Source organism: Anas platyrhynchos, chromosome 14 (assembly GCF_047663525.1).
Source record: "Anas platyrhynchos isolate ZD024472 breed Pekin duck chromosome 14, IASCAAS_PekinDuck_T2T, whole genome shotgun sequence".
Classification (NCBI taxonomy): Eukaryota; Metazoa; Chordata; class Aves; order Anseriformes; family Anatidae; genus Anas; species Anas platyrhynchos.
In genome coordinates, this window is record NC_092600.1 from 18,365,565 (window position 1) to 18,437,401 (window position 71,837).

At 41.6% G+C, this 71,837-nt stretch overlaps 1 protein-coding gene and 1 long non-coding RNA gene across 4 annotated transcripts; one reads left to right on the top strand and one right to left on the bottom strand.

Annotated features, from left to right (window-relative positions):
• Positions 1-5,459: 5,459 nt before the first annotated feature.
• On the bottom strand, positions 5,460-11,031 carry CCNG1 (cyclin G1). The gene is made up of 7 exons (XM_038186519.2): positions 10,845-11,031; positions 10,314-10,577; positions 9,071-9,324; positions 8,396-8,474; positions 8,203-8,301; positions 7,785-7,979; positions 5,460-7,074 (listed from the first exon to the last, which is right to left on the bottom strand). Exons 2-6 carry the CDS (start codon positions 10,575-10,577, stop codon positions 7,788-7,790), a joined length of 888 nt encoding a protein of 295 aa, XP_038042447.1. The 5' UTR covers positions 10,845-11,031; the 3' UTR covers positions 5,460-7,074; positions 7,785-7,787.
• Positions 11,032-12,386: 1,355 nt separating this feature from the next.
• On the top strand, positions 12,387-59,929 carry LOC139998669 (uncharacterized). Of its 3 annotated transcripts, XR_011803378.1 has the most exons (5): positions 12,387-12,647; positions 18,074-18,252; positions 20,847-21,155; positions 21,293-21,346; positions 22,143-24,682. It is a non-coding gene; the product is annotated as an uncharacterized lncRNA (long non-coding RNA). The 3 variants fall into 3 exon arrangements; XR_011803377.1 differs by lacking the exons at positions 20,847-21,155; positions 21,293-21,346; positions 22,143-24,682 and adding exons at positions 57,547-57,642; positions 57,781-59,929; XR_011803379.1 differs by lacking the exons at positions 18,074-18,252; positions 20,847-21,155; positions 21,293-21,346; positions 22,143-24,682 and adding exons at positions 57,547-57,642; positions 57,781-59,929.
• The last annotated feature ends 11,908 nt before the right edge of the window (positions 59,930-71,837 follow it).

The window sequence follows — 71,837 nt, forward strand, 5'->3', positions numbered from 1 at the left end:
TATTAGAGCCCACTGAATAATCAGTGCAACCCACTTGTTCAATGTAGCATCAGTTGCATGATGTGTAGAGGGGACCCTTCCTTTGAACATCCAGCCTAGTACCGGCAATCGGGGTGCTAGGAGGAGCTGCGCTTCAGTACCAACCACCTCCGAAGCAGATCGAACTCCCTCATATGCTGCCAATATCTCCTTTTCAGTTGGAGTGTAGCGGGCCTCAGATCCTCTGTATCCCCGACTCCAAAACCCCAGGGGTCGACCTTGAGTTTCCCCAGGTTCTTTCTGCCAGAGGCTCCAGGTGGTGCCATTCTCCCTGGCTGCAGTGTAGAGCACATTCTTTACATCTGGTCCTGTTCGGACTGGCCTAAAGGCTACTGCATGAACTATTTCCTGCTTGATTTGTTCAAAGGCTTGTCGTTGTTCAGGGCCCCATTCAAACTCATTCTTCTTACAGGTTACTTGGTAGAGCGGGTTTACAGTCAGACTGTAATTTGGGATGTGCATTCTCCAAAACCCTGCAACACCTACATGTAGTAAAGTTTGTGTTTTTTTTTTTTTTTGCTAGTTGGTGGAGACATAGCTGTTATTTTGTTGATCACATCCATTAGGATTTGACAGCGTTCATCTTGCCATTTTATTCCTAAAAACTGGATCTCTCATGCAGGTCCTTTGACTTTATTTTGTTTCATGGCAAAACCGGCTTTCAGAAGGATTTGGACTATTTTCTTCCCTTTCTCAAAAACTTCCTCTGCTGTGCCACCCCAAACAATAACGTCATCCATGTACTGTAGGTGTTCAGGAGCTTCCCCCTGCTCCAGTGCAGATTGGATCAGCCCATGGCAAATGATAGGGCTGTGTTTCCACCCCTGGGGCAGCCGATTCCAAGTATATTGGACTCCCCTCCAAGTGAAGGCAAATTGTGGCCTGCACTCTGCTGCTAGAGGGATGGAGAAAAATGCATTAGCGATATCAATTGTGGCGTACCACTTGGCTGCCTTCGATTCCAGTTCATACTGGAGTTCAGGCATGTCTGGCACTGCAGCACTCAGTGGTGGTTTGACTTTGCTCAGGCCACGATAGTTCACTGTTAGTCTTCACTCGCCATTGGACTTTCGCACTGGCCATATGGGACTATTGAAAGGTGAATGGGTCTTGCTGATCACTCCTTGGCTCTCCAATTGACTAATTAGCTTATGGATGGGAATCAGGGAGTCTTGGTTGGTGCGATATTACTGCTGGTGCACAGTTGTGGTAGCGATTAGCACTTGCTGTTCTTCAACCCTCAGCAACCCCACAACAGAGGGGTCCTCTGAGAGACCAGGCAAGGTAGATAATTGTTTAATGCCCCCTGTCTCTAAGGCAGCTATACCAAAAGCCCACCGGAACCCTTTTGGGTCCTTGCAATATCCTCTTCTAAGATAGTCTATGCCAAGGATACATGGAGCATCCGGGCCAGTCACAATGTGGTGCTTTTCCCACTCATTCCCAGTCAGACTCACTTCAGCCTCCAATACAGTCAACTGCTGAGATCCCCCTGTCACTCCACAAATATAGACGGGCTCTGGCCCTTTATAGATCAATGGCATTATAGTACATTGTGCACCAGTGTCTACTAAAGCCTTATACTTCTGTGCGTGTGACGTGCCAGGCCATCGAATCCACACAGTCCAATAAACTCGATTGTCCCTTTCCTCCCCCTGGCTGGAGGCAGGGTCCCCCTAATGCTGGTCAGAATCTTCTTCGTTTCTGTATTTGAAGGACTGTCTGCTGGAAGTTGGAGCAGCAAACTTTTCAGAGAATCCTTTTTTTCCCCAATTGTTTTCTTCTGCAACTCACATACCCGTGCCTCTAGGGTCGCAGTAGATTTTCCATCCCATTTTCTCATATCCTCTCCATGGTCTCGTAAGTAAAACCACAAGGTGTGTACCCACCATATCATCTTCCTTGTGCGGATGAACGCCTACCCCTGATACCTGAGAGACCAGTTTGTACAGGTGGGGAAGAAGATAGATTCTCTTTAAGTTGGTGGAACTCTTCAGAAAGTTTCTCCACAGCTGAGATGCAGGCCTGTAAGGAAGAGGAGAGACTTTCTTCATATTGCCGAAGTTGTTTAGCCACATCTACTGTGGGTTCTTCATCATCTTTCCAGGCCATTATTGCCAATGAGCTGGCATATGATGATGGTGCACTCCGTACAAACTTCTGCCACATGGGTCGTGTACACCTGACTTCATCTGGATCTGTGGATGTTTGTCTGAGGTCTGGGTCCTCATAAATCACCTCCCATACAGCTAATTCCATCAGGGACTGGATTCCCTTCTCCATAGTGGTTCACTTGCTTGGTAGACATACAAGTTCTTCTTTGAAGGGATACCTTTCCCTAACAGCTGAGAGGAGACGCCTCTAGAGGCTGTGAGATGGTGCTACATCTGCAATTGCTTTGTCAATGCCTGCATCTTTAGCAAGGGATCCCAGCCGCCTGGCTTCCCTGCCCTCTAATTCCACACAATTGGCTCCAGTGTCCCAGCACTGGAGCAGCCAGGTGACAAACTGCTCACCTACATGTATGCAACAACCAAAATCTTTTTGCACATCTCGTAGCTCACGCTGGTATAGGTTTCAGGTAGTTACAACCATTTTTCGGCATCCTCATCTTCCTCCTCCTGAAACCCTTATGGCCCAGCATCGTCTTCTCTATACCTAGACTTAACAGAAGACTCTCTGCATTCTGAACAAACTGAATCTCAATACCATTTTTTCACCTTCTCTGTGGGGGCAACTTGCACTGCTACAGCTCGTTTCTCTGACCCAGCCACAGGAGCTGGAGTGGCTTCAGGAGCAGGAACGGCTGCAGGGTCCATCGTAGGGGTCGGAGTGGCCGTTGGGTCTGTCACAGGACTTGGAGTGGCTGCAGGGTCTGTCACTAGGTTGACAGCAGTATCAATTGCAGCTCAATATGCATGGGCCAGACCCCAGCACATTACAGTGATTTGTGTCTCTTTGGAACTGCCGGAGTCATGACACCCTTTTTTCAAGCATCCTACCAGTTTAGGATTTCGCAGTTGTTCAGGGGTGAATTTCCAAAATGCTGGAGGTGCCCACTGCTCTAGAAACCTATCCTCCCACACTCCCTGCCACTCACAACTCTCCTGCCTCTGGACAGACCTCTGGATGAGATTCCTAAGTAGTTGTTTAACTTCAAACAAAACCTGAAGCGCATTCAGGAGACGTAACAACAAGAACATGCTGGTCTGAGTATCCCAAGAATATTCAGTATCTTGGAGAACTATTGTAACAAGCTTAGAGGATAAGAGAGTGGTGAAGGAGAAAGGGAGAGTGAACAAGTAAGAAAAGATATCTTCCTCTTTCCCCTCCACAGATTGGCTCCCTGATGAAAAAAGGCAATAGGTATAATTGCTAATAGTTTCCGAGATACGGTTTCCAAAGTATAGAGTTGACTACAGTGCTGAGTACAAATACCAAGTTAGAGTCTTGACCAGAAATTTCATTGTCTCATAAGCCACTGTTACAACGCACAGTACCATAATGATCTTAAACCAGGGCCCGGAAAGAATAAACAACACAATAGAGAGCACATACAGAAAGTAACGTGCTATAATACTCAATGCAGGAAACAGGTGCAGCAGACTTGAGATTAAAGCAATCAGCATTATGACTAGCAACTATTAAGCAGGTCTAATACTTACACCAATTTTAGTTTAACACACTCTGGTCAGATCTGTTGTTATCTCAACCCTTTGAGCCCCATGTTGGGCACCAAAGGGACTGTTGTGGTTTAACCCGGCCAGCAGCTAAACATCACACAGCCGTTTGCTCACCATCCCCCCCCCCCTCTGGGATGGGAGAGAGAAACGGGAAAGTGAAGCCTGTAGGTTGAGATAAAGACAGGAAAATAACGGTAATAATAATAACAGTACTACTACTACTGTGTACGAAACAAGTGATGCACAATGCAATTGCTCACCACCTGCTGACCGATGCCCAGCCTAACCCCGAGCAGGCAGCTCCCCCACCCCAGCCAGCCACCCCTATATACTGTTCAGCATGACCCCAGATGGGATGGAATACCCCTGTGGCCAGTTTGGGTCACCTGTCCTGGGTCTGTCCCCTCCCAGCTCTTGCTGCACCCCCAGCCTGCCCGTTGGCAGGACAGAGTGAGAAGCTGAAACATCCTTGGCTTGGTGCAAGCACTGCTCTGCAACAATTAAAATGCCATCAGGTTGTCATCACTCTTCTCATCCTAATCCAAAACATAGCACCCTACCAGCTACTAGGAAGAAAATTAACTCTGTCCTAACTGAAACCAGGATAATAGTGTAGGTCCAAATGTAGGTCCAAGGTAAGGTTTTAGAGAGCTTACCATACTGTACAAAAGTAGGTATAGGTTGGTATTAAGTGTATCTTTGCCACAATTGGAGATCAGAAGTTGCATGGTTCAGGCACAAATGAGACTGCTACAAGTGCCAAAGTACTACCCAGTGCAAGTATTACACATGACAACAGTTAAACTGGCTTACACAGTAAGGCATCACAGCTTTAAATTATTTTAAGAGGACAGGTTTAAACTAGCTGTATAGCTACTTCTCTCATCCACTGCAAGTTTTGGAATCACCTAGATGAAGAGGAAAAAATGGCAAGTTATTTTAGGCCTTTTCCTAATGGCTAAATCTGCATTCAGGACTAAATCTGCATTCAGGACTTCAAATGGTGGCTTGTGTCTCATGTCAAGTCTCACTGGGAACTTCCATCCCTTCTTAGGCACAATAACAGGCATGACAGATGCGTAAATCTGGGTGTGTGATACAGAAATGAGATAAACCCACTCTCTAGGGACTTGTGCACTCATTGAAGTGCTGCCTTGTTACCTAGGTGAGCACTGTGCAGCAAAACAGTGTACAGCTATTTTTTTCATGGCTCTGCTTTAAGGATAAGCACAGAATAATGCCAGAGCTTTAGCTTTGTTTATCACAGCTACTCCCCGTGAGTGTGTTGGGTACAGAAATGTATAGCTAAACTTATGTCTAATCAAACTGGAATTCTCAGATGAGTCCAGGAAATGAAATCTTGGGCTTTGAAAGCCCACATTCTCTTAAGGAAGCGCTGCATTTACTGCAATATGTAGAAGCAGGCAATACACAGTATTAGCTTAACAAGGAAAGATGAAGTCACATTTGAACAGTGTAAACTACTTGTAAACTCATTTGTGTAACTGCTTTCATGTCTCAAAGGTGTTAAAGCAATCATGTCAGCAAGTTGATGTAACATTACCAAAGATGTTGAGATTTTCCTTGTTTCTTCCCTAGCCCTTCCCCTGCGGCCTCAACCTCTTAAAAATATCCTTACTTACCTCTTGTACAGACATTTCTCAGGTAGTATTTAGGTATAAGCCACTTAATAGCCTTCCCACAATGATGCTTTATAACAAATTGGAACAAAGTTGCTTGGTTAACTGCATTTCAACATTTAATTGAAAGGTACATATCTTGACACATGACGATACCAGTAGAATTGCACACTGCATCTTTGTCCATCTCTCCCAGTAAGCTGCCCACCCCTTTATCTGAGTCACATGTATGCTTTTCAGAGGCCAGCACAATGCACAGAGAGCACTGGCAGATGGAAAACTCCATTAAATGCTATGCAGTGCAATCATTCCCATGAGTTCATGAGAAAGCTTGATTTGTCTAGTACAGAGCTTTGGTATGAAGTATTTCGTGAAGAATTTAATTAGTTTAAGATATGCTAAAAATGGTTTACGCATTAGCTATTACCATTAAGGGGACAGGTTTGGTAGGCTAGCATTTAAGCCCACGCTATATTCAGAACATTCAGACTGCTCATTTTCCCCTAAAACCATTTACATGGCAGTTATTATCAGCCTACCCCTAACAGCCTCTGCTCCAGTGACACAGAACTCAAGAGGTAATTAGCAACATTCCCCCGACACCTCTATCCGTCTTACATCCAGTAACACATTCTTACTATTCACTTTCTTGTTAGCACCAAAAGCAAGATATGCCTCAAGTACTGTCACGGTCTTCAGGAAAAAAAAACAGAGCAGCTGCGTTTCAAAAAGCTAATTGTTAAACAGATGAGAGTTGAAACAATCTTCAGTTGTTTCTCACCTTAATTGTTCCTACTTACAGGCCATTATGGGACTTTATGGGACTACAGCCCTGTTCCTACTGTGCCTGTAAAATCCATCTGTTCAGCATCAGCATTTACCTCTTGTATAGCAAAACCTCACAAGACTAATGGCAGATTGGGGGCAAGTAACTCAGTGGTTTCTCTCCAGCCTTCTTACGTACCATTCAGTTTCTATGCTCTCCCTATCCTTCATAATCTCAGCAAACTACACCTCTTACAAAACACTGATGTTATCAATGCAGTGTTAATGACTATCTTTTACAAGGCAATGAAATCAAGTTTCTCCCCTTTGTCCTGCTCCAGGTACTGGACCAGCTCAGCAGTTACTGTAGAGCTTTGTTTTTAATTTGTCTATGTTAAAGGTCAGTACCCTGCCCTGTAGGAACACACGGACACATGACAGCCAAACCAGCACGTCAGGTGGACTGACAAGCATTTCCTATTCTCATCGATATTGAGCAAGATGGTCTTTAGTTTGCCTGAGACTACAGCACTGTGCCACCGCACATGTTTTCCTAATGTCCTGTAATCTTCAGAAAGTGAAGCAGATTGATTTTTTTTTTTTTTTTGAATTTAATACACCACCGGGCACCTGCACTTACAGTAAAACAGGGTTAGACTACACAAGCTGCTCTACAAACTAGAAGGTGTTAAATTCCTTCTATCAGTATTGTGGTTTTTCACTGTTTGGATAGTAAATGGTCTAATAAGACCAAAAACTGACACTGAATATTGTTGTAATCATCATGGAAACAAACGTATTTGCTGCAAGGATTTTTAGTCTGAAGTGTTATGTATTTCCATGAGTTGGGTTCTTCATTATTAAAATCATGTTTCAGACTTGGTTTCTCAAATCTTCATCTGCCTGTGAACTAGGTCACAGGATGGTTCTCTCATTTTATTGTATTCCTGTACAAACAAACAAACACAAAAGACAGTCAACTCAAGGACTCTCTACAAGAACCAAACAAAGCATCAGACTTGAACACAGCAAGACAGCAGCAATACAGCTGTTAAATAAGATATGCAGCCCTTGGAATTAAAGCCTAGATATGGAATTAGTTCATGATTTCCACAGTTAATAAACTGCAGCATGCATAACTGAATTACAGCTTTTAGATTTTACTAAACAGACAGTTATACAAATAAAACTGTATGCAACTGTCCTCATTTTATCTGGTTTCAGTGAACTATTGCAAGAGACAGATTCTAATAGGCAACTGTTTACTCTTAGCAGATTCCTTTTTATGATAGAAGCAAGCTAAATTTTTGCTCTGCCTTTTTACCAGTTTTACTCCATATTTTAGTTTGAATGAGGTCCCAATGTCTATAGAACACATCTCTGCTCCCACAGCACACCAAAGGATCAATTCCTTCTACAGTATTCATATATTAGGTTACCACTTCTTAAGGTACACCACTGGCTCAAGCATGAACACAAGAACAGACCAGCCTCTACATGACAGGCCTACTATGATTCAGTTACACATCTCCCTACCTATACAGAATAGGAAATTTTGAGGTATTTAACAGATAAGCACTTCTGTATTATCAGAAGCTGATTTTACATTTTACATTTATGAGCTGGAATTTTACTTATTAAATTAAAAAAAAATTACCTATTATGAGGTGGTCTCTGGAATTGTAGGAAGGTGTGTTATTCTGTAATAGCTATGTTTAAGCTGCCGTGCTGTACGCCCAGACACAATCCATTTTAATTTCTGGACGTTTGGTTTCGAACACTTGCTCGAGGAATATTCTGTAAGGCACTTTAACACCAATTCCTTCCAGAAGGTCAACTCTCTGTTGTTTATCTAAATAGCAAGACAGAATCCCATGTCAGTAGTTCATTAAATCCTTATTTTATATGTGCATTTTTAGCTGCTCCACCTAAGATAGGAAGCAAAAGATTCCAAGCCAGATGGCAGAAAGAAAAGAATAAAAAGAGAGAAACCAGTATGCCAACAGACCCCCCCTTTCGTCAGTGAGTTATCCCCAGCATGCATTTACATCCTGTACAACAATATCCATACATACCTTGGAATGCAGTTGCAGAAATTCCAATGCCTCTGTCAACTCCAGTAGTTTTTGTTCTTCTATCTCTAGTGCCATAATAGACAATGCCAAGACAGAAGGCTGGAGAAGACAGAAGAGGAAATGTGACATTTTTGAACTGTGATTTTTTTAAGCTTCAGTACTCTTATTTTCTATGTGCTTTTAAGACGTTTACCTTGGCTTTAGAAAACATGATTCTGCAGTGACATGCCTTAAGCTGTGTCTCAAGTCTCTCAAAATTAAGGTATTTTTTCCTATAAGGAAAACAAGTAAGTCAGTGTTGCACAAGAACACAAACTTGATCAAGACAGTACCACTCTGGAAACTGAGAAGTGGTGAGAATGTTCTTTAGATAAAGAAGGGCCTCTTTTGTACCAGAAGATCTAGAGTTTCAGTCAAACAGGTGCTCAGTTTTGGCAGTCATAATGTCAAAAATAAATCTTGTCTTACACTGGAGAGAATTCTATCATCAAAACAGGCTGGGCAACAAGGACTTTTAAGGCTAGCTAGCAAACTGAACTTTCTGAAATCAGATTTTGAAATCTCTGCAATGAGGCTCTACTTAGTGCAGCGCCAAGTACAAATTTTTTATACCATCATTGATGAACAGGCTTGTTTTGGGGCTTAGAGAGCAACGCTCTTTACATCACTTTACACAACATTTAAAGTTAAAATAGCATTACACCACAGATATTCATGTATTTACCAATAAGAGGGTTGGGTTTACTTATTTATTTATTTGTTAAGATTGTCAAAAGGCCAATTGCTTGAGTAATATTCCCTGGTTATTCTTCTACATAGGCTTCCTGATCATATGCAGTCATAGCGAAGTAAGTTTTAGCTATTTTACCTTTCACAGCTTAAATTCTCATGAATGAGTGAATGATATAGTTGTAGAAACTGAAAGGCCGTTGTAGCTTTGACTTTCCAAGACAGCTTCTCCAATACGATTTTCTCCATTCTCATCATATCAGAAACAGTGAACCTATACTGGCTTATTCGAATCAAGTCAGTGGCTAAAGGAACATTTCTCTCTTCCTCTGTTGCTTTCACAGCCAAGTAGAAGCAGCTGAGTCCAACACAGCCTATGTGTTTAGGCTGTACCTAAAGAGAAGTCAATTTGACTCATTACTTTCAAAGAGGGACATTTTTGATCAGTAATTTCAACACCTAAGCATCAAAGTAGAATCACCAACAAGAAAATACTATGGGTGTTTTTAAATGCTTAAGCAATTAGACTTCATTATCCACATATATTTTAATCTTTAACCAAATTAAGAGACCTTTACAAGCAACAAACTCTGCTTCATTCATCTGAAGAACAACATTGCAGAAAAATATATTTTGACTGAGAACTAGTTTCTTAATGAGGTTCCATAATAGCCTAATCAGAAGCTTTTATGACCTACAGTGTTGTACATATTGGCATATCCCAGTATTTTTCTTTATCCTTTTCTATATACATAAACTCATTACAGTTATTTTTTTAAACAGATTTTGAATTCAGAAGTATTATGCTCTATTTTTTTTTTAACAGGTGTACTAATATTCAAGTAAAACAAGCATTTTTTCTTGACCCAGTACAACAGTAGTAATCCTGGTTCATTGGATGATTAACAACCTGCCAGCATGCCACATACGTGCAGTAGAATGGAGTGCTAGCTGAATACTCATTTTACCAGAGTAATAAATACTGAACAGCATCAAGCCTCTTGATATACATGAAACTCACTGGTAGGTTTTAACAGCAGTAAAATGAAAAGTAATTTAAGACGTTCTTGTATAAGTGCAACAGGCAAGACAGTCTGTCTTGAACTAACCCATTAACACTGCCTGCATTTCCAAGCCTAAGGGCATCCTCAAGTTGGAACAGATGAACAGATTCTTCCTTTTCTTCATCAGAGGAAACAGCTTTCTTACTGCTAAAATCCAAACAGTAAAAGCCATTTTTTTTAATCTCTTCTGCAACCAGTATATATGGAAGCAGCTTAACCTTTAGCCAGCTGAAAGCAAGACATGCTAACTTATACCAGGAGCAAGGTTGCAACGAACAAAAGCTGATGCCCGGGAGCTTATACCTTAAAACACCATACCTTCATTTTTGACAAGAACCTATCTAAGAAATTCACAGCTAGCGAAAACGTCTCAGCATGGAAACCGAAGAACTGAGTTAAGCTGAGGAGATCTTTCACTTCAAAGTCTCGCAGGCGGGCAGTCATTCGGAGGCCATTATCGTGGGCAGCTTCGATGAGTCTCAGGCCAGAGGCCTTGGGCTGACACCTCAGCTCCTGCTCCAGCAGGGCCGTCAGCTGATACAGCAGCTCCTGCGCTTCGGTACTCACGAGCGTTTCAATCATCTGCGAGGAAAAACAGACGTCAGCGCGTCCAACAGCTAACCCCGCGGCGCTGGGGGCCCCCTCAGCCCGCCCGGGCCCTGCCGGCCCCCTAACAGGCGTCTTGCGACCCCAACCCCCCGGCGCCCCCCGCACCCCTCAGCGGCGCCGTAGCGGGGCAGCAGCCGCCGGGTGCCCGCACCGCGCAGGCGCCGGCTCCGCGGGACAAGCCCGGGCCCGTCCCCCCCCCCTCCTCACAGGGCTCTCCCGGCGCCCAGCCCGCACCCATACCTTGCCCCCCGCCTCGCTGCTCCCGTCTGCCAGAGGAAGGGCCCGAGCTGCTGCCGCCCGCCCCGAGCGGCGCGGATCAGCGCGGCGCGGCGCCCCCCCGCAGGCACGGCCCCCAGCGCGCCATGCAGCCGCGCCCACTGCCCCGCCGCGCTCCGCCGGGCGGGGGGCGGGGCTGCGCGCGGACGGCCTGACACGCAGCCCAATCACCGAGCGCGCACGGCTGGAGGGGCGGGGCGCCTCGTGAGCCGGGCGGCGCCCTCTGGTGGTGTGCCACAAGATGGCGGGCGAGGCCTCGCAAGATGGAGGGCGGGGTCTCCCCAGGTGCTCCCGCCCCCGCTCCCCGCCGAGCGGGGCTGGGCAGCGCCCGGCGCTCCGTCCTCGCCGCCTTCCCGTGCCGTGCGCCCCTAGCCGCGGCAAGTCCCGGCTCCCTCCTGAGGCGGCTGCGCTTTGTTTGTGGTGTGGAAATATTTATGTTGGCATCTCTGCGATAAGTCAAAATTAACTGAGAGACCAGCCTGCCTTAGCCTTTTGCTTAAAGCAGCCTGGAGCGGCAAGCTTCAGGTGGTCCCTTTCAAAATACACTCCCACTCCCTTCACTTTATATTTGTCTGTTTGAGTGGGATAACCATCGGCTTTCTGTTGAGGGAACAGCCAGGAATTACTGAGGTGAAGTTGAAGTTAGAGTAGAGCCTGTGGAAGATACAATTCTTGCTGTGGGTAGCCGGTCATGTCCTGTATAACTTGCATAACTTTTTTTTTTTTTTTTTTAAAATTCCCTGTTAAGATGTGGTAGTGTTACCTGGAAAAGGCATGTTATTGCTGAAAAACACTTCAAATTGTTTAACAATATTCAGAGCAGAACATACTCCACTTAAGAACTGCCTTTAGGACAAGTAAATGGAATTGCTTAATATTGAAGAGCTTCTACTCAAAGCTCTATTCTTCTCACAGTCTGTATAAATACCTGGGATTGCCCCAGCCCAAGTGCAACACCTTGCACTTGGCCTTGTTGAACCTCATTAAGTTCTCATGGTCCCACTTCTCCAGCCTGTCCATGTCCCTCTGGATGGCATGCCTTTCCTCTATTGTATTGACTGCACCTTTCAGCTTGGTGTCATCTGCAAACTTGCTGAGGGTGCACTCAATTCTGTCACCTGTGTCATTGACAAAGATGTTGAAGAGCACCAGACCCAAGACCAACCCCTGAGGGACACCACTTGTGACTGGCCTAGTGATAGCTACCCTGAGAAAAGGGCAGCTATCTTTTCTTCAGTGAAGTCTATCTGCTTGTCTGTTATTTAATTTTTTTAAAAAGGAAGCTGAATGACAAATCTAACCTTTAGTCAGCTTTTCTGCCACCCCTCCTAGCTAGCCCTCCTGATACAACTGAACACACAAATCAGGGTCTTTCTCTGCATCTTTTGTTTCCAAAGATGTTTCTTTTATTCTGAATTGCTTTCTGCTTTTTTTTTTTTTTTTTTTTTTTTTTTTTTTTCCCCCACTTCTAATTGTGGCAAATTTCAAACAGCCAACACCTGTTCTTGGCAATGCTTTGCCCTCCCCTGTAGCTCAATGTTTTCTGTTTAGCAATCATAAAAAATAAATAAATGCTTTTACTCACATAAAACAGATGAGCTGACCAATGTGATATTAATACAGCTGTTGTTCACAGCAGGGTGTTTCTGTTAGTCATGGGCATGCCTTATACAGTTGCATCCCAATAACGATGAACTGCAATCTGGCGTGTATAAGTTCTGGCCCCTGCTACCTGAAATGAATGATGTGGTGGATTTACTCTGGGAGGTAGGTCTTTGCATTACAGCTGCAAGAAATTACAGTTATTTTCATTATCTCTGTGTGTCTTGGATTAATACTGTGAAATTACTTTCTCCTTAATGCAGACTGTGGAAAAAAAAAAGATTAGTTGCAAGAGATTTTCGTTCAGTAATGAGAGCTATGTTTACTTTTCGCTATTTAGAAACATTGGCTAAATGCAAATGAGAGCACTGTGTGTGGCTGTTTTGGAAACATTTGGAAAAAGATGAAGCAATATTCTTCCCAGAAGTGCAATACAAATTTAGTCTTCCCAAATGACGACAACAAAGACTTTTTTTTTTTTTTTTCTCCTTCAGGAAAGTTATATACTTCTGCAGGCCATTTATCAGTTTGGGATATTTGAGAGGGGAATGCAGTATAATTCGATTTATTTAACTTCAGGGTCCCATTTGTTAGAACATGGATCTAAGTTATGCTGAAATCTTATATGTCATAAGGCTTAAAATGATACAGGTTTCAGTTTCATCTCTTGATATGCCTGTCAGATAGCCAAGGGACCCAGGACCTAGTGCTGCTGTTGGTCTCTTTCCTTGGATCCAGGGCTGATAAGTGCTTTTCCTATTTTGTTTGAGCCTTTTTATTGCTCTTCAGAGAATACAGTTTGAAGGGAAGCCTGGCAGGGGGACATGCTGATTCTTGGTTCTGCCTTCTTGCTCAGGACATGTGAAGATCTGATATACTTCTTGCATGCTCCTTTGAAGTAAAAATGTTTGCAATTGAGCGTTGAACCACACTTTTTACTTCAACCTGAGATTAGTCTGTCTGTTGTTCTGAGATAAGCTTTGGAACCTTTGTTAATTGATAGGTGGCATCCTTGTTGTTATACAATGCAAGTAATTCATGTGAAGAGGAATTTGGAACAGCTACTGTAACTGCAGTGCTTCTTCATACTGAGATAAAAATGCTGTTAGAAATCATGTCATCACATGCCATGCCATGCCATACCACAGTGCTGCACAAAGCTGTATCTGCAGGACTTAGTGGTTAGTTACAACAACAGAACTGCTTACCCACATAACAAAACAGCTTCTAAAACCTAGGCACGTCTGAGTAACATCTGTATCAAAACACTTTTTTTTTTTTTAATAACAAATGCTTTCTATCTGCCACTCATGTTTCTTTAAAAGGTAACCTACTCCTTCAAGGGATTTTTCTAAGTGTGCATTGAACTTACCATGCTCTATGTTGTTCTTTGGGCAACTGTCTCATTGCTTTTTGGTTCAGAAGTCTTGTTTCCCTTCGATTACTGTTGCCTGTATACATTAAGGCGTACAGTTACTTATATTCCTTCCTTGGTGTTTTGGCATTCTGCACTTGGAAGTGCAAAGTAATAGATTTTTAACCTGGGCTATGTGATCTGATAAAATCCTTATTCCAAAGGAAGTGATATAGTAGCAAGTCTTATGTGAACACAGAGTGCACGCAGATGCAGATCTGACTGCATGATATGAACTGCCATCCTGCTAAATATAGCTAAGCAGTATGATTTATTGCTTTGCTATGGAAAAGAGACGCTTTGCCTTAGTTCTCAAATCATTTGAAATTGGAAGCTGACAAGCGTCAAAGACTTCCCTCCCCCGGGTGGCTGTTGTTAGTCCTCTGTGCTCTGCATTTTGCTGTGCTGTGCTGCCAAGTGCGGGCCTCCCCCAGCGTGTCTGTGCAGTGCTCCAGGTGCAGCATGTCTATGTCTGAGCAGTGTGTAGGCAGTGCTTGTTGTTAGCCATCAAACCCTGCAGCACATCTCTGGGGTTTTCTTGCACTTTAACGTTTTTCTGCACTGATACTCTTCCTGTCTTACAGTAGTCTTTCTCTGTCACAAAAATTTCTTCCATGTACGTTATATGTTCAGAGTCCTTACAGATGGTAGCTTTTCTTTCCTTTACTTTCTTATCAGATAAGATGTGACAGGAAGATAAGATGACTTACACAGGTGGTTCAGTATGTTCAGGAGAGAATGAAAGTAAACATTGGAGTTCTGTGTGTGCCAGACTGTGCCATTATCTACATGCTTCTCATAGTCACTTCTCTGAAGACCTTATCTTTCCCTAAGGAGAACCAAATTCTTCTAAACTCTGCAGCAGTTGGACGACTGGTCAAGTTTTTACCATGTGAACACAACAAAATAATATTTAAATGCTGAAAGTAAGCTTTTTTTTTTTTTTTTTTTTTTTTTTAAATATACATATTTATTTATTTTTAATTTGGTAAACAGGACTGAAACTGTCAAACGAGGGCAACAAATGCTGTCAGTACATTGCTACATAAGGCACTACAGATTGATAATTGTTTTCTTCATCACAAATGTTGGATACAAGGGCCAAGGACTTCCTTCTCAGCAGCATGGTGAACAAACTGCTGTGCCTCTCAGTTCTGCTTAGGAGCTGCTGTAAGAGTTCAGCACAGATACAATATGAATTAGGTCATGAATATCTATCTGCAAGGGCACAAAATTGTTTCTTCCTACTGTCTACAGAGTTAAAATTCTCAAGCGAGACTTATTTCAACTGTTGCTGGTGTAGTGAATGGCTTATGTGAACTCTGTAGCTGGTTGTCTTTACAGCACTGGCTAACTTGACTTTGCTTGGCATTTATTTGAGAGAGAATCCTTTATCTCATCTCTTTATAGTTAAGAAATCTTGTTTCTTTTCAATTTATGTTGCCTGCAAAAATCTAATGCATGTAGATACTTACTTCTCCACCAGTGTTTTTAATGCTTAAATGCAGAGATGTTTTCAATTTAGCTCATGGAAACATACAAACAAAAAAAAAAAGCTAAAATCTTATGTTGCTTCCTATATATTTGAGAAAATAAGGTGAAGTTAATTGACACCATGGAGCAAAACCATCTGTCTGTCCACATCCTTTATGCCAAGTTTGTTAAAAAAAGACTTGCAGGTACATTTGCAGCACCAGTGGAGAAGGATCCTCCTTCCCCGGAGAGCCCCTGAGCGTGGATGGGAGGTGCAGCCGCGTGAGCCTGGTGGTGTTTGCATCATGAGCCCAGGAGCTGGGGCTTTCTCTTGTCTCCTGCTGTGGCTGCCTGCTGAGACAGCCAGGAGTGAAGGGAAGCGAGACTGAAGCATTCAGTTTCCAACTGTTTCAGGATGTGGTTTCAAAACTATACTTTTCTGAGCTTTAAAGCCTTTACATGACTTTTCTCTCTCACTGTAGCTCTCGCTGTAGTTCGTCTCTAATATCAATATATCCACCCAGAAGAGGAGCTTTAAAAAATGTTGCACCATAGCTTTCCTGCGCAAAATTTCTGCAGCAGTCTTGAATGTCTTCTTTCTTTTAACTCGTCACTACAAGGCAGCCAAGGTCAGGTAAAATCTGAGTCACGTCATTCCATTGTTTTCCATCTTCCTGCGTCCTGTTCCTTTGCTTGCACCTATATGCAGGAGGTGGTCAGTAAACGCTTGTATTGCCATGGAGTGAGAAATAAGGCAGAATGACGGTCAGGTTTTTAGCAGAAACTGACATCTAATTCTTAGCAGATCTAGCGTGGCAGTGAGATCCTAAACGACCACTAGGTGTCCTTGCCAGCCCAAGGAGAGGATGATTCCTGTGTGTGACAGAGGAAGCAGTATTCCAAGTAACTCACTCTTTCATTAGGTAAGGAAACGCTCCAGGAAGTACAGCAGGTTGTAGCAGTATCAGGGGCTTGTTAGGGTAGCCAGTTAGCCGACAGCAAGACCGAAGCAGCTGTTAGCCTCTGTTCCTCTAAAAACAGTGATTCAAAATTGACATTGAAAGCAGCTTGGGCACCTTCCCCCTTTGTATGTTGACCACTGTCATGGCCAGAGCTCAGTGTTGGATTGTCACACAAGGAGGGGAAGAGGAGGGAGAGCTTGCCTGTGCAGCTGTGCTCCTTCATGCGAAGGAGTGTAAGTGTAAAACTGAGAGTGACTGTGCATCAATGACTTTTGTCTTATTTACTAAATATATTTGTCAAAAGCTGTATTCATCCTGTTTCCTCCCTTTGTACCTATCACTGGTTTATTATCAATTTCTTTCATTCTCCCTATTAAATTAATAAAAGTTTGTTTTATTAGAAGAAACTTTGTACTTTAGAAAGCTGCAATGATTAACAAGAAAGGTAAGACCAGAAAAAAAAAGCTTGGTTAGAGAAGTAGAGTTTAAGAAAAAACGTATTTTGCATACTAAGTGCTTGGATTTCTAGAAGGCTCAGTGGAAATCAGCATGAGGGAACTTGAGAGAGTCGTTGGGTGCAAAGGCAGGATGTCCAAAAGAGTGTGTCTAACATCCCCTCGGAAGCACTACTCACTTATATAGGATCCAGCTTTTCTGTTTCCACTTGCTATATATGTAACTTTTTTCGTCAGACATTTGCTTACTACTGGTGAAGTGAATAACTCTAAAAATCCTTTGTGTGACCCTCATTTATAATGACCTTGATTTGTATCTTGAGTAGAAAAGAAAAAGTTATTTGTTTAAAAATGAAGGTGGAAGCACCAGTCCCACATCTCAAGACACAGTCCTTCTGAAAGAAAACAGATTGGCTGCCTCTGCTATAAACTCCTAACTACAAATCAATCTGTTGCTACTCTGATATTCCTGTATAATTGCCCATGAATGCAAACTCAAGTACGTCAAGTATTCACAGATGCAGAACATCAGAAATAAAGATTATAGTAAATCAGACCTCATGAATATGCATTTTTTGTTGCCAGTAAATAATCTGAGTTATCTAAATTAAAATTCAAAATTACATATTGAGGAAAGGAAGTGTTCTTCTTTTTAAGAGTTGGAAAACATTTGCAGTAGTCTTCCTGCCATTACTATGCACATAATAATCATCTGAAGCAAATGATACTTCTTTTTATGCTGCTTGTTTTAAATAGCTTTTATTTCTTAAATTGGTGTTAAAAATAGCCTGAAAACTCTAACGAGCAGTGGGCTGTGGGCCTGATTGGAAGCCACTGACAGCAGCTGGAACCTCTGGCCCATTTAGTGTTCTTGTGATAATGGTTCTGGACTGAAGCAGCACTAAGGGAAACCAGTTCATGTCCATTAAATGCAATGTTACAGGTGTTGATTAAAAGCATTCCTAGGACTTAGACACTTAAAAAGTAGAAGCCCAAAGTGCCTTAATCAGTGCAAGTTGTTAATATCCCTTCTACTTGGGCAGCAGCTGTGACAAGTGGCTTGCTCCAAGGTGCCACACTTGTTACACTAAAGTACCTGAAGCAAGTGCACGCTCTCCACCTGCTCTGCAGTCTGCTGGGTGGGTGGAAGATGCTTCAAGAGGGTAGCAGCACAACTTGAGGGTGCCACTAACTGCTTCTGTGCTGCAGCTCTTCCCTATTAGTTCTGGCAGGTGTGCGATAGAGGATTAAGACTGAATAGCTAAGGGTGTACTTCTGCTCTTCCAGGTGTCTTTGGTGGTTGCCATGCTTGAGGCAAGGCTGTCCTGGTTTGTCCTCAGTGGCTCTGCTGGCTGAAGGCTCACCCACCCCTGCACATCAGCTCCTGCAGGCTGAGGAGTGTGGTAGAATAGAGGTCCTGGGACCACCACCAGGCAGGCAGGAAGCCTGCCATGGAAGCAGAGCAGGTACTTGTGGGAGTGACATCTTCACCCATCTTCTATTTAACCCATCTATATGTCGTTCAGAAGTCTGTGTAAATGCCTGTTTAATCCCCACTGTCAGGGCCCTGAGAGCACCAGCAGGTTGTAATGATGCGGACCATCCTCACCTGGGATTTCCATCCCCCCAGCTCCCTGCACATGGGCCCAGGAGCCTCATTTACACTCAGAACTGCAGTGTAGGAAGCTCTATGGTCATGCAGACCTGGTGATTTGGTTTCCACACTGACCCTAGGCTTGTGTTGGTACTTCTCACCTGTCTGTTAACCACAGGACTAGTATCGGGGCCCTTGGCTGCCACCAGCCCCATGCTGCTCCCTGTGTGATACTAGTAGGGGCCCTGCCCTGCCCTGCCCTGCCCATGCTGTGGCTGTCCCCAGCTTCTGGCTTGTCCTCCCTGGTGTGGTGGGGCTGCCCCCTGGTTTGTGAATCCTTATGAATTCATCCTTAAAATTTCTGTCTGATTTTTAGCAAAAGACCTGTGTGCTTTCCACTTCACTGTGTTTAGAAAAACCTTGTATTAAAGGGAAAAGTCCTATGCATCTTATAAACAAAAGAGCTTTTGTGTAAAACAGGTTTTTGTGATAAATTCTTAGTACTTTTTAACATCCAGCTCTCATCATTCTCCTGTATGTTAAGTGATACTCACAATTCGCCTATGTGTTTTTCTTTATGGAGCAGTTTGAAACAAGCAGACCCAAACCTATATATTTGCCCAAATATATTGGGCCTCCTTTTTTTGTAAGCCATCCTGGACAAAATCAAGTGTTGATAATAAACAGGTAGAGGACAGACCCTATAATTGAGTGCTTTGGAGTCTATAAACCTGTTGTTGTTATCAGCTAGAGGTATTTGTGCTGTAGTATAAAACCAGTTATTTTGTGTTGAGTTACAGACAGATACTGACTTGCCTGAACAATATCAGGAAGCACTGCAACACTGCCACCTTAATTAAAAAAAAAAATAAAAAAATGTCTATAGAATCTAAGACAGGGAGTAGGAAATAATGTTTTCTCTATGGAAATAGACCTCTGTGTGTAATATCACCCTCTTCTCAAGACAATTATTTAAGTTAATGCTGGCTTTTCACTCTTTATCATGTGATGCTCTATGACTATAGCATCAGAATTAGGACAAGGTTTCTTGAAACTATTTTTGCTGGAATTCCTATAAGAGAAAGATTGCTGTCATCTTTTTAATCTTAATAACATAATAAATATATATACACACATCTTTAAAAATCCTGGAATTGTCCCCTTTATATTCTTTTGTTTCATATACAGTTCAGATCCCACACATGAGGAGAATCGGGGTTTTGATTACAATTGTCAGTTATGGTGTGTTTGTTGGCTCATTGCAATAACTGTTGTTTTGAGTTAATTCATTAGCATTGTTGTAAACAAGCGCACATGAGAAAAGAAAGGGAAATAAAAGGAAGAGGTGAAGCCTCCCTAGCACATGTGAAACCCTATATGACACTTACTTTGTCTGGCATGACTCCTTTACTGAGGCTTGTTATATCAAACGTGTCAGAGGAGAGAGTAAAAAGCTTTTGGCTGGATTCAAGTGTGAGTGCTTGTGCGTATGGCCTGGGAGGCTCAAGAGACAAGTTTCTCAGCCATTTGGATCTGCTTCTGGGCAAGTCTCTTCATAACTTTAAGTCCAGCATAGCCATGGGAAAACTGTGATTCTAATTTCAAAGACCTTGTTTAAGCTCATATAGATACAGGTCTCAAAGGTATTTATATATCTAGCTCTAAATGTAAAGGATTTACTTGTCTGAATTTCGTTTGAAAAGAAAGGCCATAGGGTTCACAGAGTGACGTCCTATAGTCCTGACATTGATACATTAAGGAGTGTGATTTCACTGAAAATTGAGCAATAGATTAAATGACTTCAAAAGTTTCCTGTGACTTTTCCTTTCCATTGCATTCTTCAGCCTTTAAACCAGAACTCTGCAAGCCAAAAAACAAAAGGTAATGTGCTGCACTATTCCTTGCTATAAATCAAAAGGGAGAAAGTCACTTGGCCAGATGGAACATGTACATTTTAACACTTCCCATAAACACCAAAACCTATAATGGATATAAAAGTTGTAATTAAGTATTGCTTGATGTTCTTATACTGATCCTAGTCAAATATTCATTCTGTGATTCCTTTTCCTCTTATGTTAATGAAGAGAATTTAAGATGTTATAACAGGATAGCTAGATTTTCAAACTGGAACACTTCTTACTGTATACTTAAGTGAAACTGCCAAGTGAAGCAGACTATTGCATGGTTTTCCACCTTGTTTGCAGTGATAATGCACAAAACAGTTTTGAGTAGGGAAAATAGCAATCTATTAGTTTTACTAGTGTATTTGAATATCATGTAATCCAAATGCTCCTGTCTCTTGTATTTAGCTAGTGTCTGATTTGTATGCTTGCTGATGTTTATTGTGATCTATGCAAGTTACTTTAATTCAGTGAATTACAAAAACAACCTTATTTTCTCCAAAAGGTATTTAAGTTGAAAATTATTTATAAAATTTCTTTGCTGTTTGACACTCCTCTTCCCCAGCCCTGAAGACATTCAACAGACATCATGAAGAAGTAGTATATACAAGCTGTCCTTGCAGAAAATGGTGTGGGATATGAAACTTTGTGGACTTCTGTGGGAAATTGGTAACTACCAGCAGTCCTCAGCTCTTCATGGTTACAACTTCTCTGCCCTTAATTTTTAGCTAGATATTTCCTCTCAATTTGAGAAGATTCAGGATAACTTCTCCAGGAACAGCATCATCAGCTGGTTTCAGAACACAAAGTGATTCATTGAATAGACTGGGGAAGCTGAGACTAGGGACTTGTAATTACTAATAAGGCTGCAAAGGTGTGTATGTTTATTTTCATTCATTCTGTGATGAGTAGTCTATGGACAGTGTGTTTTGTTCACAGAGAAGTATTTGAATATTTTAGTCATTACAAGACAGTATGACGTTGATTTTTTTTTTTTTGGTTTGTTTGCAGACAAAATCTTTCAAGCAACTATGTGGATGCTGTACTGTTGATCTAGGCATACTGGTAACGCGCTAATTGTTCTGGACTAGCCTTGATCACCAATTTGTGGATACTATTGATTTTATCTTAATATAATAGAAATATGTGGTTTGTTGTCTTATACTGGCCCACAGAGAGCTCTTGTATTTTATGGCCTAATATCTCTACTGAGATTTTTGTGATATTAACTGAGATTGAAGCATCTCCAATGGCTCTAGTTGGTTCAAATCCAGAAATTCTTACTGACAACATTAACTGGCACGTAATTGCTAAATTACAGTATTTCTTTTAGCTCTGTGAGTCAAGACCTCTCAAAATAACAATTTTTACACATTGCTTTTCTTTTGACATGCCCAGCATTTGCTGGGGTTTACATAGTTTTAAAGCCAAACACAGTGCTTCTCAGTAAGAGAAGGATTTACAACAAGTGGCAGAACTAAATAGTGGTTTCCAAATATGATGGGTTATAACTGAGATGCTGATTAGTTTGTAATCTCAAGTAGCGGTAGGTTGCTAAAATGGTATCTATGGTAAGAAGGTAATAGAGTACATTTATTTTTTGTTGAGAAACAGAACAGTTAAACAGTCATAAGCAATCTGCTCATGCTCCAAAACCAAACACACACCCCAAAAAAGTCCCCAAAACAACAAAACTGCTGTACCAATGCAGCCCATGAGGATTACCAGTTTAAAGAAGCAAATGGTTTGGATGTGAATGCAACTAACTGCCAATATCTTCTGTAAAGAGTGGAAGAGTATTTTTGTCTCTTATACAAAGCTTTCAGAACTAACATGTAATTGATTGTTTTTTTTGTCTCAGGTATAAAAGCACTCCAGATGTATTATAGGATGAACCCAAGAACCCTTGAGGGGTGAACAAGAGTTGCTTGTGTCTTTGAACACTGAAGTATATATTTTTGGCATTATGTGTCTAAAAATGCATAACAAACATCTACCAGTTTTCAGAAAAAGCCAGAATGATTCTTAGTAAATGCTGCAGACATTGTTAAAAGCAGAAAATTTGCCAGTCTTTAAGGTTCATGAGTGGGGAAAACAAACAAACAAACAAAAAAAAACACACCAGCACAACAAAAGAATCAAGAGATCATAGTAGAAATGTGAAAATAGTTCCTTGCACTCTTGATGTCCTTATTTCTTTACAGAATATGTATTTTTTTCTTTACTCAGAAATCTTGTCTCAGACCAAACTCTGAATACAAAAAACTTTTTTGAACAATCAATTTACATGAATAATAAGTTGCCAGCACTAGACAGCATTTCCTTTTGAGACTAAAGGAACTCAGGAAGCTGATAATTTACTATTTGTGTTTTGCAGTCTATTACATAAATCAGTTTCAAGACCAAATACACCAAAACTGGCAAATGTCCTTATTGGTTTATTTTCTTAAAGTTTCTGGGAAAGCTAGAACTAGTCAGCAGTGAAATGAAAATGAAGGAAGAGTTCACATGGCTTCCATAGCAGGTAAATCACCGCTCCTCAAGCTTATTAGTTACTCTTTGGTTCTGGACTTGTTCAAAGATGTTGAATTCTGAAAGGGATTTGATGGCATTTATTACCACAGGCAAGAATATTGGGCCTTCTGATAGGTGTGTTTGTCCTTAGAGAATGAACCTCTTATGATTAATTACCAGCCAATTGAAAGGAAAATGGTCATTTTTCACTTTTCAGGAAGCTTACGACCAAAGTCCAACAGAGTTGTATGGTGCATGTACATGTATATTTGAGATGATCATGAATGACCTGGAAACAGAACTGAATAATGGGCTGGTAGCTTTGTAACCAATTCATAGTTTTCTTTATGATGATAAAAAAAAAAGTTTTGACTGCAAACTGTTGTTTTGACAAAGTAGCAGATGAGTTTGCATTGATGAATAAACCAGGAGCAGGATGAAGGGAGGGCGTGAATGATAATTCCAAATTTGTAAATAGAAAATGATAAATTTGTTGAGTTTGGAAAGGCTGATCTGGGCTAATCTGTTTGAGAAAGGTCCATTGAAAATTGAGCAGTACTCACAGCATACTGAATATTGGGAATGATTTGAGAAAGAATTGAGAGATAAATTGTAAGTGTTAGTATAACATGGAATAAATTAATCTATTGCCCGTATCTTTGAATGCTGAGACCCATAATAATGCAGACTCCATCCTGAGAAAGGCAGAGTGCAACTAGAAAGTATGCAGCGCATAGGGATTGGTTACAGTATGGAAAAGCTTTGCTATGAGCAGACAACAAATAATAATAATAACCAACTACTATGGTTTGATTAAAAGCAAATAAAATCCACAAGTCCACAAAATCCTGACAGGAGGAAGAATGTGCCTGAGAAACGGTAATCACTGTTTTTCATGGGACACCAATGAATTTGTTTGCTGGGATATTGAAACCAAGGGAAGTTCTCTCAAAATAGAAGACAGAGTTGTGGAGTTGCTGCTACCTTGACATGAGGTTTAGAGTTTGTGGAATAGAGTCTTTTCTTTGGGCTTGTGACTTTCTTATGTGTAGTGAAAAAGAGTCTTAATTTATTTTAGTGTTGAACTGACAGTGGAAATTCAACTGCTTAGGTACTCTCAATCCTACAAATATATGTGCACCATATTATTGTTCCCTTTTTATGAAAAAGTGAGAAATTGAAATACTCTTAACTGATAGAGGTCCTCCAAATGTATATGGAAATATCAGATGACTTTTTTTTTTTTTTTTAATCTGAAAGAGATTGTAACATGGATTTATTTTAAGAGTCCCCAAATATTTTATTTAAGGCTATTTTAACAGCCAACTGTTGTGTTCCACTGTCACATCGCACCCAAAGGCTGGTACCATCATCCTTACCTGTAACCGCCTTCCTGGACAGGCATCACCTTCCTTCGTTAGTAAGGAAGTAAATTTGAGGAATTTTAGTCAATTGTGCAATTAATTTGAATTTCAGTATTCCTAACAGTTAAAGGGAGACATTGAGCAGTGTGTTCTGAAATAATTGTGTTTTTCCTACAAGAAAGTTTAAGTAAGTTAGGATAAAAATGCAGAAGCTTAAATTGCCTGACCTTTTCTGTTCTTCATACTAGGAAAAGACTTGGCAAATAGGGTAGAAGCTATTTTCCAGGCTTTGCCTATTCCTAGTTTGTGTGATGTTGTTTTTACTTTTTTAGAAGGATGTCAGTAGTGCAATTGTGATAATAAAATGTTTCTGTCTATCCAAAACTGGGCCCAAATCGAATCCATTACACAGTAGCGAAACTGAGCTATCAAATTTGCAGGGTTACTGAGATTTGCTGTCAACTTCGGTTTTATCTAAATTGCAGAGAGGTTACAAGCAGGCAGTTTAACAGGCTTGTTGGGTCTGCCAGTGCCAATGGGATGGGTCAGCAAGGCAAGAGAAGAGTTAACAGAGCTTCAGGTTACATAGAATCATAGAATATCCTGAGTTGGAAGGGACCCTTAAGGATCATCAAGTCCAACTCTTGACAGCGCACAGGTCTACCCAAGTTTAGACCATGTGACTAAGTGCACAGTCCAATCTCTTCTTAAATTCAGTCAGGCTCGGTGCAGTGACCACTTCCCTGGGGAGCCTGTTCCAGTGTGCAACCACTCTCTCTGTGAAGAACCCCTTCCTGATGTCTAGCCTAAACTTCCCCTGCCTCAGCTTAACTCCATTCCCGCGGGTCCTGTCGCTGGTGTTAATGGAGAAAAGGTCTCCTGCCTCTCGACACCCCCTTACGAGGAAGTTGTAGACTGCGATGAGGTCTCCCCTCAGCCTCCTCTTCTCCAGGCTGAACAGGCCCAGTGCCCTCAGCCGTTCCTCGTACGTCTTCCCCTCCAGGCCTTTCACCATCTTCGTAGCCCTCCTCTGGACACTCTCCAACAGTTTCATGTCCTTTTTATACTGTGGTGCCCAGAACTGCACACAGTACTCGAGGTGAGGCCGCACCAGCGCAGAGTAGAGCGGGACAATCACCTCCCTTGACCTACTAGCGATGCCGTGCTTGATGCACCCCAGGACACGGTTGGCCCTCCTGGCTGCCAGGGCACACTGCCGGCTCATATTCAACTTGTTGTCTACCACGACCCCCAGATCCCTCTCTTCTAGGCTGCTCTCCAGCATCTCATCGCCCAGTCTGTACGTGCAGCCAGGGTTTCCCCGTCCCAGGTGCAGGACCCGGCACTTGCTCTTATTGAACTTCATGCGGTTGGCGATCGCCCAGCTCTCCAACCTATCCAGATCCCTCTGCAAGGCCTTTCCACCCTCATTCGAGTCCACAACTCCTCCAAGTTTGGTGTCATCAGCAAACTTGCTCAAAATGCCTTCTATTCCTACATCCAGATCGTTTATAAAAATATTGAAAAGTACCGGCCCTAAAATGGAGCCTTGAGGGACCCCACTGGTGACCGCCCGCCAGCCTGACGCAGCCCCATTCACCATAACCCTTTGGGCCCTGCCCGTTAGCCAATTGCTCACCCATCGTATGATGTTTTTATTTAGCTGTATGCTGGACATTTTGTCCAGTAGGATCCTATGGGAAACCGTGTCAAAAGCCTTGCTGAAGTCCAAAAAAATCACATCAGCTGGTTTCCCTTGGTCTACCATACGGGCGATCTTATCATAAAAGGAAATCAGGTTAGTTAGGCAGGACCTACCCTTCACAAACCCATGCTGGCTGGGACCAATGACTGCTTTGTCCCCCAGGTGCGCCTCAATACGTTCGAGAACCATCTTCTCCATGATTTTACCAGGCACTGACGTGAGACTGACAGGCCTGTAATTGCTAGGGTCTTCTTTCTGACCCTTCTTGAAAATCGGCACAACATTTGCCAGCTTCCAGTCTACCGGGACCTCTCCAGACTCCCAGGATCGTTGAAAAATAATTGAGAGAGGTTCCGCGATGACGTCCGCCAGCTCCTTCAGGACCCGGGGATGAATCCCATCCGGACCCATGGACTTGTAGGGATCCAGGTGGAGTAGCAGATCCCGCACACGTTCAGGGTCGGTTGGGAGTTTGTCATCCCCACCGTCCCGGTCCTCCAGCTCGGGGCACCCTGGGTCCCGAAGCCCATCATCGGCATTGAAGACAGAGGCAAAGAAGGCGTTAAGCGTCTCTGCTTTGCCTATGTCATTGTCTGTGAGAAGACCTTCCCTGTCAAGGAGCGGCCCTATGTATTCTTTAGTTCTCCTTTTTCCATTCACATATCTAAAAAAACCCTTTTTATTTTCTCTCACAGACACAGCCAGCTTCAACTCTAGATGTGCTTTAGCCACACGAATTTTCTTCCTACAGACACGAGCAGCATCCCTGTATTCTTTCCATGTCACCCGGCCCTCCTTCCAGTAGCGAAACACTCTCTGTTTCCGCCTAATCTCCATAAGAATGTTCCTGGTCAGCCACGACGGCCTCCTGCCCTGCCTGCCTGACTTGCGATATTTAGGAATTGCCTGTTCTTGTGCTTCTAGGAGGCATCGCTTAAAGAGTGACCAGCACTGGTGGACATCAAGGCCTTCAAGAGCAGCTTCCCAGGGGACCTTGCTGACTAGTTCCCCGAGCAGCCTGAAGTCCGCCTTCCCCATATCTAGGGATGAGGTTTTGGTGGCACTTTTCCTTCTGTCACTGTAAATTTTGAACTCAACCACTTCATGGTCGCTATGACCGAGGCGGCCACCAATCACCACATCTCCCACCAGACCCTCTCTGTTTTCTAGCAACAGGTCTAGGAGGGCACCTTTCCTAGTTGGCTCCGTCAGCACCTGCACCAAGAAGTTATCATCTAGGTGCTTCATGAACCTCCTGGACTTGCTCGTATCAGCCGTGTGGCACTCCCAGTTAACGTCTGGCAAGTTGAAGTCCCCCATAAGGACAAGGGGAGTTAATCTCGAGGCCTCTCTTAGTTCTGTAAAGAATAAGTTATCGGCGCTATCGTCCTGGCCAGGCGGTCTGTAATAGACTCCCACAACGACATCCCCTTTATTCGTTCGTCCCTTGATCCTTACCCAGAGGCTCTCAACTTTGCCATCGCCGACCTGGAGTTCCACACAGTCCAGCCCCTGCTTCACATACATCGCCACCCCACCACCTCGCCTACCCTGCCTGTCCCTCCTGAAGAGCCTGTAACCGTCTATCGCAACACCCCAGTCACAGGACTCATCCCACCAGGTTTCGCTTATGCCGATGATGTCGTAGTTGCGGGACTGGGCCAGGACTTCTAGCTCATCCATTTTATTCCTCATACTGCGTGCGTTTGTGTAGATCCAATGAGTGCCTTTTCGTGGAAGGGAAAGTCTCCAAGCCAGCCTCATATCTTGCTGAACCCCATCCTTCAATAATTCTTGCTGCTGTTTCTCTCAAAAGTGGAGCTCTGTCACACTCTGCAAATTGGCACATAAATAATCAGAATATATAGAAGATTGATTCATGTCAGACTACAATATCTAGCTCTTTATGTGCCCTGGTAAGCAGTGATACATAGGTTTTAAGATAATACAGTTTGCTTCCTATTTATTAGATTTTTCATGTTAAGAGGGTGTACTAGTTGATTGTAATTGTCATTGTGCTTTACCAACTAAGTGAATTAAGTAGTTTAGACAAATGAAGTAGTCCAGGTAGTAGTTTTAACAAGCAAGAGATAAATATCTTTTTACTTACCATAGATTTAGAGGGCTGCAGCTTGCAAGTCAGTGTCCCTGCTATTGTGGAAGCCCAGCAGTTAGTACACAGCCTGTAACTGAAGCATTAGGATATTTCACTTCATATGCGGGGCTGCATCCTTTTCAAAAGCTGTTTTAGGAGCAAATGGACTGAATTTCACAAAGAGAGAGCTATGATTAAAGGACAGTCTGCCTCCCTGACGGACAATTTTGGTTTAGTAGAGGAGATCTTTAGATAACCTAATGAGGAGAATTTTGTTCTTGCAGTGGGAAACCATAGCAACCTACCACTTTAGAATGCATGGTATATAATCTGTCTGTCCTTCAGACAGTATTTTGCAGTCCAGAAATAGTCATCGTTTCTTCATGTGTGAATGTAAAATGTCAGACAAAGCTGGAGTGACAGCATGGTCTCTGAGGTAAACATGAGCCCTGTTGTGCTGTTCAGGTGGTGCTGCCCATTTGGAAAGCAGATCCCAGAGGGAGGCAAAGGTGGTATGTTACTTTTCAGTTTTGTTTTTAAATAAACAGGTTGTAGAGGCCCTCTGAAAATTGGTGATGGGAAGAGCTTGCTGCAGTTCCCTTAGGGCCAACCTTACCCTGCCCAGAAGCCCATATGTGTTCCTACTTATTTTTGGCACAGTTGTCTTAAATTACAGTATTTGGGATTAAAAGCTTTTTGGTCATTGGTCTTTTTCACATTACTTTGCTCAGGCTCAAATAACCATAAAAATAGTCAGTAATTATATAGTGGGGGTAAGTGCCCTGCAACTCACTCACAGCTGGACAAAGCTGCTGGCTGTGCTCGATAAAAATGCACCAATGATTTTATTTATTTATTTATTTTATATTGAAAATGTGTCTGAGCAATCTCACTGACTTCTCTCTGTGTTCCCTTCCCCCTTACAAGTTCTAAGGCAAAGCTGAATTCTGTAGAAAGCAGCACTGAAGACAAAGCTCTTAAAATTTAGCTTGTGAATCTTACAGTCTGCTGCCTGTTTTAGAGACTGGGCTACCAGTCTGAAAGGGATGATTCACTTGGCTTTCATGTGAAGTGGCCTGAATGGATAGGGCATTGATATAAGAAAAAATGTGATATTTTGTGATATTACCAAGGATTGATTTAGACTTACCACACTGTATTTCTAGTTTGTCACCTTTAAATATTAGCATGACCCTAGCTTGTTTAGGAGTGCTTAGAAATCTGCCTTCATACCATGGAATGCTCTATACAAATGTATGTTTTGTGGAACTGAGTCATTTCAACTGGGTTTTCTATAAATCAAATTTTAACACACGTTTTTTTTTTTTTTTTTGTGGTTAAAACGTGAAATGATTTTGATAGCACTACCATCTACTCTCACTTAAAAGGGGAGAGCAAAGCAGTATTTCATCAGTGTTTCTGTTGTTGATCATTATGCTTTTACTGTGTCAGTGGGCTGAGTCCATTGGATTTCTTCTGCTCCTGTAAACTGAATTGGCCCTTTATTGTTTGTGATGCATAAATTTCTTTAAAATTGTGGACAACCAATTCTTTCTCGTAATTTATCCCTCTACTTCTCTGCTTTCTCTGATTTAAAAAATCTTAGTCATCTGAATCTGAGCTGTTTTCAGCTTGGATTTTTTTTTTTCTCGTTCCATTTTTTATACGGTACTTGCATTTGTGTATAAACAGAGTCAGCACTTTGTCAGGTGCTTGTGATTACTTGTTTCTAACCAAATGCTGTGGGCTTCTTATTTTGTTTTTGTTTTAGTGCACTGGCAGCCTTTTCTCCCTGTTTTGTTCAGAGATCTAATAGAAAACTACCTTGTTGTGAGAGGATACTTCAAGTTGAAATGAAGTGTAAAGGACAGTGTGTATGCTCAAATCGTTAATATCAAAACTACTGATAAAAGTAATTGTGTGGAAAACCATGGTCTTACAAGAAAGAGAATGTCAGATTCAGATTTCTCCCGAATGAGGGCAGTAGTGGCACATGATTTTTACAGTCCTTGTTCGTTTTTAATGTAACACTCATTAAAGACTGTGAGCTTTGGTATATTTATATTAGGTGTTTCAGAGAATGTGTTGTAGAATTACTTTTTTAAATTGAGAACTGAGAAATACCAGGAAAGACTGTGAAGGGAGATATTTTTATAAAAAAAGGAGTTTCAATCTAACCTCCCACTAGAATGATTTTCAAGTTCCGAACAGAAGCAAGGCAACTTGCTGAAGGGAAGAAAATGCTATCACTTGACAAGCAGAGCTGGCAAATCTGCCTTTAAAGTTTACTGTGTTTTCAGAAGATGGTCAGGTTTTACAGCACTGAAACTTTTTGCTTAACGACTGTTTTCCATGCATGTTTTTTTTTTTTTAACTTTACTGCCTAGTAACCCATCAGTACCCGCCAACTCTGTTTGTATGTACTTAAATAGCATACTGCTAATTATTACATCCTCATGTGGCTGCCTTGCAGCAGCAGTTATGGAGGTATTAAATGTATACCTACCCCTCCCCATGACTTAACAGATCTGTTGTTTCCTTAATTGGCTTTCAGTACGGAACAGGGAGAGATTTTTGTGAGATCTGTTGATATAGGTGTATTAATGGGTGATACCTTCGGAAGTGTAAAATCTCTCTCAATTAAGGACCTCTTGATTTGGCATCTAGTGACCTGATTTTTGCAGCAGTTACTACAGCAGTTAGGATGAGATCATAACTATTCAGGTATCTTGTGGGGATGGCAGAACGATTAGCCTTGTGGGACGAGTAATAGAACTACAGAATGAATTATGTAACTGGCTATTATGGTTTCAAGAAACTTGTTATGATGTGTTTTTGACTATATCTGCCCAGGTTTAGTGAAACTTGTGCTTGTACTCCACTGAGTCTGGAAACCCTGCAGTTACAAACCAATAGTCACATGGAAGAGCACGTTTTGTTTTTTCTACAAAAGACTCCACAGATCTATTGAACGATGTGGAAAGAGCAACTCCTGTGCAAGCACATCTACTGCTGAATTGTCACTGGTGGGCATTTGTATTTGTGTGCCTGCTGACACCAGTACAGAGCTGTGAGAGTTTCCTGACTGCTTGGCTAACACCGTGTGAAAGATGTCTGGTCCCTAGGTGAGGAGACATGAGCTAGTTATGGGCTGTGGGTTGCCAGGGAGCTCGAACTGCAGCTGTCAGCAGTAACTGGCAGGCAGGGCTTTTAGTCCTGGCTGGGGTAGAAAAACCTAACACAATAAAAAACAACAACAACAAACAACAACAACAAACACCACCAAGTGTATTAGTTTTGCTTGCACATAATTTAATTCTTTTTCTAGTTGAATTTTCTGTTGTTGGGTTTATCTGCCGATATGATAAAGAAGACTCAGCATATCATGGAATAGTGCTTGCTGCTTTCTATGTATTGTAAGCGATGGAATGGATGGATCCCAGAAATCTAAATTAAATCTGCATAAAACCAGGCTGACAATTGTAACAACATGCTTCCCTGTGTGCATAGGCAGCAAGCATCTGATGGGATAAGGAAAACAGGAGGTTGCCTGTAAGCTGTTAGAGGGCTGTGTGCAGGCTATGTGTTCTGCTGCAATGTGTGGCTACTGCCCTTACACTGTGTGGAAGGAGAAAGTTAGCTGTTTTATTGCACTTTGCACTCCTGTGTGGGAATTTATTCTCAGTACAAATATAACCTATGTTTTGAAGCTGCCATTCTGGCACCTGTATGTCTCCAGACAGGCTGTGGACCCTATCTTTATGAGAAATGTGTGGGTTATAGCAACACTGCCACTCATTCCTTATTGAGCCAAAAATAGTGCGGGAGGCACAGTCTGCCTCATGCACACCACACACTGGCTTGTGCCTATTGGCTCATGCAGGCTCATGCAGCGGGTTGGAGTCTGGAATATGGTAACCCCTTCTTGGAAAGAGAGGCGGAAGAGACAGACTTTTCCCCTGCTCAGTTCTACTGAGTTCTGTGGATTCTTTAACTCTTCCAGCTGTAATTTACAAAGGCAAAGAAAACAGGAAAAAAAAAAACAAAAAACAAACCAAAAACAGAAGACCTAAACTGATTAGCTAAGTATTTGCTCTTGCCTTACCATGTGCTCCTTGTAATGCATTGTGGTTTGAGGCTAAAACTGTGAAATACAACTTATCCCAAGCTTTGGGCAGCAGTTCCTAGTCTCCCTTTACACCAAACTAGCAGCTGATCTGCATCTAGCATGTGTGCAGGTCTGAGGAACTGCAGCAGACATGGAGAAACTAGGAAGGCTTGATTCTTGGCTGTGCTTTTCTTGGACATCTTTGAGTTACATCCTCCCTCTTTTGTAAATTTAAATTTAAAGCCGGGTCGTGCTTTGCTTGATGATCTTCTATTCAACATTTATCAAGAAGTTTGTGAACATCGCATGGTCAGTAAGCCTCAAACCATGTTCTGTGACATGTGGGGGTTTGTAGGAGGGGAGTCTGCACTTTAGATATAAAATTCCCATGGCATTATTTGAATTTTTGATAACATTATTTTAATTTGGAGGCAAAATTCCCATGGCATTATTTATTGCAACAAAATTAAGGTTGCTTCTATTACTTTTGTATGTGTTATTTCTCTCTTTTTAATTCATTCTTTGCTTCCTGTAAACCAGCTTACACATTACGCATGTAGAAGCTATTTTCCTCATGTTTCCATTCAAAATATCTTGAAATACATGGCAATCAGTGCTACTCAAGAAAACTGTTGTGTTTGTGTTCCCAGACATCTTGGAAGGTTAAAAACCTGTAGCTGGCTCAAAGGTAATGGCATTTACTGTAATGGATTGCACAGAAAATTAATAGGAAAGAATTATTGTTGGCAAATGTTCTTTCAAGGTAATGTCAGATTACTGTATGCATGAATGATGCTTTTTGTATTGGCAGGTGAGGGCAGAATGTATGGTTTATTCAGTTACTGTGTGCTCTTTCATTCTCTTCCAGAGTAACATGCATCTCTGGGTTTCCACATTTCTAGCCTCCGCTGTTTTTGCATCTGATTACATTTAATTGTGGCATGGGACGTGGTTTGTGTTGAAAGCTTGTAGAGGCTGTCTTCATGATCATTGCCATGACATAAAAGGCTTTAAGCCTGCAGCAATTTCAAAAAAGTTTGTGATTTTCTTCACTTCTGTGCACCCACTGACTGTTCCAGTTCCTAGTAGGGGAAAAAATAATTTAGGAAATGTGTTTCCAGCTTATTTTGAAGAATCACAGAATCATCTAGGTTGAAAGAGACCTTCAAGATCACCTAGTCCAACCTCTGACCTAACACTAACCAGTCCTCCGCTAAACCGTATCACTAAGCTCTACATCTAAACGTCTTTTAAAGACCTCCAGGGATGGTGACTCCACCACCTCCCTGGGCAGCCTGTTCCAGTGCCTAACAACCCTTTCAGTAAAGAAGTTTTTCCTAATATCCAACCTAAACCTCCTCTGGCACAACTTTAGCCCATTCCCCCTCATCCTGTCTCCAGGCACGTGGGAGAACAGACCAACCCCCACCTCGCTACAGCCTCCTTTGAGGTACCTATAGAGAGCGATAAGGTCGCCCCTGAGCCTCCTCTTCTCCAGGCTGAACAAGCCCAGCTCCCTCAGCCGCTCCTTGTAGGACTTGTTCTCCAGGCCCCTCACCAGCTTCGTCGCCCTTCTCTGGACCCGCTCAAGCACCTTGATGTCCTTCTTGTAGCGAGGGGCCCAAAACTGAACACAGTACTCGAGGTGCGGCCTCACCAGAGCCAAGTACAGGGGAACAATCACCTCCCTAGCCCTGCTGGCCACACTGCTTCTTATGCAAGCCAGGATGCTGTTGGCCTTCTTGGCTACCTGAGCACACTGCTGGCTCATATTCAGCGGACTATCAACCATCACTCCCAGGTCCTTCTCTGCCAGGCAACTTTCCAACCATTCATCTCCCAGCCTGTAGCTCTGCTTGGGGTTGTTGTGCCCCAGGTGCAGGACCTGGCACTTGGACTTATTGAACTTCATGCAGTTGACCTCAGCCCATCGGTGCAGCCTATCCAGATCCTCCTGCAGAGCCTTCCTACCCTCGAGCAGATCGACACATGCACCTAACTTGGTGTCATCTGCAAACTTACTGAGGGTGCACTCGATCCCCTCATCCAGATCATCAATGAAGATATTAAAGAGGACCGGCCCCAGCACCGAGCCCTGGGGGACGCCACTAGTGACTGGCCTCCAACTGGATTTGACTCCATTCACCACAACTCTTTGGGCCCGGCTATCCAGACAGTTTCTAACCCAATGAAGCGTACGCCAGTCCAAGCCATGAGCAGACAATTTCTTGAGGAGAATGTTGTAGGAAACTGTCAAAAGCCTTGCTGAAGTCAAGGTAGACCACATCCACAGCCTTTCCCTCGTCCACCCAGCGCGTCACTTTGTCATAGAAGGAGATCAGGTTCATCAAGCAGGACCTGCCTTTCATAAACCCATGCTGACTGGGCCTGATCACCTGCTTGCCCTGCAAGTGCTGCGTGATGACACTCAAGATAATCTGCTCCATGAGCTTCCCTGGCACTGAGGTCAAACTGACAGGCCTGTAGTTTCCCGGGTCTACCCTCTGGCCCTTCTTGTAGATGGGCGTCACGTTTCCTAGCCACCAGTCAACTGGGACCTCCCCTGATAGCCAGGACTGCTGATAAATGATGGAAAGCAGCTTGTCCAGCTCCTCCACCAGTTCTCTCAGCATCCTCAGATGGATCCCATCCAGCCCCATCGACTGGCATACATCCAAGTGCTGTAGCAGGTTCCCAAACATTTCCTGGTGGAATATGAGGGCCACATTCTGCTCCCCATCCCCTTCCACCAGCTCAGGGTACTGGGTATCCAGAGAACAACTGGTCATGCTGCTAAAGATTGAGGCAAAGAAGGCATTAAGCACCTCTGCCTTTTCCTCATCTCTTGTAACTAAGTTTCCCCCTGCATCCAGTAAAGGATGGAGATTCTCCTTAGTCCTCCTTTTTGTGCTGATGTATTTACAGAAACATTTTTTGTTATCTTTAACGGCAGTAGCCAGATTGAGCTCCAGATGAGCTTTGGCCTTTCTAATTTTGTTCCTGCACAGCCTCACAGCATCCTTACAGTCCTCCCGAGTGGCCTGCCCTCTTTTCCAAAGATTATAAACCCATTTTTTTTTTCCTAAGCTCTAGACACAACTCTCTGTTCAGCCAGGCCGGTTTTCTTCCACACCAGCTCATCTTTGGGCACGTGGGGACAGACCATTCCTGAGCCATTAAGATTTCCTTCTCGAAGAGTGCCCAGCTTTCTTGGACTCCTCTGCCCTTCAGAACCACCTCCCAAGGGACTCTGCCAACCAGTGTCCTGAACAGCTCGAAGTCAGCCCTCTGGAAGTCCAAGACTGTGGTTTTACTGATCCCCCTCCTGTCTTCGCCAAGAATAGAGAACTCCACCATCTCGTGATCACTCTGCCCAAGACAGCTCCCGGCCACCACATCTCCCACCAGTCCTTCTCTGTTTGTGAAGAGAAGGTCTAGCAGGGCACCTTCCCTGGTAGGCTCACTAACCAGCTGCGTCAGGAAGCTATCTTCCACGCTCTCCAGAAACCTCTTAGACTGCTTTCTCTGGGCTGTGTTGTGATTCAGGGATATGTCTGGGAAGTTGAAGTTCCCCATGAGAACAAGCACTGACAATTTCACAACTTCTGCCAGCTGCCTGTAGAATTCCTCATTCATCTCCTCATCCTGGTTTGGTGGTCTATAAAAGACCCCCACCTCGCCTTGAGACCGCACCTCGAGTACTGTGTTCAGTTTTGGGCCCCTCACTACAAGAAAGACATGGAGGTGCTTGAGCGGGTCCAAAGAAGGGCGACGAAGCTGGTGAGGGGCCTGGAGAACAAGTCCTACGAGGAACGGCTGAGGGAGCTGGGCTTGTTCAGCCTGGAGAAAAGGAGGCTCAGGGGCGACCTTATCGCTCTCTACAGGTACCTTAAAGGAGGCTGTAGCGAGGTGGGGGTTGGTCTGTTCTCCCACGTGCCTGGTGACAGGACAAGGGGGAATGGGCTAAAGTTGCGCCAGGGGAGTTTTAGGTTGGATGTTAGGAAGAACTTCTTTATTGAAAGGGTTGTTAGGCACTGGAACAGGCTGCCCAGGGAGGTGGTGGAGTCACCGTCCCTGGAGGTCTTCAAAAGACGTTTAGATGTAGAGCTTAGGGATATGGTTTAGTGGGGACTGGTTAGTGTTAGGTTAGAGGTTGGACTCAATGATCTTGAGGTCTCTTCCAACCTAGAAATTCTGTGATTCTGTGATTCAGGATGCTTGCCTTGTTGGCCTTCCCGCCGATCCTAACCCACAGGGACTCAACTTTATCATTCCCAGCCTCAAGTTCCACAACATCAAAACTCTTTCTGATATAGAGAGCCACACCACCACCCCTTCCATGCTGCCTGTCCCTTCTGAAGAGCCTATAGCCAGACATTGAGGCACTCCAGTCATGTGCGTGGTCCCACCACGTTTCTGTGATGGCAACCAAGTCATAGCCTGCCTGCTGCACGATGGCTTCCAGCTCCTCCTGTTTGTTGAAGATGGTCATTTGTAAAAGAAGACAGCACTAATTTCGTTGGAAAGTTTTCAAAAACTCCTGAAGAGAAAGAAAGGCAACATCAACATCTCCTATGACAAATTGTGTAGCAGCTAATGTCTAAGGAGTAATTGGAAAGCAGAGGAATAACTGGCCAACAGAAATAGTCTCAGGGCTTTTAGTGAGCTTTTAGTGAGATGGTTTTTTTTTTGTTGTTTGTTTGTTTGTTAAATTGCTGCTTGTTTACTATGTAGCAACATGCCAGTACACTGGCACACAGTTTGCAACAGCATAAGTTGGCTGTGAATAGTGGAGAATTTACCCAAGTAAATTGACTATGGCTGATTTTTTTTTTTTTTTTATTTTTTTTGTGCGTGTGTGTGTGTGAATCCTTAAATACTCATTCAGTATGTTTCATCAGAAACATGATTTGTATTTCTTTGGTAAAAGTGATGTTTCTGCTTCTACTCAGCAATCCCTGTGCCTGTACCCTAGTTTTTGAATTTTCATAATTAATGAAGACATGAGTCACTCTCATGACTCATCTGAAACAGTACTGAAAGCCAGTAGATTGCATCAAGTACTCCAGAGAACTACTCCACTATAACTTATTGCAGCATTTAATTTGGAAATACAAGTCTATACTTGATGGGCAGAATAAAGGGATTTATAAAGGAAGATTTAGAGTTTCTCTCCTTCCCCTCTGCCTTCCTCCCTCCTCCACCCTTCCCCCCCCCCCCCAACAAACTCTTAGGACAAAGAAGTGCTGATATGTTGAGGAAGTCTGAAACGGTATACCCATGTTATAGGAATTGCATGTACTGGATGGTCCCCTATGTAATCTTATGTAAATAATCAGGTAATAAAAATAATACTTTAAGGGAAAAAAACTGACAGTGATTGCTGTGTGATGGATATATGCAAACCAAATACTGTATACATACTTTTTAAGCAGTAAATGCATGTTTGTGTGTGTGTTTTAATGAAAATATGAATTTCAATAAACAGTAGCCATCTTTGAATGGGGAAGAAAATGTAAGCCATGAGTTACTCTACACATAAGCCAGGAAAAGAGAAAGAACAGCTTTTGCAGCAGGCCATCCAGAATTACTTTAGCTTTTAAGGTCAGTGTAGTGGAAATGTTTACCTTCCCATTCATAATGTGCTTCTGTTTATAGAAAATAACTTAATTGGATGCATAATTATTTTCAGAAACCTCTGAAACAAACCAGTAAACGTGAGCTATCCTCCTGTAAGCGCAGTCTGCACTTAGTTTTTGTGAGTGCTTCATTCAAATTCTCACCCCCAGACTGCATATCTTGGGGTGCTCTTCCATATGAAAATAATTGGATGCTTCTGTGAATTCTGTAGGGCAATCATGTTGGCAATGCAGAATCATTCTGCATGCTGAGGATTTATTCTTCCAGATGTGTGCTGCTGAGCATTTACAACTGCAGCTGAAGTCACCATGCATCCAGCAGGTCTGAGACTTCGGCTGTGAGGCCACTCAATCTTTTGCTGAAATCAGTGAAAAGGCTGGCAGCAGTGGGAGTTGGGCTGAGGACAAAGTCTTTTGAGGCAAAAGTCAAAGCGTAGGAATATCATGAACTGCTGGATTCCTGCCCAGCTCCAGTGCTGGCTCTTGCCCAGGGTTGGACTGTGCCTGCCTGTCCTCTGTGCTTCTGCTGCTTTGCTTTGTTTACTTGAACAATAATTTTTGTACTTTCAGACAGAACTTCTGAGAGCTCCCTCTGGCTCAGGCTCTGTAATTGCATGGGTTGCAGTGTTCTGTTTGTGTCTTTTTGATGATATTCTGTGAAAAAAAAAAAAAAAAAAAAAAAAAAAAAAGAGAGAGAGAGAACTTAAGTGTGCTGTTTGCTTTAAGAACAGTTTGTAGACTTCATAGTGCTTTTCCTGAGAGACAGAAACAGACAGGCTCTTGCTATGAAGTGGGTGAATATGTAAGAACATGGGAACAAGTGCAAAAAGTGCAAAGCCATGTCCCTCTGCAGTTATTCCAGGTCTCCTTTCAATGCCCTGTTCAGCCATCTGCATTTGAGCCAGGCTTTTTGGTTAGTATTCAGAAGTAATTTCAGGAGATGATCCTGAGAGACCTCTCCTCAGTACTCTTGGACAGACCTCTGAGTAGATGAATCCTTTTAAGCCTACTTTGAATGCAAAGCAGTAGAGCAAGGGTTTTCAATGCAGATGCTGTCAGAAAACATTCCTATGCAACTGTGGATTTATTTTAAACAGAAGAAGCTCCTGTCTCATACCACAGGGAGGTGACATGCAGTTATTTGTAGGTGCTCACCTCTTAGAGTGTTTCTTAGGTTTACTTATTTTTATATTGTTTTATGAGTCAGTCAATTACTAAAATGTTGGATCTGGATGCTTCCTGAGCTGCAAGCCAGCCCAGCTATAACTTTGCACCAGAAGTGAAAGGATATTTGGCGAGTCTGAACTGTCAGTCAGTCAGAGTTCCTTCTGCTTATTTTGTGATGTTTAAATTTTTAAATCTATTCTTGATATTTTGTGAGCTCATAGAAATAATTCTTCTCTCCTGTATATTCAAACAGTAACTGCCACGCTCTAATTTTTCACCCTGTAGTGTGAAAATACATTATGCTGAAACGTGTGTGCTGAATTACTAGGCAGCTGTGCAGAGTCATGCTAACAGGAGAGTCTAGTGCTACTTGAATGAAATAGGGGTATTCTTACTGAAGCTGTATGGAACAGCAACATCAAAAAAAAATCTGCATTTATGAACCTAAGTGCATAACTGCTGAGAAAGAGTTGATTAAGAAGCTTTTGATGAAGTGAAGTCTTCAGGATATGGCAATTTCAGTGAAAGCTTGAATTGAAAAGGTCCAAGATGATGTTTCTAGTCAGAACTCGAGACCCTTGTGATCAGCACCAAATTCCAGTACTGTTTTTTAAATTCATGATGTGAAATTTGTTGGCCAAATATAGATGTTAAAAACTCTGCCCTGTGACTGCTATGCTCTGTGTGGATATTAAGAGGTGTAAGGCAGTAGTGCCTGCTGGCACTTCAGCACCTAATGCTGCATCATTCCCTGTAGTCCCAGAGCAAATTTGGGAGGTGTGTTATTGCTGTTCTCCATCTCTCTTGATTGCTGGAAGCAAATGTAAGTAAGAACTAGTGCTGCTTTAAAGCATTAAATGCCACTAGGGTTTTCCATAATTCTGGTTGGGTACTCTCAACTAAACAAGGGATCCCCCAACAAAAAGTTTTCCTTGTGGACGCTTCATTATGGGCTTTGCTTCTATAACTTCTGAAATTCTTTCACCTTAGGGATAATGTATCTGCAAAATAAACAACGCTCAGAAGCTTATTAAAGGAGTCTCTCTTTTTTTTTTTTTTTTTTTTTTTTTTTTCCTGAAGTTACTCAAAGTGCCTGCATTCCTTGTTCTGCTCTGTTTCAGTCTGGAAGCATGATTAAAGCTATTAGAAGAAACTGAAATACAGCTGACCCTCACTGAGGTGAGACCAGGGCTAACAGGGTAGTATATGGCTGGCAGAAGTCTGAAAATAGTACTCGTACTCAGGGGTACTATAGGTCAACTGAGATAGGGTTACTGTTTTTGTAGCCTAGAAAAAAACACAAGTAAAATGGTCTGATCTAAACACTGTCATGGCATAACCATAGGTTAATCAAATACTGTTTCGAGTTTACACTGGATTTCGAATGTTATATTAATTTACTAAACTCACCACCATCAGTCAATGAATCACATTAACTCTGCTTTTAATTTCTCTTGACAATGTACCAGATCTTAATATTCAGAGGTATTTCCCTGCAATATTTTGAACTTTACCCAAATTCATGTAATCAATATTCTTCTATTCTACAGAAAATGATGTTTTAATATTCTGGCTTCTTCTCTCCAATATTAGAGTGGGAAATAAATCTGACCTTTATTTCAGAAACCATAGGGTAAGACAAAGAATTATTTTAAGGCTTCCAGTAGCTTGTGTTTAAAATCAGAATATGATGCCAAGCGGCATCTTTTGTCATTTGCTGCCAAATATCTTTTCTTCATTGAATTAGAATCCACTCATGTGGCATGAAAGTGAGGTGGAGAATCAGCCTACCACTGTTGCACAGAAGCTTTCAAGGGTGCCTGGAAGACTGAGATCAATAGAAACATTTACCAAAATACCAAATTAAAAATAGGGATCGTCTTGCTAACTTAAAAGAAAACTATCTGCAGCAGGGATTCCTGTTCCTCAGTGGAATGAGAAGTTCAGGTCACATATTTTCTGGTGAAATGTTTGTGTTTTGGCTTCTGAAAAATGGATTTGATTGTGGAATAATCACCCATGTTTATAAATATAGTAATATAGATTCGAGAGTTGGGTACAACTGCAACTTATTTTCTTTATTTACAACAAAGGTAAAGACATGAAACTGCTTTAGAAATTCTATACAGATACACTAAAAACTCCCCAAATTAACCTTGCATTTAGCAACATCAAATATTCTATTGGTGCGTACACAAAAAGGATGCTTCAATGAATGGTGTCATAGTCTGTGAAAATCCTTTGTGGGGGATGAAAAATATTTCTCTAAGGTGTAGAAATCCATAAAGCAGTCAGCCTAATTGCAGGCAAGTGATCTTGCAGGGCGTGCACTGGAGAGTACTTGTTTTCTACAGTTGCGCTTGATGGGACTTGGGATCCCTGCTATTGACCTGCACTGCCTGACGAGCTGTCCTAGCTCCATCTGCTTGGGCGGTGTGGGAAGGTCCAAATGAGGCCACCCTGGCATCTCTCTCCAACTGAACATCCAAGTGAAGGCTGGGCAGTGTTTAACACTGCCAGCAGTGACCACTGCTGTCTAGTGCTGAATGAAAGAACTGTGTCTTGTTTTGAGATATAGTCAGTTGAGCAGTACGTGTGCTCCAAGGGAGTTGGAAAGTTTACCATTTTGGATGGTGTGGGGCAGAATGCCTCATAAACTTCATGTTCATTTGAAAGTTGTCTTCTGCGGTGTGGGAAGTACAGAACTTGACACTCATACTCTGATCAATGGAGTGTCTCCATTACTGGCGCATGGGGTTATCAGACTTGAGTGCTGGAAACAGAGGAGCTCATTCCAAAGCCTGAAATGGTGGTGTGTTCAGTTTATGGTGCAAAACGGGTTATTTTCTAGAAGGACAGAATTCCTTCCTTCCAGAAGGTGACTGCCCTTTTAAGAGCTATGAAAATGACGGATATTGAGCTCTTACAAGACATGAAATTTTAAAATATTATCTACTTGATTAACTAGCTCTGCTGGCTGGTAGGTAAAAATGGCTTACAGCTGGTTTCCAGAAAATTGCATAAACTTCTGCTCACAGCTGTGCTAAGTGGAGAAGGCACACTACCACCTGTAGTCATGTTCTTTGAAAGACTGGACAGGGAAATGGATTCAGAAGAGAGGGAAGACTTTCGGTAAGAGAAATTATCCCCTGGGACCTTCACATTGCCATGCAGTCTTCTATTTTGGTCAAACTCCAGTGTCACCATAAAGATTTTACAGTCCTTGAAATAAAAGAGAACTAATTTCGTAATGGTATTGACAATTAAGAGCAGGATAATCCCAAATAGGACCTTGTACCCCATCTCATGCATAACACTTGTGCTATGAGTATATTTGGATTGCAGTTTCCCCTCTCCTTTGTTCCCCAAACTTCATCTAGCCTGAACAGCCTACAGATACCCCTAAGCATGGCTAAAACTCAAGTGAAAAGAGAGTAGTTCTTCAATAAAAAGCTGGTGTTGAAATCAGGTATTTGCTTTCTCTGCATATCTCCTAATAGCACACGGTTCACAAGCCTCTTTCAACTTTTCTTAAGTCTGAAGGCTTAAATGATTATTCTGCCTGTGCCCCTCATTTCTTATTTCAATATTTGTACTTTTGTTCTTCCTTCTCTTCTCTTGTGAAGAACTGCATGGTTTACCAAATGACTTTTCCATTGTCCATTTGTAAATCGGTGTTAGAAACAATATTTGGAAAATTATTTATAGGTTTAACATACAAGCAATTTAGAAAGTAACTTCTAATGTTAGTTCAAACTGAATGACATTATTCAAAAATTGTTAGTTTTCCAGGTGATAGATAATTTTAATCAGGGGAAAAGGAATTTAACTTTTGGATTAGACATCATAATTTCTCATCATCGAAAAGGACAGCAAACTTTGAATTTCTTTGGCTTTCCTGGGTATGCAAATGTGAAATATCACATATGAATGTATTTGCAGTGGGATAGCTTGCTGGGTTCACATTTGCTTTCAAATTGATGTGCCAGTTACTTCCTTAGGATGGCAGTTCTCTTTTGATTTAAATGCCTGCTTCAGTTATACTCAGTTATACTCGCCCCCAACCCCAAACTCTCTTATGTGATGAGTGGAGCATCAGCAGTATGTAGATAAAAAGCCAAGGAAAAATGAGCATGTGACATTTTTCTTATTTATTTATTTAGAGACTACTGATAATTAAGTTTCAGGCCAAGTTTCGTTTTCTACTCAAGCTGCGTACAGTAGTATTAAGTGTTTTCATTCTCCAACACTCCATTATTTTATTAACTATCTGTTTAGAGTAGTTTTTTGGAAAACACTTTATTTTAATAAGAAGAACTTATCAAGCAAGAAAGCTGGCAGACTGCACATTATCACAGTCTCTATACAGGAGTTTATCATTTTGCTGCCAGTACTGCATTCCACACTACTGAGGGTGCAAAATTGGTTGTTTGTAGTGGTTGATTTTGACTGACAAAGGCAGAGGGGGGACCAGTGGCCTGTCACAAAATGACAAGATTAGAACCAACTGACTAGACACCCAACAGGTTAAAGAGCTTTTGGGAGAGATGTGCTGCACTCTGGCACCTCTGATCAGCATTAACAGTCTGTCTGTTGCAGAGACTCTTTAAAATGCCATTTGCATTGATGATGGTATAATTGACATGGCTCCCTAGGGAGCTGTAAGGATTGTAGGAAGCACAAATCTCAGGAAAAGTCATTTGTTCTTTGGGCTCTTATAGTCTGAGGTGGTATTGGTAGTAGGACTTGTTGTATGGTATCATTCTAATAATAAAGGGCCATCAGGATTATGGCTCTTTTCAAGATCCCAGCAGTATTTTTGTTAAATCTAATTGAACATTAACTTGCTAATTAGTATTAATGCTTTGTTCTATTGGGAAATTGACTGCATAGTTTTGTTTTGAATGGCTTTTCCAGAAGACATAGTATAGTAAACTTTTACAATAAAATTAATAACTTATAAAGAGTTTCATTAATTCAGTAGTAGAAGTAGTAAGATGTGTGATAAATTCCGTGTTTACTTTCTAGAGCTTTGAAGTCTAGGTGGTAAGACAAGCATACAAATCGATGCCTAGTAACTACAGAAGTAACTAACTCAAAATATTACAAGGGGTTTGGGAAAGAATTAGAAATAAGAAGGCTCTTGGGACCAATGTATACTCAGAAACTAAGGAAAGATTCTGTATATTATGATATGGTTAGGAGGTATGTTCTTGAAACTGCTGGTAATTGCCGTGGAAGGTAAAACTCCTTCGTTGTAGAAGTTAGTACATGAGACTGTACCAGTAAGAACTTCTTTTTCAGGCTTGTGTGTCTCTTCTGCTGAAGATAGCTGAGGGAGCACAAGTTGATTGCTTACCTACAGGCTGAATGCACAGTCTGTATACATGTATATGCATTTTGTGAGAAGTTGATATTGAAAACATTATCAGCAAGAATAGGAGGACTGCTGACCTAGTAAATCTGTGGAATGTAAGCATGAGTGTCTTTGGAAATGTGCGTTTTCATTTGACTTCAGTAAAAGATATTGAATGAAATTTTTGCTTTGATAACTAAGTGCAAATTTGCAGTAATTTTGCTGAAAGCTGAACTGAATCAACAGCAAAAATTACACTAGATTATGTCAGTTCAGGTTTATCCTTTTAATCTGCAATTTAGGTGAAGATAATTAATCTGAAAGGAGGTACTTTTATGTTCAATGAAGCTGCTGAGGAGAGTATTGGGCCTGCTGGTGATCATAGCACTCAAACGTGAAAATACGACAATAAATGACTTGGCATGTTTTGTTTCTACAGAGGTTGAAATGCAATTCCTGATCAGAGAAGTGTTACTGTGGAAATATTACTGTGGAAAAATTTCAGCTTTAAGGCTTATTAGTAAAAGAAGTTTGAAAATGGGTTACTAATTATGTTTAGGAAGTACTTGTCTTAAGCATGCTCTAAGATATAAACCAATCCTGTTACACATTAAATTGTGGAAGGGAGAAAAGTTCTTTGCCTTCTATGCATGTCTTCTTGAGATTTTAATGTCTTGAATTCCAAGTGTTTTATGCTAATACAATCAGGTAATAAATTAGGCTTAAGTGGCTGTAGAGGGTAGGCAGGAGAGATTGACAGGGCTTTTTTGAAAGTATATATGTATGAGGTAGTAGGAAGGCAACATTACAGGAAGGTGAGAGAAAAGCAATGAAATTTGGACTAGTTTGTACTAAAGTGGTTGTAGTTTAAGATGCAAAGGGACATGATGAATTCTCTCATAGCCTTCATTTTTAACAACCAGAAACAAACCAAAAATAAGCCAAAAAAACAACCACTAGTGCCTTTTCACATTTTTAAATGTTGCATCCCATTTAAATAGCTTTGGCCATTTAGATAGTTTTGAACAACATTATCTGTCAGAATAGGTCAGACACTTGAGATTTGAAAAATTGTTTCTGCTTGGTTGCACTTAAAAATATGCAGATGCCAGAAACGTCTGCCTATAACCTTTGGACTTCTTAATTGTGTACTAAATGAGGACAGTCACAATAACCCAATGCAATGTACTTCTTTCTCCCCATTTTTGTTCAGGTAACTGCCAGCATTTGCAACTGCAGTTCTCTTCACTCATCTTGCACTGCATTTTAAGCTACCAGTGCTGAAAGCAATGACCCTTAGACCACTGTTAATCATGACACATTTGCCAACAGGAGCATCTTTGTACTATGATCAAACCCTAGCTTTGGTAATTTCATTCTTCTTGCCTTAGGTATCCATATAATTTATGGAGTTGTTATTTTTATGTCTCTTTTTGTGTCTGTTGAACAGTTGCTGTGTTCTACCCAAGCTGTAGAAGTATTCCTAACATTTTTCACAATAATTTGAAAGGTTATAAGTACTTTTAGGAATGTTTAGACTTGTTGTTCTGTAACCACCTAAGAAATTATTATTCAAAATGTAGCCTTCTCCCAAAGGTGGGGGGAAGCTTTATATCTGATGTATCTGAAGCGAAGAAATAGCTTATCTATTTGCATTGTATAAAACAGCCCCATATTATTGACATTATATCCTCAGTATTCCTGCATGCTATCATGAAAGAATAAATAAAAAGATTTTTCCTATGCAACACTGAAGGGAAGTTCTCTGGTCTTTTTTCTTTTGTGTTCTTTGCATGGACAGCTGTTTCAAACTATCCCTGATATTCAGCAGCTTTGTAATAGGGACTGTCCTATGAAGGGTGGAGAGCGGGTGAACAAACCTCCCCAGCCAAACAAGCCAACCAAACATGCTTTCACTGCTTTCCTTAGCTGCATGAGTAGGTCCTGCATATTGGTGGTGTCAAGGGATAACTTCCCATCCATGTGCAATGCTGTTTCTGTATCGATTTTCTCCAGGAAAGAGGAAATTGTGAAGACATTTAACATTTTCAGGCTTGGCCCTTTAGTAACCTGCTGAAAAAACTGACTGTTTCCAGGCCAAGGATATTTTCTGCAGGATGGTATATGTCTGCAGAGTAGGAAGTTTGAGTTCTTAAGGGCATACTGTGTTAAAATGTAGTAAAGATGTGGGAGGTGTGCATGTACAACTGGTTGGACAGTGTTCAGAGACTTGACTTGAACTTTTCGGGTCCTTTTTGTCCACTAATACTTGGGAGAAGCTTGGGTGAGTTTTGTCCTATCATGTGAGTTTTCTGTGTTCAACATGGTGTTTATCTGGTAGCTGTGGTTCGGACAATTTTCTCAGAGAAAACTAGAGCACATTACTATTCTTGTGGCAATCACGGAAAAAATGAAGTCTCATTACTTTAAATTAGAAAAAGGGCATAAAGCATTCACATTTTCTTTTATCCAAACTCCACGCTCCACGGAGGAGCAGAGAATGGGAACTCTCAAATCTCAGCCTCTTTATTATTGATTAAGACAGGATGTTGTCATGTACTTAAAAGAGCAAGTCAATCTTCATCTCAGTAAATGAGGATCAGAGATCCTAGCTGAACAGCTTACAGATTTACTTTAGCTGAAGTAATTTACTGTTACAGACAAATGTGAGAAAATGTTTGTTGTTCCTTTCTTGTGGTTACTTTTGCAGATCTTATTAGAAATCAGTTCTTTCTTTCTTTCCTTCTGGGGTTCAATTTGCTTTCAGCTCTTCTCCCCCATCAAACACAAGCCTATGCAAGTGGATTTCCAATTGATTTGCGAGAACCAGTAGATGAAAAATTCAATCATTTGGGATTTTTTTTTTTAATTTATTGTTAGACTGCTGCAGTTAAACACTGGTTTAGATCTAGAAATGACATGATATTCATAATAAGGCATGCCTGTGCTGTGAAAGAGCTTGGTTCCACTTCATGAATGAGCTGAAACAAAATTTCCTTTTCTTTTTTTTTTTTTTTTTTTTTTGTATACTTTCTCCTTGAGTTTTCCCCTTCACTTAATCTGTTTGTTCAAGGTGGCAATTAATTCAGAGAATAGCATTTCTCTTACATTGCACTTGAACAGCTTGTGTACAGAGGAGTTGGAGGGACCTAGGGGATTAAGCTTTGCCAGATAGTAGCTTTAAATCCAAGTATTTCTCTCAATTTAAAAGGAAACAAACATGCAAGGGCATAAGAGACTGCATGTTGCGGAAGAGGCTGAGGGTCTGGACAGTAGTCTGAAACCAGGAAGCAACCCCAAGAAGAGAGTCAAGATTGGGGGAAGTGCAGAACATAAGGATCAGGGCTGGATGGAGCACCGCATTGTAACCGCTACCACAAAAAAAAAGAGCGGAGAGTCCTGGTGATTGGGGACTCCTTGCTGAGGCACTGAGGCTCCCATTTGTCGCCCAGATAACCTATCCAGAGAGGTGTGCTGTCTTCCTGGGGCACGTGTCAGAGATGTTAGGAAGGCTCTGCCACAGCTCATTAAACTGGAGGACTACTATCCTCTCATAGTCATTCAGGTTGGATCCCAGGAAGCCGCAATAAGAAAAATGAAGAATATTAAAAAGGACTTTGCATCCCTGGGGAGGATGTTGAGGGGATCGGGGTTGCAGGTAGTGTTCTCTGTCCTCCTACTGGATGACTGGGATGCAAATAGAAGGAGCAGAACAGGACAGGTCAATGACTGGCTGAGGGGGTAGTGTCTGGACCAGGGATTTGGATATTTTGATCTTGGGCCGTCCTTTGAGAGTGCGGGCATGTGGGCTACGGACAGACACCAACTGAGCAAGTGGGGCACAAGTGTGTTGGGGAGCAAGCTCTCTGGGCTGATTACCAGGGCTTTAAACTTGGTTTGATGGGGGAAGGGAGGGGAGCTAAAGATGACAGGGAAGGGCCGGTGGAAGTTGTCACTGCTGTCACTGTTGAAGACAGGGAAAAACTTCTGAGCTCTCCCATAGGATTGTCTGAGGGCTCCTCAGAGAAGATAGTGTTCCCGATCCCCCATCCAGTATCTTCTTGCATCCCCCTAGGGGTAACTGCTTCTGCTACTTCCCTAAAGTGCCTGTACACCGATGCACGGAGCCTGGGAAATAAACAGGATGAGCTCAAGATCTGTGTTTGGTCGCAGGACCATGATCTTGTTGCAATCACTGAGACGTGGTGGGACAGCTTGCATGACTGGAACGCAGTCATAGAGGGCTCTATCCTCTTTAAGAAACACAGGCTGGGGAAGCAAGGGGATGGGGTTGCCCTTTATGTGAGGGAGCAATTAGAGTGTACCCAGCTCCACCTGGGGGAGGGTGAAGGACAAGTGGAGAGCTTGTGAGTATGCATTAAGGGGTGGGCTGGTATGGGAGATGTGGTGGTGGGAGTCTACTACAGGTCTCCTGATCAGGAGGAGGAAGTCAATGAGGCCTTCTACAAGCAGCTGGTAGTAGCCTCATGATCATGAGTGCTGGTCCTCATGGGGTACTTCACTTACCCAGACATCTGCTGGGTAAGCAACTTGGCCAGGCACAAGCAGTCCAAAGGGTTCCTACAATGCGTTGAGGACAATTTTCTGATGCAGGTGGTGGAGGAGCCAATGAGGTGTGGGGTGCTCCTGGACCTCATTCTTACCAACAGGGATGGCCTTGTCAGGGATGTGAAGGTTAGGGGCAGCTTGGGATGCAGTGACAATGAGATGGTGGAGTTCCAGATGGAACTAGGCAAAGGAAGTAAGGCTAAAAGCAGGATTGCTACCCTGGACTTCTGAAGAGCCAACTTCGACATCTTCCGGGACCTGCTTGGGAGTATCTCAGGGGATAGGTTGCTAGAAGGCAAGGGTGCTTGTGAGAGCTGGGCTACAGTTAAGCAGCACTTCTTCCATGCTCAGGATCGGTGCATCCCGAAGAATAGGAAATTGGGGAAGGGGGGAAGGAAACCCACATGGATGAGCAAGGAGCTCATCAATAAGATCAAAAGGAAGAGGATGGCCTATGAAATGTGGAAAAGGGGCCTGTTCTCTTGGGAGGAGTATAGATGTGTTGTCAGGGCCTTTAGGGATGTGATGAGGAAGGCTAAAGCCTGCCTAGAGATGAGGCTTGTGAAAGAGATAAAGGATAATAAGAGGATTTTTTTCAAGTATGTAAACAGCAAGAGGAAGACTAGAGATAATTTGGGTCCCTTGCTGAATGAGAGAGATGTCCTGGTCATGGGAGATGCTGAGAAGGCAGAGATACTGAATGCTTTCTTTGCTTCAGTCTTTGCTTCAAAGACACTCCCCTGGGACTCCTCGCCCCTGACAATAGGACAAAGGGTCTGGGAAATAGAGGGCTCCCCCCTGGTGGATGTGGGAGTGGTTCAGGAGCATCTGAGTGGGCTCAATGCACACAAATCCATGGGTCCCGATGGGATGCATCCCATCCCAGCTCCCTTAGCACACCATCCTGGTGTGCTAAGGGAGCTGGCAGATGTGATCACCAAACCGCTCTCTATCATCTTTGAAAGGTCCTGGAGAATGGGTGAAGTGCCTGAAGACTGGAGGATAGCCAATGTCACTCCGGTCTTCAAGAAAGGCAGGAAGGAGGATCCAGGAAACTACAGGCCAATCAGTCTCACCTCTGGCCCTGGAAAGGTATCGGAACACCTTGTTCTGGATGCCATCTCCAAGCAATTGGAAGAGAAGAAGGTTATGAGGAGTAGTCAGCATGGATTCACCAAGGGGAAGTCATGCTCAACCAACCTCGTTGTGTTCTATGATGGTATCACCAGCTGGGTAGATGGGGGGAGAGTGGTGGATGTCATCTACCTTGACTTTAGCAAGGCTTTTGATACTGTCTCCCATGACATCCTACTAGCAAAGTGGAGAAAGTGTGGGATAGATGAGTGGATGGCAAGGTGGGTTGAGAACTGGCAGATTGGCCAAGCTCAGGGGGTGGTGATCGGCAGCACAGAGTCCGGCTGGAGACCTGTGACTAGCGGTGTTCCCCAGGGGTTGGTTCTGGGTCCGGTCTTGTTCAACATCTTCATCCATGACCTTGATGAGGGAATAGTGTCTGCCCTCAGCAAGTATGCTGATGACACAAAGCTGGGAGGAGTGGCTGACATGCCAGAAGGCTGCGCTGCCATATCAGCGAGACCTGGACAGGCTGGAGAGATGGGCAGGAAGAAACCAAATGAGGTTTAACAAGAGCAAGTGTAGAGTCCTGCACCTGGGAAGGAACAACCACATGTATCAGTACAGGCTGGGGGACGACCTGCTGGAGAGGAGCTCTGAGGAGAAGGACCTGGGGGTCCTGGTGGGTGACAGCTTGACCATGAGCCAGCAGTGTGCCCTGGTGGCCAAGAGGGCCAATGGGATCCTGTCATGCATTAAAAGGAGCGTGGCCAGCATGTCAAGGGAGGTGATCCTCCCCCTCTACTCTGCCCTGGTCAGGCCTCACCTGGAGTACTGTGTCCAGTTCTGGGCTCTCCGGTACAAGAAAGACAGGGATCTCCTGGAAGGAGTCCAGTGGACAAAGACAATACGGGGCCTGGAGCATCTTCGTTATGAGGAAAGGCTGAGAGACCTGGGAGAAGAGAAGACTGAGGGGGGATCTCCTCAGTGTATACAAATATCTGAGGGGTGGGGGACAGAAGGATGTAGCTAGCCTCTTCTCAGTGGTTTGTGGGGATAGGACAAGGGGCAATGGCTGCAAGTTAGAGCACAGGAAGTTCCGCACTGACATGCGAAAGAACTTCTTCATGGTGAGGGTGATGGAGCACTGGAACAGGTTGCCCAGGGAGGCTGTGGAGTCTTCTTCTCTGGAGATATTCAATGCCTGTCTGGATGCCTACCTGGGCAGCCTGCTCTGAGGAACCTGCTTTGGCAGGGGAGTTGAACCCGATGATCTTTTGAGGTCCCTTCCAACCCCTTCAATTCTGTGATTCTGTGAAATTCAGCACCCCCATTGTTTTCAGTTCCAACTCTACAGACAGGAACACTTACTCAGGGAACTCGATGCAGAGCTAGGAGCTTGTGTTTTCCTTCAGCTTTGATATTGACTCAGGGCAGCAGATCTTTTTGGTTAACTTTGGTTTCTTACTCAAACTATGAAGTCCCCTGCTCCATCTGATCTGTTATCTTCAGTGACAATGCTAGGCTTTTCAAGCATTCAGATTGTCAAGGGATTGCTGGAGGCAGCACGACCTAAGTCTGTTCAGCCACAGATCACTTTTGTAGAACTTGCTCACCAACAGGGCAGATAGGACAGTTCACTCCTGTGTGTACACAAACTGATGATCTGTTGTTGAATCCACCAACAGTCTGTTGGCTATTTGTGCATCAGCAGTAAATTGCTGTTCTGATACCAGAGGTGGAGTGCGTGGGATGTCAACTACTGTACTGCTGAGCAGCAGTGCAGTCGGTGTAGGTGCCACTCAAACATGTCAGAAGTATGCGGCATGCTCTGGGAGCTGTGCTGTGGCTTGGTGATGCCTGTGATGAGTAGCTGTTTCCCATGGAACAGCAGTTGCCTGTGGGCTGACCTGAAATCAGCAGAATTGATTGTGACTTATGGGCTTTCTGAATGCATTCTATAAACTTAAGTTTGGCACCTGGTAGCTATTTCTGTCTTCATCTCCGGGTTATTGTTATAGTTGTATGACAGGCATGTCACTTCTTGGGAAGACAAACAAATCTGTTGTATTACACTGGCAAATGGGCATGGTTAAAAGAAAGCTGGTCCTGGAATCCTCCCTGAACAGAATACTACTAAGCCCCTTGGCAAAAATGCAGATGTTTTGATTCTCGAATGCATGTCAATCCAGAGAGTGTCCTTTGTTACCAAGTTTCTAATTATTCACAGAAAAGATAAAAGCTGAGCATGGCTTTCCCAAATGATTTCATATTATACTCTGAATTAAAAATACATTAAATAGAAGTGCTGATGCAGTAGAAAGGATCTTTGTATCAGTACAAGGCTGTAGGATTGTCATGATATTTCAATTACTAGAATCTGGGAAAACGTAGAATAGTTGTGAGGAAAATATAGTGCATCAAAGCAAGTGATCTCTTGATGTCCATTACCTGTGCTCCCTGATAAAATGAGGGACTTAATGCTGCTAGCTAGCTTCCCTTTCTTGGAAGGTGAGCTAGGGATTGATCTCTGATACTTTGGAGTAATTGGTATGTGTAGCTTGGGCTACTCTGCAGTTTTAGCTGTGGAGCTGAGGTCAGTTTGACCAAGAAATAGTGAATATAATTTGGATTTCTCAGACTGCAGTACCAGAAAGTGTTCATTATGATCAAACCTGACATTGAGCATAAGTTCTGGTTGAGCATCATTTTAGAAAGACTTCTGCACCTTTTTGGCCTTGTTACATGCAGATTGTCTAGAAGATGTGACTACAGAAGTGTCCTAAATAGCATGACTTTTTTTTTTTTTTTTTTTCTGAATATGACATATTAAAATTTTCTTTAACATAGTGCAAGCTGAGGCATCTTGTCTCTGCCTAGGCAGCTTTTTCCATCATTATCCTAAGGAGCTTGCGAAATCAGTGTTGTTTTTTGAGCTGAAGAAGTCCGCTTCATTCACTGTGTGACTTGAAAAATGTTCTTTATCAAAAGCAATGCAATGACTGGATCTTCTGGCAGCCTCTTAAAGATGTGAGTGACAGGTGCATGTTTTTAAGGCGTTTTCCTGTTGGTCTGCAGGCTAACCACCTCTGTTTGTGGACTGCTGATGTGGTCATCCTGTAGAAATGTTGGGCTTCTGATTGCTCATTCTGCTGTGACATTTACAGGTATTTTACAACCACCCTTGGAAAACATGTCTAGTGTTCCATGTCTCTTGAAGATTAAGCACCTTATAAAATTTTTACCTGTTAATTTAGGTTTCTTTATCAAGGCATGCTCGCTTCTGCAAAGGATAGAATAGCAGCCAGTATTACTGCATTCCATTTGCTTTGTGGTGGGGTCTGGCTATGACACTCATGTAGCATGTCCTTTTCTCAATTAAAAGGACAGCATAACATACTCAGTGGTTTGTCTCCTTCAGCTAACTCTGGAAGTTGATTGTGAACCATGTGAACACACAGTAACCCTTGATATCTTTGGTACTGATCTGTGTGTCAGTCCTTACTGGCCTTCAGCTGTTACTGTGCCTGAGTAATCAGGAGAAGCCCCACCAGTTTTGCCTGTTTCTCATGAAGGGTGTGAAAAACAGTTCTATCCATATAATTTATCATAATCTGCAGTGGGCAAATCCCTGGTGTACTTCACATTGTAAGGCCAATATGTGTCCTTATCTTGTCAAATTTTGGTGCTGATATTCAGTATCAGGATGATCAGTTGTATACCACATTATAAATCTACCAAATAAAACCCAAGTTAAAATATTCTCTGAGTACCCACGTATTGCTTCACTATTTCTAGATATTCTGCTTTTGTTTTCTCTTTTCAGCCCTTCAGCTGCACTCTTTCAAATGACAACAACAAAAACCACAGCAATAAAACAACAAAACACAAAACGCACAGATGAAATAAATAACAATAGCAACCAGACAACCTGCTTGGAGTATGGCTGAGAAGGCAGAGTGTTGCTTACATTAACATAAGCTGCTCACTAGATATTACATTCCAGGAGCTTGAATGATTGGTGAGATACCTGGGGGTCTAACTAAAATCCTGGTAAAAGGACCTTGATAGCTATGCAGGGAGCTCTAATGTCTGGTGATTGACATGATTGTCAGCATTGTTGTGTGATGTAAAGGCTGTACAGCTTTTTACTAAGTATTTGACCTCCTAGAGCATGAAAAGTCATAGGCCCCTCCTCTTTCACACTTCTATGGTGTGAGATGAGTAACAGCTGGCAGTGGTTCTGCTGCTGGGATACAGCATTTCCTTAGTCTGGGTCTTAGAAGGTGGGTACAAAAGTCTTTGGAAATGCTTTCGCTGAATATTTACTGCCTAGAAACATGTACTAGGCAGGAAAACGAATACATTTCAAGAAGTGGTGGTGGTCAGAACCTTTGAATGTGAAGAGGAAGAGGCATTGGCTATCTGGGAGGAAGGGGGATCTGTTGGTTGAAAAGTAACACACAAACTGAGCAGTCTGTTCGGATGTACAGAACAGGTGGTCATGGGGAGAGAGGGGCCAAGGAAGCTGGGCCTGAGATGAAAATGAAAGTGATACTCCAGGAGAGGTGTGTGAGAGCTTCTCTTGGGACTGTGAAGTTCATAAATCTCTGTAGTGCCCCCTTTGTGAGTAACGCAGCATAAGGCTTTTATGGATTTCATGCCTGTGGAAAGGCTTTGCTAGCTGTAACGAGCTGCTGTAGCCCTCTAGTCCTGCCTGTTGTTTGCAGCTCTGGCTCTTGAGATAAGGATGAAGGTTCTTGCTTTTCGAAATGAAAACTAGAAATAGAACTGTGCAGTGGGTCCTGGACTGGGAGGGAGTAGGAGGGGGGGGTGTGGGGCAGAGATTTTTCTTTTCTTCCCAAATAAAGGAGAAAAGTAGAAGAAATGAACTTCCTTCTTATGTGTTATCATGTAAGATGGGTTTAACAAATATAATTTGGGCGCTGCCTAGAGTGACAGAAGTATTGAGTGAAGGTGGTGCTTTTGTTTAAAGTATTAATTCATATGCAGTCTGGGTCCCACCCTGTGCTTGCGTCATTTCAGGATATTTATTTCATAGTAACTTTTTCTGATGAAAAACAAACAAAAAAAACCCAAACTTTTTTAACTAGAGGCCATTAGCTTTAGTTTGTAGGTTGAAACATGAGTGCATGATGGCTGCCGACTACAGCCTGTGCTAGAAGACTACAGCTGGTGTACACAGAAAATCACATGCTTTTCTGCTGGATATTGGCAAACAGTCTGGAAAATGCATTCCCTTTGAATAGAGATGAAATCAGCTGTTTGTTATGAGTGTAAGGAAAATCTGGTCAGAGGTAATATTTGAGCATAAACATAGTTAAGACAGTCCAGCCCATTTGCAATATATCAATCCGTTAGTTTGCATAGTCTTGCATACTTTGTCCTCTTTCTTACCAAAAATAGTTTTGCTATGTTTGCTTCCCCTCTCCTCCTAAGGTATCTTGTTTACTATTCAAAACTAGAAGGAGGATGAGTTTGTTAGAGGCACAAGGGTTGTGATTCAGATATCCTTGATTATTTTTTTTTTTTCTTTTCAATTGGAAAAAAAAATGGTGTTTCTTGCCTCTTAGAAATTTCTCATTGCATCTGAGCTTCATGTCACCTCAGAAATACAGATAATATCTGCCTACTTTGAGAGATCGAACAAAGTCTCATGACTTCATCCTTTTTTTCCAGTTTATCAGGGCTTTGTGCTGTCACTAGTTTGGTCCATCTGGTATTACATCAGTAGGATGTATTTTCTGCCCACCACTACTTCATTCTGTTCTTTTTGCATCCCTGGCTTTGATCTGGTTTGTCTTATAATTATTTGTTCCTCAAACTCTGCTTGCTATTGCTCACGGCAGTCACTTCTTTTTCACCTTATTTCTGCTTAGTCTGTTTGATTAGTATCTGTTTTGCTTCACACTGTATGGGGTGGCTGGAGAAGGAAATAAATAAGTTAAAATCTTCCTTCAGCCAAAAATAAAGAAGAACAATGGCAGACGACAATACGTAGCTCACTGATGGTAACTTCTTGTAAACTGCTTTAACTTTGGTGATTTCTCTTGATACTGCCACTGCTCACTTCATAATTTCCTGCCTTTAAGAAAGGCTGCTACTCAGCTGATAAGACTACTTTTCCATTGCTTTCAGAAATGAATCTTCCCTGCATTTATTTGTACACCAACCCACAGGCTTTAAGATGTGATCTTGCAAAGGGCTCAACATCCCCATGTATTTCAACTGAAGTTTCATGTGATCAGCAAGTCCCCTCCCTGTCATGCTGTCATAAGTATTTCTACAGGCCTGGTTATATGTTGTTTTGTCACATATATGCCATATATGTGTTGACTTCAGAGAAATATGTTTAATGCTCTTTGTTACTGTGGGATTGTAACATTCTTTTCAGGCTGGTAAGTTTTGCATGTCTTAAAAATAATAAAAAAGCTGTTTGGAGGTACTTAATAGCATGTGGACTTTACCTGAATGTACACTTTGTACAGTGTATTATGGAGATGCTTTTGTGTATTTTTGAACTTCTGGATTTTTAATGAGGTAATATATTTTTCTTTGTGATTTTTATCAACCTTTCTTTATAAGGGGAATAGATACAGAAAAGACAGCTCTCCAGAAAATCACTCTACTGTTGTGCTATTGAAATACTTGCTGTTGGTTTGGTTTTGCTTCAGACCAAGTTTGAAGTTGCTTAATGCTTTACTGTTGTATTTGCTGCCTTCATACAATTGGATCCTGTTAAATATGGTTAGCTTAGTTGGGAAATGTGACATTTGTAGTGCTTGGTTTCTGGTGTTTGTCTTCCTTAAGCCCCAGTGCATGTTCAGAGCCATGACTTAATGCATCTCTTTGTCTTAAGGATTAGAACTGAGCTATTTCTGTCAAGGGCTTTTCCTCCAGCTTCCTTGGTCCATGAAGCAGAGAAGTGCTCAACATTTAACTAATTCTTACGTATGATGCGTGTAAAAATGACTGTTTTCCCTCTCATATGTTAGTAATCATTATTTTTTTTTCTCCTGCTGTATCTTCTGAGGAAAGTGTAATGGTTTAAAAAATAAATAAATAAACTTTACATCCAGTCAAGGTAAACAAGCATATGTGAAGCAAATCTTTGGTGCTTTTTTCCCTTCTCAATAATATTGTGTGCAGTTGGTATTCACTGCAGGAGCCCTGGGATACCTTGGTGTCTGTAGCAGCAGGCATATTGATGGCATTTGTAAGCATTACTTCAGTGTCACTCCGAGATAAAAGTAGTAGCAGTAATGGTGATACTAATAATAAAACCTTGAAATGACTTGAAAACCTCTGTGGACCCAGCCAGTTTTGTGACAGTTTTGGTCTGCTGTGTATGAGAGTCTTGGTAGATCTGTTCTGAGCTTTTGTTCTACTAAAAAAAAAAAAAATACAGGGAAAGCAAAGCTGTAAGAAAATTAAAAGGCAGGAGCATACCATGATCTCCTAGAGCTATCAGAAAACAGTAAGAGCTGAGGCATGAATATGTAGAAGAATTGAAGAATTTACTGAAAATGTAATAACTTTTATCATGTCATCTTAATCTTGGTGCCATATTGCATACTCCTTAACTCTTTGTCTACCTGCGGGCTGTAGGTTAATGTTCCAACCTATTTCATGCTTATTTTTCTTCGTTTTTAGGGTGTTGTCTGAGAATCGTCTTGACTCCAGACGCCTGTAGATGGCAATCTTGCGCTGCATTGGAGAAGCAATTCCCAATATCGTGCACAGCTCCTGGTAGGCATGGGTGCGCTGGGGGGAAGGGACAGGGGACAGCAGCAGAAGAATTGAGATCCACCGACCCCCCCGTTCTGTTCTTCAGTCTTGGAGATTTGTTTCCCTCAGAATATTTCCTCACAGTCCCTTAATCCTCAGGACAGTGCAACAATTAGCTTGTAAGGAAGGAAGGCAGTAGCTGTGCAGCAGTTAAGCAGTTGGAGCAGTGATTCTTCCTTAATGAGCCCAAGAAAGTGAAGCTGCGGCAGTGATGCACTGTTCCCGTCTGAGCACCCAGATCCCTCTCCAGTAGCTCTGCAGGGCTGAGCAGAGTCTCAACTTTCTATCATCATGGAGCATGACTCTGAAGTTCAAGAAGTTTGGAAACCAGTTTGACATAATACAACCAACTTCTGTAAAAACAGTTCTGCCAAGTACAGAAATAGATCTATTGGAGGATGATTGAGGATGAAGTGGGCATGTCAGTTCTTGGCTTTTGTGATTATTCATCTTACAACCTTTATTGGTAGCACTTAAAATAGAAAAGGTCCAGAGTTTAGAGTGTATTTTAGAAAATGTAGTGTGTTTTTTCGATGAAGCTGAGAGAAGGGAAACTTTGGGTGACCAGCTTTTAAGGGCAGCTGCCAAGGAGAAGGAAGACTGAAGTGACATTTAAGCATTGTATGCACAAATTATTTTCTGCTGATAAAATTATAGAATAGATTTTTGCTGGCTGTTCTGAACCACTGAATTTATCTAAGTAATTTTCCTTTTTGATATTAAGGGGTTATGCTAGTATTAAAATCCTAGAAACTGATTGCTGAAGTCTGAAGACTTCATTGAATCTCAGACGTGTTATTTGAGGATGATTTCTCTCACACAGTCATTCAGGGATGGGGGAAGGGGTTTCCCTCAAGAACCCCCAAAGCCCATCTTCTAAATTTAGTGCTCTAGAAGCACATTTCTTTTGTGCTGCATATTTCATTAGAATCCTCAGAGATAAACCAGCACAAGTGGGGAGAGAAACCCTGAGACTGGAAACTGCAGAACAGTAACTCCATGCTGCTCAGTACAGGGAGTGCAATTTATGTGACCCAAGGGAAATGGGTGGGTTCAGAGTTCAGGTTAAGGAAAAAAGAGTTCTGTCTTGATGTAAATCATACAGTAAATTAACATCAGCCATGCTATCTTAACACTTTTTCATTAAGAGAATTTAAAATCCAAATGACATAAGCAGGAGGTGAACTTCATTTTCAGATAAAATGCATGTGTAATTCTGTGGTTACATCACTAATCTGATCATTTGCAAAATTAATCTTTAGTTGAGCTGGGTATGTTAAGTAAAGGGAATCTGATAGTATGGACCTGCAGTGGTTTAATCCAATTGGAATTGTGTGTGGCTGTAGGTCCGCTCTCCCTGCCAAATGTTCTTATTAGCTTTGATGTGTGTATGACCTGAGGGTCAGGTGGCTGAGCTGATCTAGATCAAGACTTTCATTTTTTTCATTAGTTTCATTAGTGGTTGGTTTTCAGCTGATCAGCTCCTTGAGCTGCTTAATGCTCAGTCACACTCCAGTCACTTCCAGTGAGAGTTTTGATAAATTGACTGTTATGGAAATCCACCCTACTGTTTCCCCTCATGCATTAGAGCTACATCAAGGATAACCTATTCACTTTGGTTTAAACTTGCAGTTAACCTCCTTGAATGTGAGTACAAAAGGCACTGATGTCATAACAAGATCAGCAGTGTACTGAATTCTCAGTAAAGTTGGCTCTCTAGAAAATGAAGAAGGAAAGCTGTATGATGCAGTATCATTGTTTAGAATTCCCTTCAGGCTGACATTACTTATTACTTTTTTTTTTCCTCAACTAGCAACAGATCCAGATTTAACCCTTATCTAGTTTTTAATGAAAGTTAGACAGAAGCTCTCGACATGAGAAATCCAACCCAGTTATCAAGCTCCAAGGGAGACAAAGGCAGGAGGCTTTTCTTACCCTAAGACTGACTGAAGTACTGCTGACTGAAAGCTTTTTTGGAAGCCATACAATGAATCATTCCAATGCGCATCTCAATTGAAGGGAAAAAGATCTAACAAATCTAACTAGGCAATTTTTCATTAAAGTGTTGGTGAAGCTTGACGTTCTTAGTCTCATTACTTCTACAACAGAAGTTCTGCTTCTGGCTTAAAGTACCTTTTAAAGGAGAGCTCAACAGCCAATTCCAAATAAATGTACTAGGAAATTTGCTTTTTTTTTAGAAACCCAAATCTGCAGTCATCTTTTGTGTGATTTTTTTTTTTTTTTTTTTTTTTTTTTTTTTTTCCTCCTGTTAAGAAATGAGCAAAAGAAAATACTGATTTGGACAGTTAGGCTCTACCTTGTGTGCTAGAGCACTCAGTTTGGTATGCTATACAACTTAAAGCTATAACAATTCTTAACTGAGTATTACGTACTAGCTGTGCTTTAATGAGTAATCATTTTTTCCCCTTATGGACTAGATCTGAGCCCTGAGAAGATGGTACAAAAGTGCTTTCACCTGAAACTTAGGTCTGAGTTGTATTTCAGACCTGAGAGCTATTTAACTGTTAAGAGTTAACTATGATGGTGTCTTCCCAGAAAAGAAAAAAAAAAAAAGAAGGAGGAGGTAGAAGCTTGAACTGAGCTTAAACTCAGAAGAACTGATTTGAGTTGTGCTTACTGGTTGATTGCTCAGACCATGAAGTTATTATTGAAGGGAATTCCAGGGGCTGGATTTCACTGCCAGCTGCAGTCATTGCATTTCAATGACAGTGAATTCTGCAGTGTTTGAGTGGGACATTCAAGCATCCTTTATGTGGTTGAGCTCCTGAAGACAATTTGGCAGAGATTCTCTCACTCAAATCCTAACTATGTATCAGTAATAACTTCACTCTGGGGCAGTCTTGGGCATCTGAGAGTGATACAGAAGCACTAATGATTTTAGTTGCCCTCTGATCAGAGGAAGTAAGTCCTTTGTTAGATCTGGGCATAGGTATCTTATGACAGGGCATGTATAGTAGAAAACAGGAGGGAATGGAAAAAAAAAAAAAAAGGCTGTTGTAAAGCACTAGTGGAAATGTGGATTATCAGTTACCTTACATATATTGAATAGCTTTTACACTCATCATCTTTGCAGATCAAGGGCTGTAACTATGCTTGCCTTGTTGGAGAGTTGCTACGTTATTTCCTTCTATGAAAAAACAGGTTTCTGTGTTTGTGGACTGCAGGGTGATTTCCTGTGCTTGGATGCTGTCAGAGCATCGTTATTCTACATGCAGTAGACTAGAATACAGAGATTGCTGCTTTCAGAACAAAAGCTTTGATTTATTGCTCAACACCAGCTACTTAAAAATGAAACCACCAACACTACAGGAAAGCAAGTAGTTAAAAAAACTCTGAGCTGAGGAAGCAATGTACCTGCAAGCCTTACTGACCTGGCATCCACTGATAAAGATCTGCACTAGACTTTTTTCTTTTTAATAAACCCAAACTTGTGGCTGAAAGAAGCGAGGAGGCTATTTGCTCTCCTCATTCTCTCATGGAGAGAAGGTGGGTATAACTTCCCTTGCTCTTGGAAGCATGAGCCTTCTTGCAGTCACCTGAAGTGGCTCTGGATTAAAAGGGCAAATGAGCTGCAGACTGTCTTGTGCAATGGGGAGCAGAAAACCAACTGACAACTGTTGGGGGGAGTCATCATGGCTGCTGAGGAAGGGGAGTTAGTGCACAAACAGGTGGTCCTGCTTCTGTTTAAAGCAGTTCAGAAACTTCGGCAGCCATGGAAAAAAACATGTTGGAGCAATATTCTATTTCCAGTTAATGTTATTTGGTATGTTTGTGCTTAAAACAGAATGGCTTGTAATTAGATATCAGGCTCTTCTTTATACGAGGGAGTGAAACAGGAGCTGTAGTGACCAGTTATTACAAACTGTTATGGTTCATGTATGCAATTTGTTGATTCTTATGAAATACTTGATAAGGCTCTCGACTCTTTGGGTCATAAAAATAAAATTACTTCTTAAAGTGAATTTTATTCACTTAAATTTTCACATTTATCCATTAAATTATTCACATTTATTCATTTAAGTGAAATTTGAATGACTTTTAAAATTATTATTTTTTAAAATAATGATGCTGGAAAAACAGTGGTATTACTTCAAGTTGCTACCAGATTTTTCAGAGATGTTGCCTTAGATGTGGGAACTTTTTCCTACTGGAGCTGGCCAAGCAGTTAACTGTTTACTAATGTGACTTACTTGGTGCATTATCTATGCAGACACTACTCCTCCAACAGAGCTTCTGGCAGAACCTGCTTTTGCTTTGTTGGAATTGCTAAATGCTTCAGCTATTTCTACTTAATGAGTGGTTGTATGTTCTGTTTAGCCTGAATTTAAGATGTGTTATACCATGTGCATAAGTTTTCTCCAGATGTGTGATTGATTTTTGGATTGGTCACTTCTGATGAAAATGATCCACTCTTTCTGGCATAATAGTAAGACTGTTTGCTTTTGGACTATGCTCTAATCTGACCTATTGCCAGAAGGCTATCACTTCTGTCTTGTGAAGATGTTGACAGTTTGGGAATTCATACCTATTAATCATTTTTTAAATCTCACGTGACAGCCTAGTTTATTTCATACAGTCAGGAGAAGCTCCTGCAGAATTCTCTAAATTATTTTAATTCTGCATGGTTAGCTTTTCATGCAGCATGAAATGTAATGGGCTGGAGTTGTGTTGCTTTGGCTGCTAGAGAATAGTGAAAATGTTAGAGAGAACTAAAACTTTGTGGGAGGCTTTGCTGCAGAAGTTTCTAATATTTTGTGGAAAATAAAATATCAGTTCTTATATTCCCTTTGTGATTTTTAGCTCCTTTAAAGTTCACTATTTTTAGATGTTTCTATGAAACCGTTTATAATGTCTGCTGTTTTATTCTTGTTCCTCTGCCTTCCCTACCTGGATTTTGCCTAGTCTACTAATGATGTTTTAAGTGAAGTGTAATCATGTGAATACAGCTGTCACTACAAGCATTAAAAAAACCCTTAAGGTAAGAAAATGAGAAAGCTTGAACTGAAGTTCACAGGTACTCGTGCCTCAGTTGAGTAAAAGGGGGAAAAATGGGAGACAGTGGGAGAGAAGGTTGGACTTGCAGCAAGGCTATTTATAGGACGTGAAGAATTTTTACCTTATGAGCTCTGTGTAACCATGGGCAAATTTCTGGGCTGAAGGTGTACGTTTGCTCAGAATTACATGCTGAGGTTATCAAACTGAAGTTCTTTTGTATGATTACGTAATTGTGGATGCTTTTATCTTCATGGCATGGGAGGAATGCCGTTTTTTGAGCTCTCCTAAAGAAAGCTTTCTAACTCAAAATGCTTTACCCTGGCAGTGCCCTTCCTTGAGTTTCTACTGTGTTTTAGTTGCACCTTTTGTCAGATGCCTTATGTTTGTTTAATGGTGCTGGAAGGCACCCTAAGACCTCTTATAAATAGAAAGATTTATGGGATGGATGATCTGGGCACTTCTTGTTATAATTCTTATTTGGGTTTTGTTACTGAGTCTGTCAAAAATAGTGTTTTTAACAGCAGATTATTGGAGGGTTCAAATTATTGATACTAGTTGAGGGAAAGAAAGCAACATTCTTTCCTTCTGTTTCCAGGGCACTAGAATATTATCTGCCATGCATGTTCTTTCATGGCTTTTTTTTTTTTTTTTTTTGTAGGCTGTATGCGATAGGTAGATTTAAGAAATGTAGAGGAAAACTTTTGGGGAAAGTAAGACAGGAAACATCTTTTGAGAACCTTGAGCAAAAGAGAGGGCCAGTGAGAAGCCTTTTAATTGCTGAACATTATAAACATCTTTTTCATGTCTAAAACACAATGTAGGTGAGCTTGATTAGCACTCTTAATTAACTTTAGGTCTATTAACTATGTAATTGGTCGGATGGAAGCTAAAGATCTCTTTTCTCCAATAGGCTTTTGTTTCTCTTGATAATGTATAGAAAATAGTGTTTGCTGTTTTCCTTAATAGTTTTTTCTTCATAAATTCTCAAAACGAGTTCATGTTGGGTTGCAATTAACTGCCCAGCAGTCCCCTGACCAGGTCATGAACACAGCAGGCTCTTGGTGATCCATCAGACTGTTGGTCTCTTTCCTGGAAGTGCCTGGGCAAAGCAAGCAGAGATACTTCATGTTCGGATGAAAACATTTTGGCACAGCTGTGCAGATGGGAACAAGTCCAGCCTGAGGAGCTTTTTTTCATAGAAAAAATATTTTTTTCCTAAAAATTAATATTTTTTTCATAGAAAAATTATTATAAGGAAGAAAAAAAACAAACAAAATCAATGACACTGCATTGGATTTGGGCTTGAGTAACAGGAGACTGAATGCCTGCAACTCTCCAACTGTCTAAAAGCAGGCAATGCCAAGCTCCTTGCGGCCTGCTGACACAAGAAGGTTGTGTGGCTTTTGTACTTTTTACTTTGACAGCTAAGGGAGGATAACTTAGAATTGGAAGGACCTGCTGGAGCTACACTTGTACCTGGCTTCTTTAACAATCCTCTTCCTCCCCCTGCCTTTGTTTTTGGTTGCCCTATAATGCACTTTATATAATTGTTCTCAAAATCTGTTGATGGTAGAAAGATTATATAAAGCCAACAAGTGATTATTTTTCCGTTCATTTATTTGTAGGTGGTAGAGAAATGCTAATTGGATAAGTTCCAATTAACAGTAATGCAAACTTGAAATAGGATTTCTAGTAGTCTAACCCACTTTAATGATAGGCTTTAAAATCCCAGTGTGTGTTTCTGGAGTACCCTTGGGAGAAAGCACAGCACGGTGATCTACCTTGAATTACTAATTTTGAGGAGTAGGAGGTGGGGATTGGAAGGGTGCAGTGAGAGAAAGGTAAAAATATTTCCTCTTCAGTATTTAAATATATTAGTCTGTATTTGTACTACAGCTGCAGTAATGGCATGTGGCATAGCAGCACTAGTTTGACAAAAACCTGTTATAAACCTGTTTCACTTTCTAGCACCAACACTTGTTGATTAGGTCCAAGTCTCTCACCGTGTAGCACCACAGTTTTCATAATGTTTCATATTATTCCTGTCCCCTTTGACATCATCAAGGGCTATATGTGTGGACTAGGTATAGCTTACAGACCTTTGTTTCTAAGAAATCACTGTGATGCAAAAGTAAATAGTGCTTAATGCGAGGGCACTATATAAATAAGCATTGGAGGTTGTTTGAATATGCATGGAGATACTGCCATATGAAAAAGAATAGAGATAAGCTCTGCAAAACATTAAGGTTACAGCAATTCAGTTGTATTTAAAAAAAAAAATCAAGGAAGTATGGGCATAACAGATACAATAATATGGTGCAATGGCTTTGTTGAATTTACACGTTTTTGGTTGTACAGCTACTGTAGAGAAGTTTATCTAGATTATTTCATCAGGGAAAATAATTCATTCTGTTTTAATGTAACTGTAAGTCATGTTAGACAGACATGAAACTGAGTTACTAAACAATGGCAAAATATGCAAATCAATTCAGTTTACTAAGTGGGGAATATTCCTTGGTGTTCCAATTCTAGTTGTAACCTCCTACAGCTCTGATAATCTCTGTTAATGTGATGTTTATATTAGACTAGCTATCAGTTAATGTATCTTTTCATTGAAGAAAAATCCTTCTCACGTACGTATAGTCAGTCATATGTGCTCATGTGAGTCAGCCCTGACTACTAAATCAGTAGTCTGACTGAGGAGTTTCAGGACATGCTACAGAAGATTTCCCACAAATGTCTTGAACAATGGAATCTTTGAAGGAGCTCTTAATAATAATAATAAAATGAAAAAAAAAAAAAGTGAGCTGTGCTTGCAGTCAGTGAGGGATGGAGAGGTAGGTTTGTAATGAACTGTCTTGTAATTATCTAGCAGATAACTTCGTCTTTAATTCAATATCTGAGAGAATCAGTTCTCTAAGTATAGTGCACATACTATTTGTATAAAGCTAATACATAAGGGAGAATGTTGCAAGTCCAAAATAATCCAGGTTTTTGATAACATTGTGAGTTAGTACTGTTAACTTAATGACTTGTGTAAGAATCAAGAAATAGCTCAAAGTAGCTAAAACTTGATAAATATCATTGTTTTTTTCTACTGTTACACCTGATTCTGTTTGGACATTTTTCCATTTGGAAGTGATGGTGCTAGAAGTTTGTGGAATCATCAAACATTCATCTTGAAATTTCAAGAGAATTTTTGCATGAAATCAGTAGCTTACATCTCTTGATTTGTATTAAACTGGGAAAGCGAGCCATTGCTGTGAATTGCAGCATTGGTGCACCTAAAGGCTCACGGTCCTTGATCTTTTCTGTAAGGAGAGACTGACCGCTTTGGACCCTATTTTTCTTTAAGTAAATAAAATGTTAAATGTGTATTTTTTTCCAATGGGAGCAGGTTGTTTCTTAGCTCAACTGATTGATACATTATTTTTCTGCCTTTTTTTTTTTTTGGGGGGGGGGGCGGGGGGGGGAGAGGAGGGAAGAAGCAGGATTTGTTCAAAGGTCAGGTGTCCTTTAGGTTGTCTTTTTAGCTAATGGATGTCTGAGTTTGCAAATTAAATCCCATATCTTATAAAGCTAAATATAGAGGTGGGGCAGAACAGCTAATTTTGGATGCTGTGTTGTTTTTTCCTCTAACATGAGCTGTGATGTAATAGTGTGATTGAGATTAAGAGTAGTTTGTGGCCATTTGAAATGCATTTCTCCTTTAAAACTTGGACTGCAAGAGCAGCCCTTTATTTTTCCCTTCTGGGAGATTAAAGGACTCTTTAAAAAGGCTTTAGCTTTGATTTTTAAATGTGGCTTTTCTCGTTTTGCTGAAAAAAATCAGGATTGAAGATCCAATCAGTCTGAAAAAAATTACTTTTTACTCTTGCATGGAATTATTTCGTATTATCTGCTCCTTCACCTACCATTTTGAAAAATGCTAATTTACCACAATGTGGAAATGACGTTGGCAATTCAGCTGCTCACTGACTAACTGTTGCTGAGGCATTCTTTCTTTTTCTTGTCAGAAGAGGGTCTACTAAAAGACAAAAAGATTAAAATTAATTATCAAGAAAATGGGTTTCAGACATCACTGGCTAGAGGTAAATGTGGCTTTCAGGAGGCAAGAAAGTTAAGTGTAAAGGGCACCTCTTGTCTTGTGGCATTAATTTACTTCATGATGGCAGCTTTGCATATATGCTACTGGTACCCTGTGAATCTTCTGAACAACACTGGTTTGCTTCCTTTTGATAAATATAGTTATCCTTATATGTTTTTTTTTTTTTTTTTTTTTTTTTTTCTTCTCTATATTTCAAAATTAGTTAGATCTACTGGATGCAGGCTCTCCCTTTTCTTGATCAGCATCATAGTACTGTGGATGATGATCCCTTTCTGGGATGAGTTTGGTATCATATATGGAAGTTGTGTAGTCCCTCTGCTTCCCCTGATATGCAAGACTTGTCCGTCTTCCAAACCTCATATATCACAAATAAACCATGATAGAAGATGCCTCTATGAACTTTCAGGGTTTATAACCCATGGGAAAAACAGACTCGGGTAAACCTCTGGCAAACTAGCTTGAACAATTTACAACATACTGCACTTCACAGTAATATTCTATATCTGCTTTCTTTATTACTCAGAGGGTATGCTCACTTTGGGACCTATTCTCTAATAGCTCTCCCCTTTAGGTGTTACACCTGAAAACTTGTGATTTCACCTTTTAGGTGGGCTTTCTGCTGTGGATAATTTGGCTTCTGTATCATTTTAGGATCTGAGAAAACAATCTCATGACCTGATCTTATGATTTTGGGTGACATATACTGAATGGCTTTTTTCTGACTATGTTTGCAGTAAATGGCTGAAATGTTTTCACTTCAGTTTTATAAAACAATAGATATATAAGCATGCTGTGAAAATACCTTCATAGTGAGCAGAGAGAAGTCAACTGATCTAAAGGTTTCCTTCTGCACATCGAGAGTCCCACTGACCACATAAATGAAAGGGAGAAGTCACGAGAAAATGAATGGGCTGTTGTAACTGTCTGTCTTCTCTATGGATATAGCTCCAGGAACAAGGTTCAGATTTTGATTTCAGCAGCAGTTTAATTCTATATAAGCGTTCAGTGTTAAGAAAAGTGTAATATCCAAATAATTACCTATAAGATGTTTTCTGGGGCTATGGGCATTAGTAAGGGTCTTAACTTCGAGGTTCTCTAGGCAGGAATCTTACAAGGCTGTTGATGGGTTGCCCTGCTGTGTGCTGTTATGTAGATGGTGATGATATGGATACTACATAGGCTTGGAGTCAGAGAAGAGATTTTTGGCTGATTATGAAGAGCTAGTGATAGCCAGGAATTGTTAGAGGATGTTGAAGAGAAGAGGAATGAAAGTGCTAATTTTCTCCTGCAGATAATCCGTGTTAGAGGGGAACTTAATCAAAGTGTCATTACTTTAATGAAATTCTCATATAAAATGCAGGACGCTTGATATAATTTATCTAAATTAATTACTTTGCTTCTAAAAGGAAGTTGTATGACAAATTATTTGTTCTGCCTATTCATCCATTCTTTATCAGACCTTTTCCTACCCTGATGCAACATAAGGAGCAGAAACAGCCTTTTCATGGTGCTGAGTAGATTAATTTACATTGATCCCAGGCTAATAGATGAGTTATTCACCCAAGACAGCACTCAATATTTTTAATAACAATATTTTCTGTGCTGAAATTAATGATTATTTTCCAAGTAAGCAAAACATAAAGTATTTATTTATTTATTTATTTAGATTTTAGACTCCAGAACTATTGTCAGTCAAAAAACAAAAGGAATTTTGTGTGCATAACAAATGCACATAAATCTCAGGTAACATTTTGCACTCGGGTTATGATCAAGAAACTATTAAGGGTTCGGGTTATAAATTTCATTTAATTGCATTGCAAATTTATTTATAAAAAAAAAAATAGATGTATTAGAAGAACAGCATCTGCATCCAGTTAGAGTAAATGAAAACAAAAGCCACAGTGACTGGATGAATCAGCTTGAAAAATATGAAGTTATTTCCATGTTGGTCAAGATGTATGAATGCTGAGTAGAAGCTGTATTGTAAACTTTACTACATACAAACCTGTTTTAAAGAAGTTGTGAGACGTCACCTGAAGGACAGGTGAGCGGCTGGGCATTAATCATGGGAGTTAACCTCTCTGCAGAAGAAGAGGCCATAGTAAAGCTTTATACAACTACTAATTGTCCTGGTTTCAGTTAGCACAGAATTAATTTTCTTCCTAGTAGCTGGTGGAATGCTGTGTTTTGGCTTAGGATGAGAAGAGTGCTGATAACACCCCGATGCTTTAATTGTTGCAGAGCAGTGCTTATACTAAGCCAAGGACATCTCAGCCTTTTGCTCTGTCCTGCCAACGGGCAGGCTGGGGGTGCAGTAAGAGCTGGGAGGGGACAGACCCAGGACAGGTGACCCAAACTAGCCAAAGGGGTATTCCATACCATCTGACGTCATGCTAAACAATATATAGGGGTGGCTAGCTGGGGGGAGGGGGCCGGACTGCTCGGGGTGAGGCTGGGCATCGGTCAGCGAGTGGTGAGCAATTGCATTGTGCATCACTTGTTTGTACATACTATTACTTTCGTATTATCACCATTGTATCATTATTATTATTATTGTTGTTATTATTTTTGTTATTATTATTTTCCTGTCTTATTAAACTGTCTTTATCTCAACTCACGGGCTTCACTCTCCATTTCTCTCCCCCGTCCCAGAGAGGGAGGGGGGAGGGTGAGCGAACGGCTGCGTGGTGTTTAGCTGCCGGCCGGGTTAAACCACGACACTAATAAAAAGGGGTTTTATATAGTTTCTTTATATATATAGTTTCTTACATAGTTTCTTATTTAAGTTTTCTTATATAGTTTCTTTCTATAGTTGTATAGTTTTTTATATAGTTTCTGTGCCATTTATTGTCCGATACTGCTGGAAGATTGGTTCCTTCAAACTCCTACCCCAAATCCATGATAACTTACTGTTTTTTACTCACCCAACATGGGGCTCAAGGAATTTTAGATAAGGATAATAGTTGAGAGAAGTAAAGGACAAAACATGGACTGGATTTTTTCTTTAAGAATGCAATACTTGTGAAGAATTTAAGAAAGCAGCAATTGTGAAGAATGTGTTTCATATTAGTGTGGTGAAGGGATGAGGAGTGGTGTGTGTGTAAATTGTCCACCTCGTTGGTGTTCTGATGATATTATGTTTATTTTGGTGTGAGAAATTCTTTTTCTTTTTTATGTAAGTGAAGTCTGTGAAGATTGTGATGATTGTAAAGTAAGAGTATATAGTGATTATTCTTAAATATGCTTTTCACGGAGGCAAGGGGTGAAATATAGCAGGTTTACGTGGCAAGGTCTTGGTAGCAGAGGGCCATTGGAGTGGCTTTTGTGAAAAGAATCTAGAAGCTGCCCCATGTTTGGTAAGGGTCCTGCTGCTGACCAGAGCCAAACCAATAAGCGATGTTGTTTGTGCCTCTGTGAGAGCATATTTAAGAAGGGAGAAAAAAAAAGGGAGGGGAGGGGGGAGAGAAATGCTGCGCCACACAGCAGCTGGGAGAGTGAGAGGCGTGAGGAACAGCCTTACAGGTGCCAAGGTCAGTGCAGAAGGAGGGGGAGAGGTGCTCCAGGTGCCGGAGGAAAAGTTCCGTGCGGCCTGTGGTGAGGCCCATGGTGAAGCAGGATGTCCCCCTGCAGCCCATGGAGTACCACGGTGGAGCAGGGTTCCACGCTGCAGCCCCACTGCCACATTTACCACTGTGGACACCCTCTCAGCAAGAACCAGAGGGAGTGCCTGAGTGGATGTCTCCACAGTAACAGACGCCACTTTGTGGGGTACACGTGTTCATAAAACTCCATTGAATGTCAAAGGAACAATTGGGAATGACTGTAGTGTATTGCTGCTAGGATGGTCAAGTACAACTTTGACTGGATTGTTTGTTTTGCCGGGGATAACTGATGCCAATTATAATGGACTAATCCAAGCTATGTCTTGGACACTGTCTCCACCATTGTCAATACCAAAGGGAGCTAGAATTGCTCAATTGATTCTTTTCCGAGCAGTAGTCTGCAGGACTTGGTTCAAGAACAGCTCCAACGAGGACATATTGTTCTGACAAACAGCCTATGGAATTCACCAGTGTTTGTTATCAAAAAGAAGAGTGGGAAATGGGGATTAATGCATGATTTGTGACAAATCAATGCAGTGATCAAGGACACGGGCCCCTTGCAGCTGGAAACAAACAAAAAAAAGAGAGAGAAAAGAAAAGAAAAAAGGAAAAAAAAAAAGTAGTACCTTTTGAATACTGTATTGGACTCACAGTATGCTGTAGGTGGTGCTCAGCGTATTGAGAGGACACATTTGAAACACACCCCAAAGGAAAACTTGTTTCTAAAATTTAAGGAGCTGTTATTTTTGGTAGAGTAGTGAGTGCACCTGTATGGTATTATTCACATGCAGAGCCACCATGTTACCTGGTATTTTTGCAGAGGGTAACGCATGTGCTGACCAGCTAACTAATGTGACCCTGACTGCCCTGGTGTTAGAGCAAGCACAGTTACACCATACACTTTCTCTCATGCTATTTGGGTGACAGCTGTGGTGGGTGAAATTAGTTGCTATGTCCAGGCTCACTTCCATGTCACTTTTGCAATGCTAGGCATCCCAAAGGAACTAAAACTTGACAGTGGCCCCGCCTATGGTAGTCACTCCCTTCAAACCTTTGTTCGAGCTTGGGTTATCTGACACATCACAGGAATTCCTCATTCCTCCATGGGTCAAGCCATTGTAGAGCGCACACATCACACCTTGAAAGCGCTGCTAAATAAACAAAAAGGGGAAGACACACAGGAAACACCACAGAACAGGTTGGGAAAGGCACTTTACGTAATCAGTCACCTATCATTACCCTTTCCTCATGAAGAGGTACCACCCATAGTAAAACATTACAAAAGTATGAATTCCACGCTGTCATGGGTGCCACAATCAGAGCAGGCCTTAGTGATGGTAAAAAAAAAAATAAATAAATACAGGTTTTTTGGAGGGACCCCAGCCTCTAATAACTTGGGGTCGAGGGTATGCTTGTGTCTCCACAGGTCA

What these genes read in the sequence shown, in the direction of transcription:
- CCNG1 (XM_038186519.2), bottom strand. Translation starts at nt 10,577, where the DNA reads ATGATTGAAACGCTCGTGAGTACCGAAGCGCAGGAGCTGCTGTATCAG. An exon ending in GAGAATTTAAGCTGTGAAAG is followed by an intron (nt 8,475 to 9,070) that starts GTAAAATAGCTA and finishes TTTTCCTTATAG; the next exon opens with GAAAAAATACCTTAATTTTG. An exon ending in TCATGTTTTCTAAAGCCAAG is followed by an intron (nt 8,302 to 8,395) that starts GTAAACGTCTTA and finishes TGTCTTCTCCAG; the next exon opens with CCTTCTGTCTTGGCATTGTC.